This window comes from Abramis brama (genome assembly GCF_963993115.1).
Source record: "Abramis brama genome assembly, chromosome: 3".
Taxonomy (NCBI): domain Eukaryota; kingdom Metazoa; phylum Chordata; class Actinopteri; order Cypriniformes; family Leuciscidae; genus Abramis; species Abramis brama.
In genome coordinates, this window is record NC_139965.1 from 9,084,661 (window position 1) to 9,156,749 (window position 72,089).

The 72,089-nt window shown below is 38.8% G+C and overlaps 1 protein-coding gene and 1 long non-coding RNA gene across 3 annotated transcripts; one reads left to right on the forward strand and one right to left on the reverse strand.

The window, feature by feature from the left end:
- Positions 1 to 9,866: 9,866 nt before the first annotated feature.
- LOC311078615 (GTPase IMAP family member 7-like) lies at positions 9,867 to 35,008 on the reverse strand. 2 transcript variants are annotated; one of them, XM_084107549.1, is made up of 6 exons: positions 34,702 to 35,008; positions 27,238 to 27,315; positions 27,050 to 27,120; positions 12,281 to 12,315; positions 11,176 to 12,165; positions 9,867 to 10,458 (listed from the first exon to the last, which is right to left on the reverse strand). In XM_084107549.1, exons 4-5 carry the CDS (start codon positions 12,285 to 12,287, stop codon positions 11,180 to 11,182), a joined length of 993 nt encoding a protein of 330 aa, XP_083963675.1. In that variant the 5' UTR covers positions 12,288 to 12,315; positions 27,050 to 27,120; positions 27,238 to 27,315; positions 34,702 to 35,008; the 3' UTR covers positions 9,867 to 10,458; positions 11,176 to 11,179. The 2 variants fall into 2 exon arrangements, with proteins under 2 accessions (XP_083963675.1, XP_083963676.1); XM_084107550.1 differs by lacking the exons at positions 27,050 to 27,120; positions 27,238 to 27,315 and having other exon boundaries at positions 34,702 to 34,748; positions 34,841 to 35,008.
- Positions 29,194 to 30,271, forward strand: LOC311078620. Its single transcript, XR_014605220.1, has 3 exons — positions 29,194 to 29,287; positions 29,389 to 29,444; positions 29,958 to 30,271. It is a non-coding gene; the product is annotated as an uncharacterized lncRNA (long non-coding RNA).
- Positions 35,009 to 72,089: the final 37,081 nt, after the last annotated feature.

Consider the following 72,089-nt stretch of genomic DNA (forward strand, 5'->3'; position numbering starts at 1 on the left):
TTCAGAGCCTGGAATGCATTGGCTTGTTCAATGCCCCAAATCCAACAGTTCTTTTTCGACAGCAGGTCACGGAGAGCTTTGTCTTTATCCGCCAGTTGAGGAATAAACTTCCCAAGCTGATTTACCATCCCCAGGAAGCTCCGCAATTCACTCACGTTTGAGGGCTCCATCATGTCCCTGATAGCTGTGTTTTCATTGGGTCAGGGCTAATGCCATCGGCAGAAATAATGTGCCCTAAAAAGTGTACTGTCCGCTTTGACAACTCACACTTCTTGACATTGAGGGTCATGCCTGCCTTTTGCATTTTCCTCAGTACTGCATGCAGACGGGTGTCATGTTCCTCCCTTGTTCTCCCCCACACCAGAACATCATCAATATGACACACCGTGCCTTCCAGTCCTTCAGTGACCTCTGTAGCCATTCTATTCTGGAAGTGTTCTGGCACAGATGATATTCCAAAAGGAAGCCGTTTGAAGAAGTAACGGCCAAATGGGGTTATAAACGTTGTGTAGCGCGCAGAATCCTCTGACAATGGTATCTGCCAGAATCCCATATTAGCATCTAGCTTACTGAAGATCTGCGCTCCAGCAAGCATTCCTAACGTCTGTTCTACTGATGGCAGGATGTATTTTTCCCGGCGAACTGACTCATTTAACTTGGAGAGGTCTACACATATCCGAACAGCACCTGACTTTTTTGGGACCACCACCATGCCAGCACACCAGTCTGTTGGTTCCTCCACCCTGCTGATTACCCCCAATGTCTCCATACGGCCCAGCTCTTCTTTAACTTTATTCATTAAAGGTAACGGGATACGTCTTGGGGTTTTAAGAGAGAATGGAGAAGCCCCCGGTTTGAGCCTGATAACATATGGCTGTCGTACTTCTCCCAGACCGCTGCACAATTTTGGATAACTGGTCTTTAATATTTCCATATCAATGTTATCTAATCGTGCCACAAGCTCGCGCTTTGCAATAGCCGGTCTGCCCAGAAGTGCAGTGTGCAGATTTCTGATTATGTATACATCTTCCTCAGACTGTTTTTCACCTCTCTTCAACAGCAGACTAGTAACTCCAACAACACCTAAGGGAACTTGCCCTGGACCAAGCAATGGTCTTGTTGCATCCTTGAGGGTAGGTATGTCTGTATTAAAAATCTCCTCAAACACCTCTACTGGAATGACCGTGACATCCGCACCGGTATCAATCTTAAACGGCACACGTTTGTGTCTGATGTCTAAGTCCACCATCCATGGTTCACCAGTACCTGTGATGCTGCCAAGAAATATAGGGTCCCCCTCGCACACTTCACGCACAGTTTTTGATGATGTGCACACCCGCTTGTAGTGGCCTTTTTTTCCACAGGAGTGACATTTTACGTCATTTGCTGGACAGTCACGCTTTGCGTGTGCTGGGGAGCTACCACACTTATGGCACTGGTTGCTATTCATCTTACTGGAGTGTGCTATATGTGATTTTTGTTTAGGACCATTTCCTTTTTGGGGTCTCCCCACATTATACTTTCCTTTGTACACTCTGTCGACAGAGCCCGCATCTGCAGCCACAGTGTCTGTCACACTTCTCAGCGCAGCTTGCTGTCGTTTCACCTCCTCACTTTGCCGCGCCATTGCGATTGCTTTTTCCAAGGTCAGCTCATGATCCAGCTGCATACGCTCAGAAAGCCGTTTGTCCGCCAACCCCACGACGAGTCGGTCCCGAATTAGCTCGTCATGTAATGCTAAATAATTACAATGTTCAGCCAGAGCATACAAAGCTGTCACAAATGAATCAACAGTCTCATTTTCATCCTGTTTACGCATATTGAAACGTGCCCGCTCGTAAATTACATTTCTTCTCCCAACGAAATGTGCCTCAAAACCTGCTTTTACTGCGTCATACTTTGTTTTGTCAGCGTCTGCCAGTGGTAACCCACGGAGAATATCATCCGCCTCATCTCCCATGCAGTAAATGAAAGTATTCACCTGATTTTCATCCGAGTTTTCTTGCAAGTTGCTCGCCAATCGGAACCGTTCAAACCTCCGGATCCATTTTGCCCATTCTTGTGGTTTAGTCGAACGGCTCGGGCGGCCGTATGCTGAATGTAGCGCTCGGTCCCGCTGCTCTCGGTGCAGCGACCGCATTATCTCCGCCATCCATTTCAGCTCGCCCGTTCTTCCCACGTATCCGGGCCTCGCGAGCAAAACTAAATCAGGTAACATGTCAAACTACAGCACTTCTGACACCATGTCGTGTCTTTTAAATAAAGACTCTGGATTCGAACTGTATGAACGTGTTTACTTTACTTTCTTTAGGCAACGTTAAACATACATAACTCACTCGCGCTTCCTAGTCGCCACTCTCCTGACATCATCAACATTGCGTCAACCTAGAACACCATAGCAACAACACCACATCATGTGTTCATTCAGTGGCATCGCCATCTACTGGCCTGGCAGCAGAATGCAGCATTTTTGTGGATCTGTGTGAAAGGGTATAATTTTGGCAACGTTGTCATCTGTACTCGAAAAACACAAAGGGAAAAACGTTTTCATTTTTAGTACATCGTTGTTGTGTAAACATACCCTTATAATATAATTAAAGAAACAGGAAAAGGTAATAAATGTCTGTAAATACTTAAAGCAAAATCCGAGGTTGCATGCTGATTTTCTACGATGCCATGACAAACTACAACTCTGCAACTATTGGTGCAGATCTACTTTCATGATTCTAATGTTAAATCTTTACTTGTTTTTATACTTTTTTCCCATTTTGTTAGCTTTAAAAGCAACAGCAGTAAATTGGTGTACATTCTCAATCAAGTGTTAAGCCATCTCAAAGTTACTATCTATTGCACTTTTCATTGCGTCAATCATTGAATCAGCTGCTTCCCATCCAATGACAAATCCTCCAAACGCTCCTACAAACGGCACTCCGAGAACGACACCCGATGCTACATTCCTGCTGCCGCTGCTCCTGTAACTCCCCCGCCCACAGGCACTGCTACTATTTCCATCCCTTTACTTAGAGCAGTATCTATGATTGTTTGCATCAGTGGGGGAATGTTTTGGCGTACAAGAATCACAACTGAGGTCCCCAGTACTAACATGGCCAGACAGCCACCAGTCACCCTCCCAGTCAGTGCTCCTATAGCTTTGCGTGAAGAATTGGCTATTGGAAGAAGACACTTATTAGAATGTATAATGTCAGTTATTATACATTTCTAAAAATGTTAGTATTTTTAAAGCATGTTTCAAATATTATTAAACAATAATTTGGATCACTCAAATTGCAAAAAATAAATAAATAAAAATTATAATTGCTGCAATGCTAATATATAAGCTATCTGACAATAGAAAATATGCATTTTTTGATTGCTTTCACTGATATGAGACACAACATTACTCATTTACACAAAATTCAGTGACCACAGGCTCATTTCATAGGTGATGTTTTAACATACTGTTGTAAACTCAGAATCGAAGACCAGGAGACTTGGTTGTTTCTTCAGCAGGATTGTTTATTGAAAACACGAGCAGTCGGTAGCTGCAGTCACCAAGTCTGAATAAGTGAAATGTTCTCTTACAGTTTATATACATTTAGGGGCCGGAACCAAAAAGACAGGTTTAGGAACCGGTTCTAGACTGAGAGTGCTGCCCACCCTAATTCACTCAGCATATCTATTCAAATGCTGAGACCCGAGTACAGGACTGGCAGGACTCTCTTGTTAAAACACAAAATCCGAGAGGCATTAAGAGTTTCAGTAAAACAGGACTGACCGGAGTCTTTTGCTAGAAAACTCTGCTAATAATAATTTATACATAACCTTAACATGCTAAATTCAATGTAAACCTAAATTAAGGCCTTGTCCACACGAAGCCGGTGCGTTCCCTATCCGATCATTTTTTTCCTCATTCTAAAAAAAAATTCCGTAAACACGGCGTCGTCTCAAGAAATATCTGCGTACACACGAAACCACTGAAACCGACTGAAAACGGTGTAGTATATATGCCAGACCAGTATGGGGCGCTGTAATTCTGCCACAGAGATACACTATACACGGAGAAGAAGACTTTGAGCATGCGCATCATAGATATCATATATAAAGGCTAGGGGTGCTTCTCATTTCTTATTTGTGCATCCTCGTTTCCTTTCCTTGTTTCCTTTCCTCGCGTCTCAGCTCCGCCCCCTGTAGGATGCGAGGGAAGGCTGCAAGGAAAAGACGCGAGGACGGAGGAATCGAATGTAACTTTTTTATACATTGGAATACTTGATCACTCAAGCGTCACTTCATTGCGTCATCAGCAGCGCTCAAAGGATCTGCCCTTATGTTGTTTAAGTTTGTTTATTTAAGAAATTCATAATAAATAATAATAAAGCAAGATACCCTGTTGAAATATGTGAGATTGCAAATATATAAACTGCAAAGGTAAAGTATAAATTAAAATGATTGTGACCGATGTGAAGGGGGAGGAGAATTTAGACGTGCGTCACGTTTAAGTCGATAAAACTTTTCCGCATAGGATACACCTGTGTATCCTCGCTCATGACTCCTCGGGAAGCCTCCTAACTCCTCGATCCTCGACTCCTCGCGGTGCAATTAAAGAATTGAGATGTCCTTCAAGATGGCTGAGCTCGATCGGTTTCCGGGTCATAGGATGGAGGACGGAGGAGAGAGGAGACGAGGAGGGATATTGAGAAGCACCCTATATGTCTCGTGCGCGCTGCTGGCCAATGGAGGTCGACGTCCGCACGTGGCGGCCATCTTGCGGCAGTGTGCTCGCTCACTCGTTTAATGGTGCAAATACTTTTAAATAACCATAACTTGCCCAATTTTCTACCGATTTTCAAACGGTTTGGTTTGTTATAAACGTCAGAGATGTAGTTATGACACTACATACATACACTGCATACATATGAAAAATTATAACATACATGTTCAAGCATTCGGAATTATAGCCACGTTAATAACGTTTGTAAGAAACCAAACCGTTTGTAAATCCGTCAATATTTCAGCGAGATATGAGGATTTGTGTGCATGCTGATCACTCACCTTAATGCACAGAGCACTGACATAAGATGGCCGAACGGTGATGCCGGAAGTGACTGCGCCATAAGACATCTAGCGTTTATATATGATATCTATGATGCGCATAACCTTGCGCGCTGTATTCGAACCAAGAAGAAGAAGAAGAAGACGAAGATTATCGCTTGTTGCTCACCACAGTTGCAGAGAAGCAATAGATTCTGCTGTAATAAAGCTAGTAGGCTTAGTAGCTTCTGCAGCACGAACACAATCATGTAAGTCCGCCATTATTGTTGTTGCTGTTACGCGTGACACAGACGGCACGTGATGTGATGACATCATCGTTTCACAAAATATACGGATTGGCTGTACACACGAAACCGCAAGGGTGTCGTTTTCAGATTTATCCACTTTGGGACCCGGTTTCAAAAAATAGCGGTTTCAGTCTCCCAAAACGCCGGATCCGTGTGGACGAAAAGCCAATACGATAAAAAATGTATACGTATACAGCGAAACGCGTCTCCGTGTGGACGGGCCCTAAACCTTTTAATAAATTTGGAATCCCACAATACCTCCCATTATACTTCACTGCTGTTGATGTTGGATAATAAAAGTAATACTGTCATTAAACCATTTGTATACTAACTTGCAGCATGAGGCAGAAGAACAACATGGCAGAGCCTATTAATTCAGAAAAAGAAAAAAAAAGAAGTAAAACCTGTAATTACCTGCGGTGATGCACCTGTTCGGATAGGCTGTAGATTATTCACTGATATAAATAAAAATGACATGTATGTGAGAAAGAAAACTACATTGTACAAATATGAAGAAAATTAGGATTAAATATAAACTTTTTATGAAATAAACATGGATATACAGTACTCACATCCACTTGCAAACTCTGTCTGTTAAGCTCAGCTGAAATATCAAGCAAGATATAAGAGTGTGAAGACAGAAAGGGGAGTTTTGCATTCTTCAACAACAGGAGTCGTGAACAAATACTGTATTCACACCTTTCTAGAGCACTTTCATTTCATGGGTTCAACAAACATGTCAAACCTGAGCAAACCTAGTCAATAGACAAGAATCCAAATAATTTATACATTCATTTATGTATCTGAATCATTCACAAACATGCATGATTTTTACTTATTTATATTATTTAAGCATGCTGGGAACTACAGAGCCACTGCCCAGGGCAGCGTTCAGCATCGAAGAGCCTTTGCCACCAATGCTCTCTATATGATCAACTAATCTCACAATGCTTTTGAGAAATGCAGCCCTAGGCAGTGAAGGGAAAGGTGTTGGTAGTTCATGCTAATGTTCAGTTGGACATTTAGAGGAGTTTTATTGAAAGTTGTGGTTACCATTGTGCTGAAGAGTAGCTCTGACAACTGTGATTTTCACTTTGATGCAACTTGATGTGTTTAATTATCCTGGAAATCCAGATCCAAATCTGAAAGATTAATGGTCTGGCATCGACTAATGAAAATTGCCCAGCTCGAGGGGCGGCACCAAGCATGCATTTGAAAATCTCACTGCACGCAATTGGATAACACTACGACCAATCACAACAATAAGCCCCATTCGTTTAGCTACTAGTGGAGCTAACTGTTAGATTAGAAGGCATTTATTATACTCAACGCCAGAGTAAACTCGCTGAGCAAATTCAATTTGTGCTCTCGCGAGAACTCTGGATTTCCAGGGTAGTGTTTAATAACTAAATCACAATTTCTCATTGAAGCACGTGTTGAAGTGTTCATCCTGAGCTTTAATGGAAATTGTATGATGGGTCAATGTAACTCAGTTGAGTTAAAACAGCTTTCCCTTGTTTTATGTTACATCAAACTGATTGAAGTCTGTTACAGCAACAACATTATAAATTGTAGGTATAATCAGGTAGAAATATCTCCTTAAAACAACAGCTGCACAGGTTCACTTTTTACAGTGTATTATTTTCAATAAAACATCAACATCTTTGTTAATTCTCAATGTGAACATCTAGACGTATGACAGCTGTGGTTGTAGTCAGTTGTAGTTCTTATTTTTCTGGTTGTTTCTTTTTCTGTTCTTTTTTCCAGTGATTCTGATTGTTAACCCCCAAATATCCATGTAACCATGTAACCCCCTGTAGTGCACACTGCGCAGTGTTGACTTCATGTGGGGCCTACATAGAAAATGAGGACAAAACTGGCTGGTCCCCAGTAAGATAGCCCAGGTCAAACACATCTGGGCCACATGGGTGTCCTGGTCGAGGTAAAGAAGAGGTTCCAGTCCAGGAAAGCCTCCAATGTTAGTTTGGGTAACAGTAGCCGCGTTTCCACTGTCGGGCCAGAGCCGGGCGTGCTAGTGCGTGCCAGGGACAGCGAGTTTCCACTGTCACTTCAGGGGCTCGATCTGGGCTTACTCGGGGCCAACGGCCAGGACTTTCTGGCCCGTCGAATACCTTGGGCCAAAGCGGGCCAGCTCGGGCTAGAGGAGTGTTTACGAACAGAGGCGGGGTTTACCTGAGTCTGGAGACGCCAGCGCCGGATGATTCTGTCAGCATTAAAGACTTTTAAAACAATTCAACTCACTTTCATGTTTGAATGCCTTCGTGATGCGATATGGATTCTGATCACCGTATAAGGTAGAAATATTTACATGCGATGCATAAGTCTATGCACGCTAACAATTACCATTTACAGTAAACATAGTAAATACGCTTGAAGACGACAACGTCAGACGAAGAGCCTACGCGCTCGAAGCGTTACTGTGTGTGAGTCTACTATTACATTTTTCATATTTTGGAGCCATGGTGTGCCGACTTTTTTACTTTTTTCATATAACATATATGAAATATCAAAGCACACGTCAAGCACAGACTGCAGAGTGTCATTGTAAAAGCTAGTGATCGACCGATATTGATTTTTTATAACCGATACCGATTATTTGCATGTTTATGTGCCCGATAACCGATATGCAGAACCGATATTTATTTACTGTTATACTTCTGTTTAGTCTAATGTTTTCATATGGAGAAAATAATATCCCCTTTGCAGAAATGTAATTCATTTTAAACAGTTTTAGAAGGTTTATGTGCGATTTAATAGGTTTAAAGAGTGAGGAATAATTCACTGGGTAATATTAATTCACTGAATAATATTAGCTGGAATATAACATTGTCAGGAAAGTAACTAACAAAACAGCATATTTGCATTTTTCAACTAGTATGTTATTAATTATTAATAATGTTTTGTCGGTCTTGATCATGAAATGCTTTCTGACAAAGTGCTATGCATTTACACAGAACTATAACTTAGGCTACTCAACCGCGATCGCGCGTGGAGATAATAAATAATTAATTTCCACAGAGCAGTATTTATTTAGATTTGTATTAGCGAAATAATGGTTATGTAGTAAATGATAATATAATTTAGTGTGTTTAAACAAGATAATCTTGTCAAAAGTTTCATGCAGTAGCCATGCTTGAGCATTCCTGATCATCAACCCAGTGAGTGCTCAGCAATATGAACAAACTTTTTTTTCGAGACTATATAAACAACACTTTGTCAGTTGGCATTTCATGATCTAGATTGAATATAGATCATGAAATGCCAACTGACAAAGTGCTGTTTATCTATGCATTTACAGAACTATAACTTACTCAACCGCTATCGCGCGTGGAGATAATAAATAATTAATTTCCACAAAGCGGTATATTTAGATGTGTATTAGCGAAATAATTGCTATGTAGTAGATGATAATATAATCTAGGGTGTTTAAACAAGATAATCTTGTCAAAAGTTTCATTCAGTGGCCGTGCTTGAGCATTCCTGATCATCAACCCAGTGAGTGCTCAGTAATATGAACAAACTTTTTTTTTCGAGACTAATGGTGATCAAATACAACAGATAGAGAATTAAATTCAGCGCTTTTATTTTCAACATGCACTCATTCATGTCTGTTTTATTTAATTCATGTAAAGTTACGTCTTTATTGGGGCAGGACATGACGGATTACGCTACGTGACTCCATGAGTTCGTCTCAATTTTTTAGAACCAAGCTGCATAAATAAACTATATCAGGCATTTATGTCTCAAATCTAATTTCTGCATGTCTGTTATGTTAAATAAAGTTGAATAATTAAAGCAAAGCAAGCAGAACATATACTTTACATGTGCACAGAGTTTGTTGTTGACTGATCTCCTCAGTCGCGGGCTGCAATGGCGGAATTCTCAAAACGGCCACAAGATGGCGCCGTTTATCGGCGAATCCGATACAAAACCGATACCCGATTATGGGAAAATGCTTAAATATGGGGAAAAATATCGGTAAACCGATACATCGGTCGATCACTAGTAAAAGCATTTTATTTTTATCCTCATTCATCATGTACTTTCCAATAATAAAACACGCTAAATCACACATACTGTATTTAGACATAATAATACCATGTTATCAATTGTGTTATGGCCATTTGTCTCTGATAAATTGAGAAAGATAAAAAAATAAAAAATATATAAAGATAAAAAGATACAAAGCAGGGCAAGTTTAGCACTAATGATTAATAAAAAAAAGAATAAAAAAAAACAGCACATGTATGCGTGATAAATGTATGCAGGAAATTAACGTGTGACTGCAACACAATTTAATAATTAACAGCAATAGTATGCAAGGTCTAAATGAGTCTTAATGAATCTGAATAGCATTTTTATTTTATTTTTACATAGTTTTCCAAGCTTTTATGTGGACAAAAGTAAATATTACTGGAAATTGTCATTACTGAAGAAAAATATATATCTAGCCTATATATATATATATATATATATATATATATATATATATTGTTTTATGGTGCTTAATTTAACCCCTTGTTTGGGTCTTAAATATAGACACCTTCTACCTTATTTTGTTTATTCTCAGGTTAGGTAAAGTCAGTCGAATTCGTTCTAAACAATAAGTATATAAATTTCCATACTTACAATTCAGTCGAAAGACTGCTCCGTGGTTTAGTTCAGCTCAATATTTTGTAAAACAGAGACTTAAGGCAGGCGAGCTTCTTAATTTCAATTATATGTATTTTTTACTAAATACAGGTTAACTAGTTTACATAAACGGTACTAATATATAAAATAAAAATAAAAGTAAATCAAAACCAAATAATTTACAAGCTTTCATCTTCATGAGGCGCAATGGCAAGGCATCTAACACCGGAGAGGCTGTCCTTGGTGAATCAGCGTCTGACTGTCTGACAGCGTCTGACTGAATGTCATTCCAGCTCTTTTAAAGTCCATCAACTTTTGGACATCTTCAGGAATCTCCTCCTGGAAACTCCCTAAAACTTGTTCATTGGTCATCCTCTCCTGGAAACCCCCTAGGACTTGGTTATAAAGCCTTTGTCTCTCCATCCTCCTTCTGGACCTTTTCTTCATCGCTGTATCTTCTGTGTCTAGTCTGCAACACATAGACAGTAATGTTTGCATTTTTCTTCTTTCTTTGGTAAAGCTCTTTCTAATACATTTTCAATTTCTCTCTACTCTGCCATATGCTTAATACATGCTTACAACATTCAGTGTGGTCTGTTTTTCTTTATAATCCATCTTCTCAATAAATGACTTTACATCACCAATTGCAGTGTCTCTTTTTTACAAAACATTTTCTCAATAAATGACTTCACAAACAACAGTTGTGGTGTATTTTCTATAAACCAATAAAACAATTTATCAAAACATGTCTCAGTGTCTTTTCTATAAACCAGATTCAAGAGTTTCTTATAAAAACTCTTTATAGTGCTTTTCTTCATAATAAGGTTTATTATAAAAACCTTTTACATTGTTTCCATATAATAAGGTTTCTTATAAAAACCTTATACAGTGTTTTCATATAATAAGGTTTCTTATAAAAACCTTATAAAGTGTTTTTCTTAATAATGTTTCTTATAAAAACCTTTTACATTGTTTCCATATAATAAGGTTTCTTATAAAAACCTTATAAAGTGTTTTTCTTATACAACACTTTTCTTAAACAAAGTTACAATTATACTTAATACCCTATTAGAAGCCTATATATTATAAGGCATTACTCATAACAGAATAAATTGCATATTTCACACAATATATATATCATTTTTTTTTTTTCAGGTTCAAAAGCAAGAGCAACTAATTCTTGTACCTTCTCAACTGTTGCATTCTCCTAGTTCAGCTTCGCAGCTTTGGTCAGACACTAAATCAACTTTTTTCGCAGTTTTCCATCCAGAGACTGTTCCAATAACGGCTCCTATAAGAGCTCCTGCTCCGATAACACCTGCAGCGACATCTCTAACTGTAAATGCCGTTGCTACTCTTGTCATTCCTGCTACTCTTAGCAAAAACCAAAATGGTGCAAATAAAGTCAGAACTACAGACCCTGCAACAAATGCACCCTTGAAAGCATAAATCAGTGCCCCTGTTGTTGCTCCTACAACTAGATAACAAAAATGAACTTTTTCTGGCTTCTCTACTAGAAGCAAATTGTCCTCATTTTTCTTAATCTCCTCTTGGAATTCTTCTTCCAGATTTTGAAGCAGCTCATTGGTGAAGCAGCCGTTATCTTCCACCATCGTGTCGATGGTCTCCAGCAGATTTTTCACCTGAACTCTGTTGCTCTTGTACCCTGAATCACAGTCGTTCCAGTATCTGTTGTCGATGACGTGACAGCGTCCTCCACATTTATCAACCAGCTCCTGTAGTTGTGGATTGGGCTTCACAAATTCGTCAATGGCGGTCTGGCCTCCTAGTTGATCACCATGAGTGAATAAGATCACTGTGTGTTTCAGCACATGTTCCCCTTTCATTGTGTTCAGAAAAAGTTGTACCACATCATTCTCTTGTGGTGTGTATCTTCCAACCTTTAGAACAATGACAAAGGCATGAACAGCAGGAGTGCATTCAATGAGAGATTTGGTGATCTCAGACTTTATGTCCTTATCTTTATGATTTGTGTCAAAGAATCCAGGTGTGTCAATAACTGTGATCTTTCTTCCATCAACCAAACCATCTCTTCTTTCAGATTTAGCTGTAACAGCATTAGCTGAATGATTAGGGGTGAATACTTTTTCTCCAAGAATCGTATTACCGGCACTGCTTTTGCCATCTCCTGTATTTCCAATAAGGACAATCATTCCTGTGGTCAATAAATATGAATTTATTTTTATTTATTTTTTTTATATAAAATTATAATGTGAGGTAACATCAATGCTTTTGCACTGAAAACACTGTGTGCAACAATAATTACTTACGTTCCATGATCCTGGTCTGTGGATGACGTCAGTCTCTGTAAGGTAAATAATATTCAGGTTATTCTTGCCTCAGGGCCCTTCTTCATACGGGACATTAATTATAATATTTCTCCAACCACCAATTTATTTGTCTCAATGTCTAAGCAAATGTCTTACTGATAATACTAATATAAATGGTGAATTACATGCCATAATTCATTAACTCACAGAAAGAAAGAGTGTAAAAATTGTTCCTTCAGGGGAACAACAGCTTGTTACTGGGGCAGTGCTCTTAAAAGGACACATTTTTTTACCTCTAAAAGGTACATATGTACATTAGAGTAGCAATAGGTACTAATATGAATCTTTCAGGGGTAAATAAAGATGTACCCTTCCAGAAAGGACCACACAAAGACTTATGCTGAGCTCAATTATCCCATGTTTACTGGGAACAAAATGAAACAACACCAAACAGACATGAAATACAGCTCATCCGGTCACGTAACTGTCCAAAATAAATACATGTAAAAAATAAACAACAAGAAAATACAGAGATAGAAACGCAATGAATACCGTCCACTCCTAATGTGCTCAACAACGAGTTTCGGTATAAAAACATCAATTATCCATCAACTTTATGTCTCTCAAATATTAAATAAAGAATGAGTTATGAGAAAATAAACTCCAGATATTCCAGGGGCCCGTTCTTCGTACGTTGCTTATTACATCCGAGATCAAACGACACATCCAAGATGATATCATCGTGCGAATCATGATCTGGCTAATTAGGTTCTTCGAACACACCTGCCGGATATGATTAGTATAGCTGGATTGAGTCATCTGAGATTATTGCGCATTCATGCGAAGTTTAAAAGGGGATATGTATCGATAGTAGAAACATTGATCAGCAACGCTGCTATTGGCTGCTCAGCGTGGCCAAAGAGCGCGCTCAGTTCCCTTTCAAGGGAACTCCCGTTGCGTCGAGAATGACGCTATGGGGAACGCTTTGCGTGATGACGTCTTGAAGCACATGTAAAATCAGTCCAATGGTGTGGCGGAACGTCAGAGGCGGGTGACGTCACGTACCAGGAAACTATAAAAGCCGGCCCGAAACAGAAAACGAAAGCTTTCTGAGTCTTCAGTTGTGCTCTGTGTTGAAATCTGTCCTTGTTATTTGGTGTTGTCTGTCTATATATATATATATTTATTCAGATATGGCGAGCAAGCAGCAGTATCGAGTGTGTGTTGATCCCTGCCCGCGTTATTTAACGGGAGGTGACACACACACTCTTTGTGTTGTTTGTTTGGGAGAGGAGCATGCCCAGTCAGCACTCGAGGGTGGTGACTGTGTGCATTGCTGTGCGCTTCCATTGCGTACGCTCCGATCCCGTTTGGCTCGGTTCAATCCCGACCACGTTCCCCAGGGCTCGGGTCCCGCCGCGGCTGAGGCTCGGCGGCGATCTCAGACCTGGGGTTCGCAAATGGATCTGTCAGTGGATGTTGAGACGGGCTCTGCCTTATCTCAGCCTCTTACTGACAGATCCAGTGCCTCTCATCAGGGTGTGGAAGCACGCGCTGCGGTTTCTTCCCCCCCGGTGGAGGCACCAGTACTGCAACTATCCAGCTCTGAGGAGTTGGATGTTGTAAGTATTGAAGCTGAGTCTGAGGATTCGCCACCTCAGTCTCACGCGTTTGAGGAACTGCTCGATGTGATCACTAGAGCGGTTGACAGACTTTCCATTGAGTGGCCAGAGGATAGGCAGGACGTTCGTTCTAAAAGCAAACTTGACGAACGCTTCCTGCCATCTCGTGCGCAGCCCCAGCGCAGGAGTCTTCCGTTTTTCCCCGATCTCCACACCGAGGTGTCGAGATCGTGGGGGAAACCAGTGTCATATAGAGTTTTTACACCACACACGTCCCACTACTCTTCAATTCATAAATGTAAAGAGCATGGTTATGGGGAGATGCCGAAGGTGGAAGAGACGCTCGCGAGCTATCTCTCTCCAGCAACGGCATCTTCCCTGAAGACTCCTACACTTCCATCTAAACCAGTAAAAATGACATCTTCCCTGGTTCATAAATCATATGCAGCCGCTGGTCAGGCAGCAGCGTGTCTGCATACGATGTCCATTATGCAAGCCTATCAGGCTGAATTGTTGGGTGATTTAGAGGAGGGCGGGGGAATTGGTCCTGATACTGTGGCAGAACTACGCAGGGCTACAGATTTGTCTCTCAGGGCCACCAAAGAGACCGCTAAATCAATCGGGCGGTCTATGGCAGCCCTGGTGGCCACTGAGAGGCATCTGTGGCTCAATCTGAGCGATATTAAGGATAGAGAAAAGCATGTTCTGTTAGATGCTCCGGTCTCCACTGTTGGTTTGTTTGGCGATGCAGTCAGCAGTGCGGTTGCAAAATCTCAAGAAGCTTCTAAGCAAGCAGCAGCTCTTCAAAAACTTCTTCCCCGCCGTTCTTTTTATGAGGCTGCTGAGCGGGAGCAGCCTCACTCCTCTAAAAAAAGCGCTGAACATCGTGCCACTCAAAAACAGAGTGTGTCCTCCCGTGCTCCCCCACAAAAGTCACGGGGACACGGAGGGCGCGCTCAAACCCAGCAGTCTTTGAGGGGTAAGACGGATCTGCGGACCGTCATTACCGCCAAGAAGGCTGCTGGGAAAAAGTCCTGACGTCCGAGGGCTCAGGACAAATGAGGGTAGTCCCCCCTGAAGCAGAGCGGTTAACACCTCTTTTTACGGTGCCCGTCTCTCTTCGGTACCCTCAGGGGACCGTTCTGCCAACCCTGCCGCCTCAGGTGTTACAGGGCGCAGCGGTCTCCGGCGAGCACATATCTCAAGGACCACCCGGAAACGTAGTGGCCTCGGGATGCCCGCCCCCTCCGAGGAGGGTGTTAGAGCAGTCTGTTCGGTCGTTCCCTGCCGGTGCGCCGTTACAGGGCGACGAATTGACTACTCAACAACAACGAAATCCAGAAACCAGTCTCGAGAGGCTGGTACCTCTAGTAGAATCTTTGACAGCGTGGAAGCTACTGTCGAATGTTTCTCGTTGGGTCCTGCAGACCGTGGAAAAAGGGTATCAGATACAATTCAAAAAACGCCCACCTCGGTTTATGGGGGTCCTGCCCACAGTGGTGGGCCCCGAGCAGGTTCTGGTTATGGAACAGGAAGTAAACACTCTGTTAGAGAAAGGGGCCATAGAATGTGTACCCCCCTCCAACAGGGAAACCGGGTTTTACAGCCGGTACTTCATAGTTCCGAAGAAGGACGGGGGATTGCGTCCCATTTTAGATCGTCGAGTTCTGAACGAGTCAGTCATGCAACTCAAGTTCAAAATGTTAACATTGAGACAGATCGTGCCACAGATCAGGTCCGAGGACTGGTTTGTCACGATAGACCTCAAGGACGCATATTTCCATATTTCCATCCGTCCGTGTCATTGGAAGTTCCTGAGGTTTGCTTTCGGGGGCAAAGCATACCAATATCGTGTTCTTCCATTCGGCCTAGCTTTATCACCCCGCACTTTCACCAAATGCATGGATGCAGCTCTGGCGCCGCTGCGCCTCCAGGGTATTCGCATCATGAACTACATCGACGACTGGTTGATTTTAGCTCAGTCGCATCAGATGGCGGTTCAACATCGAGATGTTGTTCTCGCCCACATGAAAGAGTTGGGGTTACGGCTGAACGCCAAGAAGAGTGTGCTTTCTCCACTCCAGAGGACCACTTTTTTAGGCGTGGTTTGGGACTCAGTGTCGATGCAGGCGCGCCTGTCACCGCCACGTATAGAGTCCATGTCTTATTATTATTATTATTATTATTATTATTAATTTTTTTTTTTTTCTTCATTTCACACTTTAAATGTCCTTGGAAAAAAAGGAATAATGCACATTTGTGTGTAGTCTATGAAAAAAGACAATTATGCAATCTTGGATGTAATCTGTCGATAAGATGTGTATATGGCATGTCTTCCTATGGTTAGGTAAAGGAGTAGCTAACCTTTGTCTTTCCTAGTCCTTCTGTGGACAGCAATAATGTTGGTAGACTTTCTTCAGTCTTCATGTTTGGGGGTTACACCTGATTGCTGAGTCCTCTAACTGTAGAGTTGAGTATTTTGGGCATGATTTTTTTTTTGTTATTTTATTTTGTTTCTTTTTGATGTGTTACTCTCGTAAAATCTAGTGAAATCAGTGGGGGTGAGTGTAACGAGGTTAAAATGGTTTTATTTATTTCACAAGATTTTTCTGTTATTATACATTTAAGACTGTTCTACTATTATTTAAACAAGTGTTTATATTCATTAAATTCATTAAAAAGGGTCTGTAAAGAGGTGATGGTTCGACCGTTTCCTCCCCTCCTCTTAACAACAAAGTGGTTCGGTCCAGGCAGCTATATCCGCTGTATTGATCATTGAGCGGTCTTTTCTGCCTTTCTCCCGAACTGAGGTATGCTGTATTCCATGCTACCGATTAGGTGTTAGCATTGGTTGAAAATAAGTCACACACACGATGTTTAAGTTGTTTTTATTTATTTTATTCACAGATGTAATATGTATACAATATTTGGGAATGTTATTTTTTGTTTGGCAGTGTCACTGTGATTGAGCTGAAGCTGGCGTGACGGCCTGTTAATCAAAATATATTCTCTTATACAGGTATGCATTGACAAACCCTATTTTTGTGTTTAAGTTTATATTATCGGGTTTCATGTTTAAGTGTGTGGAGTTACTGCGTTTTCTCCGTCTCTGTGCTTTTTCTTTCCTTGTGCTTTTTCTTTTCTGCCTTTCTCCTGAACTGAGTGTCACTGTGATTGAGCTGAAGCTGGCGTGACGGCCTGTTAATCAAAATATATTCTCTTATACAGACCCAATCCGGCGTTCTCCTGTCTTCTTTTGCACTTAATACACAACACAACGCAGACAGAAGCATACGGTTACATATAGACGTTCCCCATAGCGTCATTCTCGACGCAACGGGAGTTCCCTTGAAAGGGAACGCCTCGGTTACGACTGTAACCTCGGTTCCCTGAAGAGGGAACGAGCGTTGCGTCGCCTTGCCATATCTCCTTCATGCCTGTCAGCTCGACTTCAGACTTTTACGAAGCTTTCAGGTGTGTTCGACATCGGCTGCGGCTGGATGCAACTGATCGGCGAGAGTAGCCGCGTGCAGGCGGGGAGGAGCTGCAAACGGAGACGTGAAGTCGGACACTTTCTGGTTCCCGTAGTGACCGCTCACGTGGTGTTTGCATACTTTACCACAGCTGAAGTGAAATAAATGCAATATTTGCCAAATAATGTGTCAGAGACATTTTCATTAAATACTTTATGTACTGCTTCATACAGCGTCTGTTTGAACAAGAATAAAGTTCAACATAAGCTACTATCAATGAAGTGGAGTCTACGTTTTTTAATCAGTTTTATTTTGATAAACATGACACAATTTAACATCGCAACTACATAAAAAGAGTGTTTACTGTTATAAAAAAAACTGATTTGTGAGCTTTAGAGGAACTAAAGGTGTTTGAATAAACACGCAACACACGTGATCGTTGTCATGCGGTGAATCCGGCCAATGGTGGAACAGCTGTGTCGTCACCCGCCCTCGTGCAGCCCAGTGCAGCCGCTCTTGAGAAGCTGCGCTGGCTGAGTTCTCCGGCTACTCTCGAATCGCTCTCGCGGTACTTTGATGACACATGTCACAGTCACGTGGCGTCGGCGCTGGATCAAGTCGGACAAAATTTCTAACCGGCATGCACTGCTTCAAGTCAGCCGCCGATCGGTCTGCGCAGAGCTGCATGAAGTCGAACAAGCCTTTCGTTTTCTGTTTCGGGCCGGCTTTTATAGTTTCCTGGTACGTGACGTCACCCGCCTCTGACGTTCCGCCACACCATTGGACTGATTTTACATGTGCTTCAAGACGTCATCACGCAAAGCGTTCCCCATAGCGTCATTCTCGACGCAACGCTCGTTCCCTCTTCAGGGAACCGAGGTTACAGTCGTAACCGAGGCGTTTTTCTCCTCAGCAGAGCAAGAACTAATAGTCGAAGTTTATTCGGAATTTTAATGTTTTAATCAAAACGCCAGGGAACACCTCAAAGTCTGCAAAAGCCAGGAGAGAGGGCTGGCAAAAAGTAGCAGACAATTTAAATCCGTTAGAAGTGGCCATGTTAGATGTTTTTATCACTTATTAGCCTATATTTTTGTATTTTAATAATTGCATAATTACTTTGTTCATTGTAATGTCAGTCACCACACTTGAACATGGGAACAAATAAAAGTGAAGTACAAAAATATTCTACATAATGGTCATTTTTAGTTATATTATAGTCTCTTTTATAAAAGGCGCTGTTAGATAAATGGTGTTCGGTTTATAAAAGCAACCAAGAAAAAGGCTGAGAAAAAAAAGAAAGAAAAGATCTTAGTAGCCTACACTGTAAAATAATTTTTGCTGCATTAAATTAAGGCTGTATAGTCATTTCAGCTGTTAAATCTTGAGTAATGATGAATTGCTTTGACTTGTGAAAGTGAAAACTGATAAACTTATGTTAATGTAAAAATATTTTGCCATGAGTTATTGATCACATTTTTCCCGAGTGTAGTTCATTGTAATGACATTGTGTTTTCCTCTTTTGTGCACTTTTACATAATACACCAACACTTGTATCTGTTCCCAAGAAAGTGGTGGCTGAAATATGTGCAGTAAGTGGACATTTTCTAACTTTCCAAAGGAAAGAAAGTATAAGACTTTGTAATGTCCATTTGTTTCCATTGCACTGGACAGTGAATAAACCCTCTCAGATAACTGTCATATGGAGGAACTAGCCTACCTGCAAGTGCATCAATAACTTTACTTCATTAATACTTGTATGCTTTATGGCTGCAATATAAGTTGCAGGATTCCACATCTACAGAAAGGCCTAAAGAAGAGTCTGCACAGACAGAGGAGACATAGGCCTACAGGTGGGCAGTGTATAGCCAACTTTTCCTTTTTATTTGTTGCATGAGGCATGTGTCTAATATATCTTGTTGCAGGCACTTGACCACTGGCTTTTCTTTACAAAGAACAATTGAAATAAAACTCAAGGAACTAAGCATATTTGTCTTTTATTAAACATTTAATGAAAAGTGTTTTGTTTTTTTGTTTTTTTGGCAATGTTGTGTAATATGGCACATGCAACAACTTCACAGGCCCTGTCAGGTGTGCAACCCTCAGACTTTTCAGACACTGAAATCTTCCCTTTAGCCAAAGTTCATTTCATTGTGTGCCCTTGTCCTGGCTAGAGCTGCATTGGTTTGGGTCAGGGAATGGGGTCATAAAACACCTGTCTGCAGGAACATGTCATAATCACCTATGAAAAAATGCAGTTCTGTTAGGATCAACATAACTGTATGTAATACAGCTTGATAATTATTGTGGAACCTTTCTTACCACTTTTAAATAATGTGCATAAATGTGAATCTCTGAAAACTCTTAAGTCATGCACAGATCCTGGCCATTTTGCTTTCACATTTGTGACCCTGGATCACAAAACCAGTCTTAAGTCGCACGGGTATATTTGTGGCAATAGCCAACAAAACATTGTATGGGTCAAAATTATAGATTTTTCTTTTATGTCAAAAATCATTAGGATATTAAGTAAAGATCATGTTCCATGAAGATATTTTGTAAATTTCCCACCTTAAAGGGGACCTATTATGCAAAATTCACTTTTGTATGGTGTTTGGACATAAATGTGTGTTGGCAGTGTGTGTACACAACCACCCTACAGTGATAAAAATCCACTCACTCCTTTTTTTTTAATCTCCATAAATCAAAAGCAGTCTCTCCAAACGACCCGTTTTCAGAATGTGGCTTTAGTGACATCACTAAAGCCACAGGCCACGCCCACGAGTGTTGACTGACACCGCCGTTATAACTGGGACCCGCCCTGATCGAGTTCACTGCGAGTTGTACACATCAGCCATTGCTGCAGCAATGCACTCACGAGAAGCGTCGAAGCATCTCCCAAACGTTGAAGGTGCTGTAGCTGGATGTATTCATTCACATAGCTCTCTCTATTTACTCTTGAAATCTGCCAGCCACTGAAGACGAGGTGGATTCATTTTGTTTTCAAAGAAAATTAATGCTCCCTCAACTCTACAGAAATGTATGTAAGTTACTTATGCACTTATTATACTGTTTACTCAGCTCTAACAGTGATTTTCTGAAGAAAAACTGATGCTTCATCTTTTGTGTGACATACAGTAAACTTTATTAAACTCATCAGTATATTTTGTGTCATCATTCAGACAGTTAGATCGTCAGACGGGAGTAGGGGGAGGCTGCAGACCTGGAGCCGGTAGATCTACGCCCCAAGCAGTTTTACGCCCCAGGCAGTTTTACGCCCCTGCTGTTCCTGATGCGTCCAGTAGGGGGAGACTGTACAGCGACACGAATTGAGGTATATTAAATAATCTGCTAAAGTTATTGTTGTTTAGCAATGATGCAACATTTATTATTTATAAACGATTAGCTTGATAGAGCTAGGTAGATATCAATTCATTTCTATATATCAATGGATGGGTCTGTAGTTTATTTCGAGAGACAAAAAGTTATGGACGCTCAGGTTGATGTTCTGTCTGGCTTCAATTTAGCTAATCACGTGTAGGTTTAGCTGCCCCTGTAGGTTTAGCTGCCCCTCGTCTTTTCTACTCAATTTCAAAATTAATTTTTATTTTGAATTTTCTTTTGTTGCCTGTCTTTATCTTGCGTGAGATGGCCTCTTCTGGTAAGACTGTTTACTCCTTTCTGGTTTGAGTTGTTTCTTATAAATGAGATTATCTAACTATCTAATTTATATCTAAATATACATTTTTCTTAAAATAGCTTACTGATCTGGACTAAAATGTAGGTTGTGTGCACTTAATGTGGGATTTATCATACTCTGTCTTTACCAAGTTCTATTTAACTTGCATCCCATAAAGGTGTGTGTTTGCTTTAGCTACTTAAGGAAATGAAAATCTCTCTCTCTCTCTCTCTCTCTCTCTAAACTTGTATAAACTATAAAACACCCATCTCTCTTTTTTAACTGCATTCCAAACCAATAGCTTCTCTAGTAAATAAATGACTTACAGAGACATACATGGACATGTTTTTAATGTCATTTTCAATTTTCTCTGCACAGTCCATCATCACTGGCCAAAAGAAATCAAAGTGTCTTGACACTTTTTCCAAAAGTGTTCCACCAACAAGTGCCTGTGCCGTTGTACTTTGAAGATCAGGAGCAAATTGATTGCAATCCACACTCACCTGACATAAATTCTGGACAGCACACCCACACACACTGTGACAAGATCAAATTCACCATGGATGTCCTTTTTACATTTTTTAAATGTTTTATTTTATTTTATGAAATACCCACAGATATGTGGTCTGTGACTCTTATAGGGGGTCTACAGTGATTCTGCAGGGTCTCCAATAAGTCTTATAGTTTATCTCAGTTGCTTTGGTGCATTTCTCAGATCACAACTGAAATCACATCATCTTGTCACTTTTGCACATCATAAAAGCAATTTCTCATTTTTTTAATACAAATTGCAAATGCTTCGGTACATTCATGCAATTGATAATGTACAACTCTCTGCTGTTTCCTACATTATCAACTCTTTATGTCATGTTGATCAAAATGTAGGCCTATTATACTATTTCTCTGTTGAATTGTCATACTCCTCAAAACATCTAGGCATTAGTTCCTTGCATAAGTCATTAAATGCAAAATGGTTGACTAGTTGTCAAACTGTTAAGCATGTTTTCAATACATTTCTATTACACTTTATTTTGTAAATGTGTCCTGAATTGATGAATTGCGGAGGTGTATTTAGAATTTCACTAATGAAGGAAATAATGAATTGATCAATTAGGAAGCAGCAAGGGAATTCATAATCAATTGCATGAATTTACCAAAGCATTGGCAATTTGTTCAAAAGTAGTTATGAGAATTTCAGTAGTGATCTGAGAAATGTACCAAAGCAACTGTGATAAAAAATTAAAGATTCAGGAATTTTATACAAAATGTAACAGTGAGTCCTGCTGCTTGTGAATTTGACAAGATCAAATTCACTATGGATGTCCTTTGTACAATTTTTTTAATGTTTTATTTTTTTTATCAGTGAGCAGAAGCACTTTGACAGGAGGATAGAAAAACAGTTAAAGAAGATTGGCAAGCCATAGGGGAGTCATCTACAGGAGAATTCATAAATGGTGTTAATAAATAATGTTTTTGTGAACAACAATATTGTCTCTTTCTTCTTAATGGCCCTTGGAATTTTAGAAAAGGGTTAAATTGTGTTTGTCTTCATAAAATGCTATGTAGGACACTGTTTTGTAGCTGTATGATGACTAATAGTAAATAGTACAGCAGATATTTAATCGAGGATCCATATGATTACACGGTGCTGTATGTCTAATGGGCTAAATATGGTTAATATCTAAATGTAACTTTATATAAATTCACAACAACATATTTCACTCAGTATCACTCAGTCTCCTGTATATAAAAACATACAGTGAATATTCTATATTCATTATTCAATTAACTATTCTATAGTAGGTCATATATAACTATTCTACAGTAGGTCATATATCATTACTTGTCATCTGATCCAACTATGTGTATTATTAATTTTTTAATTCACAAAAACAAATAGTCTTCTGTAGGCTGAGTGTAAAGAGTGAAGCCTAACTGAATATCTACAGATATTTTAATCCATAGTGCAGATCTACGCTGTAACGTTCATATTTAAATGAACAAAAACCACAAAATTGGGCAAAGTCTATGAACGGGACGGTTATTAATGTGTAAGTTTTGAGCGTTTAATGGTGTTATTTCGCAGTATATCCCCCTACTGGACGCATCAGGAACAGCAGGGGCGTAAAACTGCCTGGGGCGTAAAACTGCTTGGGGCGTAGATCTACCGGCTCCAGGTCTGCAGCCTCCCCATATAGTCAGACGGAGTCCTACAGCAGGCTTGCAGTTGCATTAATAGTGTACAAGCAATGCCAAATAGGTTATAATCGTAATTAAACTAAACTATACCTTTTCCAACTCCATACAGCATATATTCTCTGACTCTGTAGGCATTTTTATGGTCGAAATGAACACCATTAGTGTGACTATCTGTTTTATTATTATCATCTTCCCTGTTCTAGCTCTGATCGCCGGACTCGCGGCTGCTTAGGCTCCGCCCCCTGTGACGTGAACCAGCAGCTCATTAGCATTTAAAGGAGAAGCACTAAAACAGTGCGTTTTTCACAGACCCAAAAAATGATGATTTAAACGTGCTGTAAATAAAATTATGTTGGGTATTTTGAGCTAAAACTTCACATACACACTCTGGGGACATCAGAGAATTATTTTACATCTTGTGAAAAGGGGCATAATAGGCCCCCTTTAAATATATTAAACATTTATTTGTGTGAATGGATGCAGCACTATCGCCAATAGAAATGGTCAACTTTAAAGGCGATTTTCTCAATATTTTGATTTTTTTGCATCGTCAGATTCCAGATTTTCAAATAGTTGTATCTCGGCCAAATATTGTCCTATCATAACAAACCATATATCAATGGAAAGAATATGTATTCAGCTTTCAGATGATGTATAAATCTCAATTAAAAAAAAAAAAATTACACATAAGACTGGTTTTGTGGTCCAGGGTCACATTTGTGATATGGAAGATTTTAGTCAACTGCCTTTTTTTTTATTTTTTTATATATTACTAATTCTGGAATATTAAGAATCCCAATAGTAACTGGGCTGCACATTAACATTGTGAATCCCCTTTCATGTTCACATAATCCCCTTCACTGAGGCCTTGATGGCAGTCTATGGTCTAGCCTATAGTATATGGTACCAATCACGTTAGTGAAGCCTGAGTGACATATCTGTAATCGGCATGGTCTTCATAAAAAATTATGATAGCCTAAAAAAAAAAAAAACTGCTTTACAACATTGGGTCTTAAGTGGCTTGGAAATGCCACAAAACAACCTAAAACTGTTTTTTAAACCTAAAAGCGACAAAAAACGACAATCTCACGAATCACGAGAAAAAATATATATCTCAGAAAGTGCACTATCGCGCTGCGCTGGACTTCCCATATCAGCTCCGCTTATGAAGCCGGGATCTAATCCTGTTAACATGAAACAAGCCTGCTCACGAGCAGGTTTAAGATTGCGCACCTGTTGCTATGACAGCAAGTCCAGGATGAGCGTCGAAGAACCAAACAATCCAAGATCATGCCAAATCGCCAACAATCTAATCCAGCTAAGTGAGTTAGCGACGTACGAAGAACGGACCCAAAGTCCACGAGAAAGTGTGTGTATTTAACATAAGCGCAAACACAAACAATAACCGACAGTGAACTGAGAACTCAGAGGAACTTAAATCTACACAGATAATGAACAAACTATAACAGAAAGACGTGATCAGATTAATTAGTAACCATATATTTAACAAACAAGTGGCAGGAAAATGAACAAAGGAAACAGGAAACGTTGCTGAGCAAACTAAGAGTCCATGCAAATGAAACTAAGACAAGATAACTAATTAAGTGTCTCACAAACAAATGATATGTGATAAACATTGACAGTTCTTCTTATTGACAACATAACATTTAACTACAGTTTCATAAATCCACTGCCATATGTATTCATAGCACAACATATTATTTAATCAATACTAAATTCAACCCTAAGAGCATCAGGGCTAAACACCAAATTTTTTCTCACACTGTCTTAACCACTCAATTAACTTTTTAATCGCTAAATAAATACCAGTAAGGGAACTTTCGGTATTTGTGGAATGAACCACCAGAGGAAAATAGGGGAGGGTCATGTCTTTTTATTCTTTGTAGACCGTCATTCAACTTTTTAGCCTAGTGGGAGGGTCACACAACTTTTGTATTCATGAAAACAGACAAATTTCAAAGTGGTTTGCTTGGTTCGGTAATTCGACTCAGTAAATTTTTCTTTCACTTTCTGAAGTGAATAACTGTTTGTTATTTGTTATTGTGAAGTGATAACGGTTTGACACTTCTTCACTGCGGCATAACTCTCACGCACATTGTTGATTGTGTAATATCAATTGTCTCCATGCACTGCCTTAACGGTTTAAAACAGAAATATTTATAATATTGCGACATGACTTTTATTTATTTTTTTTATGATCAATTGCTCGCAAAATGATGGACAACAAATTCACATTTCAACCGCATCATTTCCTGTGATAAATTTAGTAAATGATTAAATAAATGAGTAAATAAAATAACTTAAAACTCCAAAAGCTAATACAAAATATGAAAAAAAAGTCTGATACTACTGATAATACTAAAATTATAGACACTGTGCACATTTTGTTAAATATTGTGGTAACACTTTACAATAAAGTTCATTACTTAACATTAATCGATGTATTAACTAACATGAACTATCCATGAGCAATACATTTGTATTTGTTAATCTTTGTTAACGTTAATTAATACAAATCCAGCTGTTCATTGTTAGTTTATGTTAGTTCACAGTGCATTATATAATGTTAACAAGATTTTAATAAAGTATTAGCAAATGTTGAAATTAACATTAACAAAGATTGATAAATGCTGTAGTGCAGTTCATTATTAATGTTAACTTATGTAGTTAACTAATGTTAAAGCTGCAGTCCGTAACTTTTTTGGGTTACAAAAATAAATTTGAGCAAGTACATAACCAGCCAGCGTGCAACTCTCTGCTTGCTGTAACTCGATTCAATACGGTAAGCTGGTAATACTGTTTTTAACTCCAGTGGTACTGGTGGATTTCTGCGGGAAATTCAAGCATGTCTTCACGTCATTACGTCACATCTGTACACATAAAGAAGAGTCTCGGCTAATACGCTATGAGTGTGAGGATGCTGGAGGTGGAGATTTATAGCCTTTTCTCACAGCACTTGATATAATTAAACTTAGCAATTTGATGGCGGATCCAGAAAGGTTTAAACGACAATCACCAACTGGAGATTCACTCGTTGTAAAATGCAAAAAGACTTTGGACTTCGAAGTGGCTACAGAAAAAAAGAGACTGCAACCGACCCATGCGAACACAAGGATAATATCCGAAGGGCATTAAATGTAGTCACGCAATGCTGATGTTGTTATCAAACAACAAAGAAACAAAGAACAAAGCAAACAACAAAGAAATTCAGAAATTAACATGGTCACCTGATTCAAACTAGTTTAGGGGACAAAATACATGTAGGGTGCATCCAGTCAGCCAAATAAAAAAGAAATAAATACATGTATAGCAAGAGGGCACTATAAACCCTGTGGGCAATTAATATGCCCAATCAAATATAGCCTGACTACGCCACCCTGAATCTCTCATGGAAAGTTAAGTTATAAACACAGATTCAATGTGTACCTTACCAACAGAAGGAACAGAGACGCGTTTCTCAGATATAACAAAATTCACAATTTATTAACAGACATACAGAAAATGACACACCCACCCAATTATGAGCATTAATTCTTCATCTGGGTAATCACACATGGAGCTGTAATCTTAAAAGAGAGAACACCAACTACAAGAAACAAAACAACTCCCCCCCCAAAAAAACTAGCGGACCCTCCAGAAGGACTGACCGGCCCCTGGCGGCACACTCCTTGAGTGTTCACTCTATTGCCCCTGTAAAATTCACCAGTAAACGTGACTAAAAAAAGATAAACACACACACACACACACAAAGAGAAAAGATGTGCTCAACACAGTGTACATGCAGCGCCAACGGAGGTATCCACCAAAAGGACTACACCCGTATTCCAGCCAGCACCCCTCAGTGATCCGCTAAAACAACAACAACAACAACAACAACAAATTAGTTGGTTCTCAGAATAATAAAAAAAGAAATCTGACCACTATAGTTTAAGCAGCCCCTATGTAGACCAATAATAGCAGCAATACCCAGTGTAATGAAGACGTCCGGTCAGAGACGTATATCTCTTTAATAGGTGGTAGTTTGCCTATTAAACAGTAGTGGTTCTAAATGAAATAGAAATAACAATATTCAAATTATAACATATTCAAGATAACATTGTTTATATGGTTATATGCACAGAAGAACATAAGCATTGTAGTACTATGGTCATGTTATCCATTCCATACATTGTAACATCTGGTCATCAAATTTGGCTGATAGTACTCGCTAAATACTACTATTAGTGATATTATGCATGCAATGACTCAGTATTTCACAGATATACAAATATAAGCACTTAACATAATGACTGAGTGAAATCCCTGCTGAAAAAAACAATAGAAACCATTACATAATTGCTAATGGTTTTAACGGTTATAAAGAGAACTGTATTGGTTTTATTGGAAACTGTAATGGTCCTAGTGGGTCTCTATTGGTAATGTACTTTTTTCTATTGGTGGCATGTTTTGTCTATTTGTCTATTTGTCTGTATTGGTTTTAATGGAAACTGTAATGGTGCTAGTGGGTCTCTATTGGTGATTTGCTTTCTTCTATTGGTGGCATGTTTTTTTCTATTGGATACCATTAAGAACCAATAGAACACCTTTGGCAACTTATAGGTTACATGTATCTACTGGACACCAATACAAACCATTAAGTCTCCAACAAATTTAGTGTTTTCTTTGGTTTGATGATATTATAATTTGTTTGTCACTGATTTCCTGGACTGTTCCTATGTTTAAGTGACAACTTTCACAGTAGAACTGAAATTCTACTTTCTCACAACTGTTTTTAAACACTCTGTTAAAAAGATACTTGGATCGAGGTACAACCTCTTGCCCAAACAATTTCTTTATTAACTGCAGTAAATCATGTAACTGGCAGCCAGTTATTTTATGCGTTGCTGCATGGCTCATAATCATGAGCATTGCCTCAGCTTTTGTGGTAGTTCCTGTGGCAGTCAAAGCAGTGTCCATGTCAGGCTGTAGGTCAATCACTGACAGTGGATCAGGAGTGTTCTGCTTCATGCTGCCTGTCCTATGGTCTATCTCAGACTCTCACTCTGTTCCACTGCATGCCTTTAAAAAAGCAACATCTCTGTTTAAGGTATAGTTGTGTGTAGGTCTGCTCATACACATATTCATGTAGGTATATATATCACAAATAATGTATTTTATAATATTGAAATGTATCTTTGAACACTATGCTGTTTAAAGGGAGGGGTGAAATGCTCATTTTCACTCAATCTCCTGTTAATCTTGAGTACCTATAGAGTAGTATTGCATCCTTCATATCTCCAAAAAGTCTTTAGTTTTATTATATTTATAAAAGAAAGATAGGCTGTACCGAGTCTTTCCGGAAAAAAACGAGCGTCTGGAGGCGGGCCGTGTGGGCGAAGCTAAAGCTGTGCTGACGCGCCGAGCTAACAACACAGAGACATTTGAAGCAGTTTTACTCACCGCCCGGTTCAAATCCACGACCGCAAACCTTTTCAGCTGGCCTCCCTGCTGAAAAATCCAGCTAAAACCAGCCTAAGCTGTTTGGCTGGTCTTAGCTGGTTTAAGATAGAAGTAGCTGGCTTTAGTTGGTCTCCCAGCCTGGCATGTATGATCAAGCTGGTTTCCCAGTCTGGACAATTTGGTGGTCAGCTGGTTTTAGCTGGTCTCCCAGCCTGGCCAAGCTGATGAACATCTTACACACACACACACATACATTTTATATATATATATATATATATATATACATTTTATATATATATATATATATATATATATATACACACACACACACACAATGAGTTTAAAATTCATGATTTAATATTAATGGTATTTTAAATGATGTTATATGTTTTAATTCTAGATGTTTATTTAAATACTGCGTGACTTAAGTGTTTTAATGCGCGTGCTCGTGAACATTCGAGTTGCATTCAAACACTGGAGCGAGCGCGCTGCGCGAGAGCAGATGGAAACAGGGAAACGTCATCAACTGAAAAAAAGCAAAACTCGCATCTCTCGCTGTTGTTTTCACTGCTTTCAGGTGAGTTTAGTCAACAAATTCACAGAAATAATACATACAAACGTCCCTGACACCTTTATTACGTGTAATTGACACGCTTCTGTTGAATATTTACATTATAGAAATGGTTTTGTGTCTTCAAAAAAGTCTGTTAGCATCTCAACCGTTTTCAGAAGAGGTAAGTTAAAGGCCTAATTTACGGTAAGTTAAGGCTAACTATAGACTGGAGCTCTTGTTTATGAAAATTTGGGGTTTTAACCACATCTTTGTGTAGATAACAATTTTTGATAGTTTTGTTTTGCTGGTAATTTGTCAATGGGTGATTGGAAGTAAGCTAATTTATTTAACCTAAAGAATGCACTGCACTGTTAATCAGTGACGTCACTTACAAATAGTGATAAAAAAAGTGATTTCAGGAGAAAAAATCCCTCTACAACAAGGGTGAATTATTGATTAATCATGATACTAATTTCATATGCGTTTATTTCACAATACATTAAGAATTATTCATATATATATATATATATATATATATATATATATATATATATATATATATATATATATATATATACACACAATTATTTCTCTTTTCTGCATTTCACCTCTGCTCTAGCTTGTAAATGTTCTATTGTAAATCCTATGTAACATTGTTGGCTCTGTGACAAATTGCATGTTATGTTCTATCTAGATCATCATGCTGAAGGCCTGCTGCACCCCCGTCCAAGAAAATCTCCACAGCTATGAACCATATGACTAGTAAGCAAAACCACCTCAAACATACAATACACTACTGTTCAAAAGTATGGGGTCTGTAAGATTTATGCTTTTGAAAGAAGTCTCACATTTTAAAATCATTAACCCCAGGTCAGATTGTCCTTGAGAAGCCTTTTAGGCTAAATAATCAGCTAAATAATAGGCGACAAATATAATGTTATAATGGTCGTAGTTATAATAATTAATTTAACTATTATGATAACAGGATATCATGGTCATTGGTATATTTTATTTCTCTAGGTCTGTTTTGAATTATGTTGGCCAATGAGACAGACACCATACTGTCCAACTCAGGGGTATTTATTTTGTATGTATTTTTACTGATAAATACTGAAATTCTTTTTACTTTTAAGTGCTAAATGTGGTTCAAGCACGCAAGTTATTTTTCACAGATATCTGGTCAGCTGTGGCTCATACTCTTAGCCTTTAAAATGTTTGAATTGATATCCCCAATGCAATATCAGGGGGTAAAGATATCATTAGAGTTCTTAAACTTATGGCTATGCTCTTGTTATCAGATGAGATATAATCCCGAGCGTTTGGCCCTGTGATTCTTCAGGACAAGACCTTGATGCCATCTCAGTAGATGAAGAAGGTGAGTTTCACAATAGCTGCCACTATCACAAATCAAGAGACCAAACACAACAGGCTTTCATCCATATGAACACACCCATACAGATGTGGCCTTTAAAAATGCGCGTCTCAGAGAGAAGAATGCCGCGAGCACTTCCTAAATTCTGCGGGATCCTGCAGAAGGGTAGCCTGGCAAGCCAGACCTACATCAAGATGTTAGGTCTGGAAACTCACCATAGACACGGCTCAATCCGAGGGGCGGGATAAACGGCTGTCTTTCAGATTCCCTCTGCACGCAATAGGACAGCGCTTCAACCAACCAGAGCGTTTTCCCAACAGCGGAGCTTAGTTGATAGATTCAACTTTTGCCATATCTGGCCGGCAAAACGACGAACACATCTTCCTTTTTTAAGAATGACTTAAGTGCCGTTCTTTGCTCTTTTCTCAAAGAAAAACTTAACTCCAAGTCCTCCAGAGTCGCGGCCAAAGCCGATTCGAAAGACCGTTGTTCTCCATCAGCAGCTGCCATTCTTTGTTTTCAAGTGGCAGCCGTCGCTACTCCGCAACTCTGTCGTCATTATGTTAAGCCCGCCCCCGCCTACTCTATACACGACGTGATTGGCCTGACCCAATTTAGGTTTTTGCAGCTAGAAGGTCTATTGAGAGTTGCTAGACTGCCCTGGCTGCGAAATACATTTTGCTGCCGCTAGGGTGCGTCTAGATTTCTAGGCTAGCAGAAGGGTGGATTAGGTGTTGGACGCAGGAATTACTAAAACCTGTAGATGGCAGTCGTGTTTCATGTAGGCCATACTAGGCCATCATGTAGGCCATCATACTTCCATTACAGATTTGCACAAAACTTTTGCGATTTTTTGTAAAAAATATCGATAAAAAACTATTGCGAAATGATGGCGTTTCCATTAACCGATGTTATGCGACTACAGCGTAATTTTTTCCTCTCGCGATAAGTCATTCCAAAAATCATGGCAACGGACGTTGGTAGGTTTATATATATCACAGCCACGTACTGCCGCACTAGACATTATTATTATTATTAATGGAAGGAAACATATGCTTGTTATCCAAGCATTAATAGCAAGGAAAGACCCTTACTTACAGCACATATGAGGTGTTTCTGGGTGTTTCTATTTCATTTCTGCTCTGATAACTGAGTCTTATAACACAATAATTTGCGAAGACCTTTGAAGAGACCGAGAGCATTTGCGCAATATCATTAACTAGTTTATCTAATTTTACATTTAGTTCCTTTTTGCATCTGAACGTTTTTAATAGCTTTAACATGGTTGTAATGCGCTTTTCTGCATTACTGTACAGTACTTTTTTATATTATCATGTTTCCCTTTATGAAACACAACATAACATAAACACAACAATATCGAAAACTATTTGTGCTTGTTAGATTAAATATAATCACTGAAGAAGTTGGTAAAAAATAGTAACCTCTGTTGAAATTGGTTTTCAATAAGTAATACTAAATTAATAAAATTTGTATTTATTTGTCTTTTTTATATATTTTTTATTTGCTCTTCTTTCTTTTTTTCAGATGATAACTGAGAATAATCATATTAAACCTGAACAAGATACAGCAACTCTAAAGGTATCTAAGAAGTTAATGTAATAATTGAGTTATTCCTTAAAGAATAGAACAGATTTCAGTGTTCCTTTGAAACAGATTATTTGCCACAGTTAGCAGTCACTGAATTATGAATTAGGATTGTGTGTGTAAATCAGTGAGTCACAATCACCTACTGTGCAAGTGCAGATTTTGAACAGAGATGGCGACAAAGAGGAAAAACTAGGGCTGCACGATTAATCAAAATGAAACGGCACACGATTTAGCAAAGGCTGCAATAATTTTATGTGCAGCGAGTCAGTGCAGTTCGGTTCCTGCTGAAGAAACATTTCTGTTGTGTAAATTATGGTTTTATATTAACTCAGCATTTAGCTACAACATAGTTACTTGCAGCTATATGACATTTTCTTAAATAGCTTATATTGTGCAAATATTGTACACTGGACCAAATTCTTAATAAATAAAAGCATTTTTTTTATATAATATTTCTTCTTGCTTGACTTTATTTATATATGTGACCTTAAAGTAATCCAAAAGTAACCAGATTACATTACTTTCATATTGTGGTAGTTGGATTATGTTACTGAATACTTTTTTTAAAAGTAATTTGTAACTGTAACGGAATACATTTTTAAAGTAACTCTGCCAAGCCTGCCTGTTACCTATTGGTGCCAAGTAATCAGTAAAACCAATATAATGGTCGACCTCTACTTTTAAATGAGCTAAAATGGTCTTATTCTGCATATTAATGTTTTTTGTTTTTGTTTTTTTTTCAGGATCTAGGACATGGAGTCAAGATGGTGGATGAATATATTTAAATATATAATGTATGGATAATCTTATGTACTGATAATGTGGTTTAAGAGGTACATTGTCCTAATGAATTCTCCCTCTTTTGCAGGTCTAATCAGTCAGCCCCAGTGAAGCCACACAATGTAAAAGAATAACTGTGAATCAAATAATAAAAATGTAATATTAATGTTTTGTGTCAGATGTTTATTTCCAGCTGGGTTGAGTAAAAAAGCAGGTCTTAATACTATAATTTTTATTTCAGGTGCAAGTTCTTCATTCTTTGCAAAAACAAAACCTGAGCTGTAAACTACTGAAAAGTTGGTGTGAAGTTTATATCAATTGTGTATAATAGTAGTTATAATTCAAATTAATTTATTAAAAATATAATTAATGTCCTAATTATTAACAGCTAAAAGCATTAAACCTACAAATCTTAACCAATACAAAACTGTAATGGAAACCATTAAATATGTGCAAATCAAGACCAATACAAATTTGTAATGAAACCACCAGAACCAATACAAAACTGTAATGGAAACCATTAAATATGTGCAATTCAAGACCAATACAAATTTGTAATGAAACCATCAGAACCAATACAAAACTGTAATGGAAACCATTAAAATTCAGACCAATACAAATTTGTAATGGAAACCCTTAAAACCAATAAATCCTAATGGAATATGGCCGGCCCAAAACACACTACGTAATGGACTCCACTTGGTAATGGTTTTAATGGTTAACGGCTGATGGTTTGTAATGGTTTTGTAGTGGAAACCATTAGCAATTCTGTAATGGTTTCTATTGTTTTTTTTCAGCTGGGATAACACAGATAAAATAGTGTCACGTTCTCTGACACGTGATCTCAATCGAAGTGATCGTACAGAGATGGTATAATCATCATATATCCTTATCTATCATAAATAATCCTGTATACAAACTCAACTTTACTTAGAAATTTAGATATGCTCACAGATAAACTCATAAACAATAAACAAATGCATGCGTCGAAACATCAAAAGATATCAAATTACAGGTTTAACATCAAAATAGTAATACTTGAAATACAACTCGTATGAGGTAATCAATAACTGAACAAAGATTACTCACTGGTAGGCTATATGAACGCACTCTGTCAAATCGATCAAAACAAGCAGCATAACTCAAACTCTGTGTATGAAGACCACGCCCCAAGAACGAGACTGTCCCGTTAATGCACGCCACGCCTTCTATCTCTTAACGTAATTTATCTAGACACAGGGGGACATTAGTGTCTCTTTTATAAATATAATACAGACTGGAGAGCCTTTTCAACACCCAGTCTTATTAGACGCATCACAATATTAAATATGAAATTAATAAACCAAAACAAAGGAAAATCTTACATCGTCTATCCCAAAAAGCGGAAAGAAAGGCAGTGGCAAGGAAACTGGAAATCTTAAAGAAAACAAAATAACAAATTTTACATCAAATAAACATCATAATCAACTAGACACATGAATATTGCCACTCCCCCAGCTAAATCGCTGCAAAAACACATAAAACCCTACGGATGCTCTAATGGTTTGAACAGCATCACAGCGCCTGACTGACAGTCCACCAGTCCCACGACCAGCAGGGAGATCTAATCAGCCGAAAGCAAATCAGATTGTTAAAAGCAAGTCACAAACTTCAAACGAAATAAATCATTCTGACCTACCTCTTACTCAATATACAGCACTCACACACAAGCGTGGGGGAAACAGCCTACAAACAAAACAAACATGGATCCCTTAGAAGATTGTAGCCTAGGCTACTATCCGAACAGATCGAGGAGTGAAAGTGGCAACAACGATGACCTTCTCTGAAGTCTCAGACGGCGAACAAAGCCCGAAGCCCGCGCAAACAACTGCTCTTTATAAAGCGCACGCAAATCTAATCGCGTTGCCAGTGTTGGAAAAAACTATACTCAAATGAAAGTATAGCTAATGCCTTCCCTACAAGTGGCTACATGTAACTAGATGGCATCATACGTCCATTCAGTCCTGCAGTGTGTCTTGTTGGTTAGAGCCCTGTTCAGCATTAACCCCTTCAGTCCCTGTATCCATTATGCAAACCAGCACGTGCATTTTCCAAAATGAATCAAAGCGCCCCTCTCAACCACTATAAACAATAATCTTGTGGTCAATAAAATAAAAATGCATTTGATTTATAATTGATTTGTCAACGTGAATAAAACAGTAGGCTAACGAACTGCTCAAAAGCAGGGGCGGTTCTGGGGGACAAAGTGCCCCCTTCCCCCCTAAATTTGGAATTTTATTGCACCACAATTTTCTGAAAGTGAATGCAATGTGCAGTTTTTCCCATGGCAGAAGTAATGAAAGAGTAATTTATTGTGCCATAACTTTATAAATCTGCGAAGAAGAAACTAGTCGACAACCAATATCGCTTGGTCATTTGGTGTCATTTTGGAGTCTAAATATCCTTTTTTTTTGGAAAGAACCTCAATTATCCTTGTAAAAAGCTAAAAGTAGAAAATACAGTTTTGTGGGAATCACCCTTCAATCTGATGATTTAATTTGCTGGACATAACAAGTGATTACAAAACGTGTTAAACAAGAAACATTAGTGTGTATTAATGATAAGTGTGCTATTAATCACGGTTAAAAAATGTAATCTATAAACACAATAATAATAATAATATATATATATATATATATATATATATATATATATATATATATATATATATATATATATATATATATATATATATATATATATATATATATATATATATATATATGTGTGTGTGTGTGTGTGTGTGTGTGTGTGTATGGGCTGTCAAGTGATTACAATTTTTTTATCTAATCAATTACATGATGTGCAGATTAATTAATCTAGTAATTAATACATTACATTAGGCTGAGAAATTACACCCAAAAGATAATTTAAAGTCATAATTGTGTTAAATGAGAAAACATCAAATACGTGGACATTACAATAAACAGCTTTAAAACGAAACATCTTATTTGATTCAACATAGAATTTATTACACATGAACAAGGCTACAACGGCCTTGAATCTTTATTTTTATTTTTTCTTTATTATTTTTCAGAAGCTGCATCTAAATTGGTATTTAGATATATGTACAGACCAAGATTGGTTACCAACATTCTTCAAAAGATCTTCTTTTAAAGGGATACTCCACTTTAAAATGAAAATTCTGTCATCATATACTCACCCTCATGTTGTTTCAAACCTGTATGAATTTCTTTCTTCTGCTGAACAGAAAGGAAGATATTTAGAAGAATATCAGTAACCAGACAGTTTCTGGTCTCATTGACTTCCATAGTAGGAAAAAAATATACTATGGAAGTCGATGAGACCAGAAACTGTCTGGTTACTGATATTCTTCCAAATATCTTCCTTTCTGTTCAGCAGAATAAAGAAATTCATGAAGGATTGAAACAACATGAGGGTGAGTATATGATGACAGAATTTTCATTTTAAAGTGGAGTATCCCTTTAAGAAAAGAAAGTAAGTCCTACAGGTTTGAAACGAGTCTGACATAAACTTGATTTTTTTTTTTTTTTACTAACATCAAGAAAACTGGACTGTTCAAAACAGAATGTTCGGAAAACGTTCTTAGAACCAACATTTGTTGTTTGTTTGTACGCACGATATTTGCTTCCTTGTATTAATTCATGTTGCACTGGTGCCATCTGCTGGACAGAGAGTTCACATAAAATTGTGTATACCTTTCACTCAATTATTTATTTAGTTTAAAGATGAACATTCACAGCTGATTCTGCGGCAGTGCTAACCTTGAAATGAAAGCAAGAGCACCCGGCATGTACACGCGTGGCATCAACATAAATGCGGTAAATTGCTATGACTGACATAGTAATAATCATAATATGGGACAAAAATATGACGTCAAAGCAGATTTGACATGCATTAAGCGATGTAAATGCAGAGTAATATAATTAATAGAAAATATTAGAATTTTTGCATTAAAATGTTTTTGAAATGCTGTTATAATCAGTGGTGTAGTGGTAAAAAAAGAGGTGGGTAAACTATAAATTCTGGTGGACCACGACGTGGTCACCCGGTAAGGTGGGCCACTGCCTTCCGGTGTATGTGTATCCTGATGACATCGCTATGGGCTATCATTTGATGGTACTATCAGGGCTGGACTGGGACAAAAAATCGGCCCGGGCATTTTGGCCCAGACCGGCCCACTATATGATCATAAACACCACCCATCTTTGCACGCCCTTAATTATATGCATACCAACTCCTATTCATTAAAACCACTAATGCCATGTAATGAGTGATTATAGGAACGAGTGTGAGTTAATAGATTAAATAAGTAAAAATTTGACATTTATTAATCCAGTCGACTATACTTCACAGTGGTGAATCTTAAAACAAGCTATAATCTGCATTGGCATAGGAATACAAGTGTTTCTTACAGGATTTTTGGTAAAACTGTGGTGGGTGGACCTCGGTCCTTCTAGGGGAAAATTGTGCATTTTAATGTTAAATTCATCAATCTGGTGCACTTTGAGAGTTCAAAATTAAAAGCTCCAACCCATATTCAGTGTGCAAATTAAACAAAGAAAAATTCAAACTTTTAGTTACAGTGTCTATTTACATTACACTACATAATAATAGTTATAATATTAATCCAATGACAGTAATTGACATATTTTGTAAAACAAATGCACTAAAAAATAAAGGAAACTTTCATAATTAGTTTTGTACCAATTTCTGTACTTGAAAGAGATAAGCACATGATCTTTTATTTTGACGCAAACGGCATCAAGCTTTTATTTTGGCGGAAAACATGGTTTACAAACGCCTCTCATTAAATTTCTAGTGAATTGTGGTAATCGTCAACTAGGCAGATGTGGAAATAATCTGTAACTCGGTATGTGTTTTGAAAGTAGTTCTGCTTACCGCAGGCTCTACACTTTCTCATCTCTCTCCTGATCCTCCTCACTATCATCATCTGCCACTGGAGCTGATGAAGGTCAGAAAACATATATTTTGACACATAAAGTGTCTGCTTTAAGGGCCTGGTTCTATTTTTTCACGCTATTTCTCTGCACATTCCTTGCGTTTCTTCTCCATCTCGCTGACTATTTTGACAGATACACACTGACACTGCTGCACGCTCGCTCACTCGTTTAAAGTTGTGATTTGGCCAGCCCAGTGTCAATCAAGAAAAGAACCAATGGGCCGCTGATCTACATGTTTCATGGGCTGGTCTGTCAGAAAAAAAAAAACTAACACTGACTTTTTCTGACCAATGCATTACACCGGCACAAACCCAGCGCCTGTTACAGGGAAATACCTTATATGGGTTTGTATCCTGTTGTGACGTTGTTGGTCCCGGTTTGCGGGCAGTTGTTGTTATGGCGTACGCTAAATAAAGACGCATATGGACTCAGCTCCTGTCTGCTTATTAGATACAGAAACATGGTGTCAGAAGTACACACTCGATCCTGAACATGGCTTTAAACAGTATTCCTGCCCCTGAGGGCATGCGGATGTCAGGGGACATATCCAAAAATTGGGACAATTTCAGGGCGGAATTCGAGGACTATGAACTAGCTACTGGGCTTATCGAGAAGCCCAAAGAGGTGAGAGCGGCCGCACTGCGGCGATTAATGGGTAATGAATGTCGGCATATCTACAGTCATAACATTGTGTTGAGCGAGGAACAAATGAAGGACCCGAAAGCCATACTGGATGCGTTGGGGGACTACTTCAAGCCTGCGAAAAATGTGATCTACGAAAGGTACATGTTCGGTTGTTGCAAGCAGGAGGTGGACGAGCCTATAGACAGTTTTCTCACGAGGCTGCGGGAACGAGCATCAACCTGTGAATACAGGGAGCTCAAAGACGAAATGATTCGTGATAGACTTGTCCTGGGCATTGACAATGAAAACACCAGGCGGCGCTTGTTGCGTGAACGTCAGCTGACTTTGTCACAGTCTGTCGAAATATGCCGGCTGGCAGAAGCGACGGAACAACGCGTAAAAGCTATGGACAACACAGTCAATGACACTGTGAATATTGCACAAGCACAAAGGCTGAAACGTAGGGACGGTGAAGTGAGTAAGGAGCAAATGCTCAGAACCGGGAACTGCAAGTATTGTGGGGGTGGTCACAAGAAAGGCAGAGATCAGTGTCCCGCATATGGAAAGACTTGTCGATCATGTGGTGTATTGAATCATTTCGCTAAGGTTTGTAGAGCCCGTCAGAGAGCCGACAGGTCAGACAGAGTGAATGTATTGATGGATGATGGTCAGGATGAGCAAGGGCCCTACAGCGAGGGTCGACTGTTTGCGGCTGAGGAATGCATTGACACAGTAAAGTCCCCAGGTCCAAGATGGTTCGTTAACCTGACATTTAATAAAAGAAAGCAGGCCTGTCAGCTAGATACGGGAGCAACTTGTAACGTTATGAGCCGGATAACCAAAGAGAAACTGGATCCAGAAAGCCCCCTGCATCCGAGCACAACAAGACTCAAATTGTATTCTGGTGCCACAATGCTTTCCCTGGGGCGATTTCACACAGAATGCACTATAAAGAGCACCAAACACAAGCTAGTTTTTGAAGTGGTTGAAGCCGATCAAGAGCCGTTACTCTCGGGTGACACATGTGAGCGGCTGGGACTCATGAAATTCACCATCCCAGAAGAGCTTCATAGACTGATTGCATACTCCGACATGCCTCTCACAAAGCAACAGTTAACTAACAATTTTAAAGACGTGTTTAACGGCCCAGTCGAGTCAGTCCCAGGAGAGGTCCGCTTTGTGCTCAACAGCAGCGTGTCACCTGTGCAATGCGCACCACGGAACGTGCCAGTGGCCTTGAAAGCCAGAGTTAAAGAACAGCTGGATAAATACATGAGAGATGGACACATCACAAATGTCACGGAACCCACACCATGGATCAGCAACATGGTAGTCATAGCCAAGCCAGACAAAGTAAGAATATGCATTGACCCAAAACACCTTAATCAAGCACTGCAAAGATCGCACTACCATATGCCAACACTGGAAGACGTTCTGTATAAGCTACCCAAAGCACGTCTGTTCACGCTGGTGGACGTTCGAGATGCATTTTTACACTGCAAACTGGATAATGAAAGCAGCTTAATGACAACTTTCTGGACACCGTGGGGGCGGATGAGATGGTGTAAACTGCCCTTCGGCGTCTCCATAGCACCAGAAATCTATCAGCGTAAACAACACGAGCTGTTGATGGGGCTCCGAGGCATAGAGCCCATAGCGGATGACATACTGGTTGTCGGCTGCGGTGACTCGGACGCAGAGGCCGAGTTAGATCACGACAGAAATCTCCGCGCTCTGATGGAGCGATGCAGAGCTGTGAAACTCCGGCTGAGCGAAAAAAAGGTGCAATTCAAACTCAAAGCGGTACATTTTCATGGGCACATACTATCAGCGGAAGGATTACGAATTGACCCAGAAAAGACGAAAGCAGTCCTGGCAATGAAGACACCACAGGACGTAAAAGCAGTTCAGCGTTTCATTGGATTCGTAACGTATCTGGCCAGGTTTCTCCCACGGCTCTCAGAGGTATGCGAGCCGCTTCGCAGGCTTCTGGACAAAGAGGTAGCGTGGCATTGGCTCCCTAAACACGACGAGGCGGTTCAAGAAATAAAACGTATGGTTACGAACACGCCCGTTTTGAAATATTACGACATAAACAAGCCGGTGACAATACAAAGTGACGCCAGCAAGAACGGTTTGGGCTGCTGTCTGTTGCAGCAAGGACAACCCGTGGCTTTTGCCTCTCGGGCGCTTACGAGAACTGAACAAAACTACGCCCAAATTGAGAAGGAATGCTTGAGTATCGTGTTCGCATGTCAGAGGTTCCATCACTACCTGTACGGCAGAGAGACAATAACTGCTGAAACCGACCATAAACCCCTCGTGACAATCTTCAAGAAGCCACTTTTGAGTGCTCCCAAACGCCTCCAAAGTATGTTGTTACAGCTTCAAAACTACAACCTCGATGTCGTGTACAAACCTGGTCCAGAGATGTTTATAAGTGATACGCTGAGTAGGGCAGCGCTCGACAAACATGCGTCCAACGACCCCGGACCACAACAACATACTGTGAGTACCATGGACAGCGCCGAGGGCGTGGTCTCATTCATAGACCAAGCCCTACACCTCAACGTGACAGACGTCAGTCTCCGCCAAATCATAACTGAGACCAGAGCTGACAACGCACTGCAGGAGCTGGCAAAGATCGTGTTAGCGGGCTGGCCTGAGCGTAAAGAAAACGTATCACTCTCGGTGCGCGAGTATTGGCCATTCAAAGATGAACTGAACATTCAGAATGGTGTGCTTTATAGAGGTCAGTGTGCCATTATACCAAAGGCATTGAGAGCAGCAATGCTCAATCGCATTCACGCCACGCATATTGGAGGAGAAGCCTGTTACAGACAGGCGAGGGAAACGCTGTTCTGGCCCAACATGAGAGGAGAGATAAATGATTACGTGGCTAACTGTCCTGCGTGTAACGAGTATGCACACAATCAGCAAAAGGAAATGATGATGTCCCACGAAATCCCTGTGCGTCCCTGGCAAATGGTTAGTATGGACTTGTATGCGTACGGTGGCAGAGAATTTCTGATCATAGTGGACCACTACTCAGATTACTGGGAAATTGATCAGTTGCCAGATCTGACGGCGGACACAGTCATTACACGCTGCAAAGTGCAGTTTGCGCGTTACGGCCAGCCAGATCAAGTGATTACCGACAACGGGCCGCAATTTGCTTGTGAACAGTTCAGAAAATTTGCTGCCCAGTGGGGGTTCATACACGTTACATCTTCACCCCAGCACCCAAAATCTAACGGAAAGGCCGAATCTGCAGTGAAGATTGTTAAATCACTCTGTAAGAGGGCCAAACTCGACGGAACAGATCCATGGTTAGCAGTGCTACACTGGCGAAACACGCCCACGGAGGGATTGGACAGCAGTCCGGCACAGCGACTCATGTCCCGCAGACTTAGGACGGGACTTCCCATGACAAACAGCTTGCTTTACCCCAAGGTGGTTGAAGGAGTTCCGGAGAAACTCAGGTGGAAACGGCGGATGGCAAAATTCCATTACGATGCGAGAGCGAGAGACCTCCCAGAGCTTAATGTCGGCGAACACATCAGAATGAAACCACTGCCGGGAGATCGTACGGGACGGTGGCGGAGAGGCCAGTGTCTGGGGAAAGTGAATCCGCGGTCTTACGTAGTGGATGTGGATGGCACATTATACAGGCGCAACCGTGTGGATTTGCGTAGGGCTGAGCGCTCCGCCCAGTTTAACCACCAAGAGCCAGGGATGAAGGAGAGCAGTCAGGGCTCGGTGGCCAGCGACGATGAAACAGCAATCAGAGAGGGCGACACATCGGACAGCACAGAATGTGTGCCAGAGCAAGTTCAAGAACGGAGGCTGTCAGTGCCTAACAGACCTACCCAGCGTGAAACCCAGATCTTTACGCGCAGCGGCCGTCAGTCACGTCCACCACAGAGACTGGACTTGTGAATTTTCCTAACGCATCGCTAATGCAGTTCAGTTTTGAAATACACAGCATAAGTTGTTCTAGTAAACTTTGAGTGCATATTCGGGGTTGTGTTTGTTAATAAATGGAGGGGTTCTAAGGGAAGTGTGGCAACACTAAAGAAAGGGAGATGTTACAGGGAAATACCTTATATGGGTTTGTATCCTGTTGTGACGTTGTTGGTCCCGGTTTGCGGGCAGTTGTTGTTATGGCGTACGCTAAATAAAGACGCATATGGACTCAGCTCCTGTCTGCTTATTAGATACAGAAACAGCGCCGCCAATTAAGCAAAACAAAACCAAACGAATGGGCCGCCGATGTACAAATTTTATGGGCCGTAAAATAAATAAATAAATAAATAATGTAAAAGTATGAGATGTATCGGCCCAAAAAGCACGTCGGCCCACCGGGAAAATGCCCGGTATGCCCAATGGCCAGTCCAGCCATGGGTACTATCAAGGGTATCACTGGTTGTTCCCTCATCATAGGTCACACAATCACTCTTCAATTCATACATTAATCTAAGTTCTTGTTAAAGAGACTCAAAAAGGAATAATATGGTTGAAATTGAAGTTTACTAAATGACAAAACAGAGAGAACAAAAATATTTAAGAGAGATCGAGAGGGAGACTTATATCCAGGGCTTCCAATGCAATGCACTTGTGCATAATGATTAGGGATTTGGGATTATTTTCATGATTAATCTGTTGAATATTTCCTCGATTAATTGATTGTTTGGTCTATCAGAAAAATGTGGATCAGTGTTTCCATGTAGAGGGAAAAGTCTTAAACCTGGTGCAGGCTTGATTCCCTCTGAATCTCTTGAACAGTTGGGTTTTGACATGCTCCCATACATTAAACCAGCTGCCTGTAATGAATAAAAACAACAACTTTTTTTTGCATCATTTTAATGATTTCCTGTTGCGGCTGCGATCAAGTTTCATTCTCGCGTAGTTTGTTTAGTAACTTTACGAGCGTGTGTTTTCTGCTACGTGTGTGTGTGTGTGTGTGTGTGTGTGTCGGCGCGCTGCGCTCTCTGCTCCGTGTTTGAGCGCTGCGCATTCTGCTCTGTAGTTAACGGCCCAAATGCTCGAATCATGTGCCAATCGGCGATCACGCACTGGAAAAGCAAAGTCCGCTCACATAACGTGAAATTTAGAGGTGGATAAACGCAATGTAGAGGTGGATAAACGCAATGTAGAGGTGGATAAACGCACTTTGGAGGTGGGCAAACGCTATTTCCAAATTTTGGGAGGTGCGTAAACGGCGTTTACGTGCGTTTAGCCTCCACTAATTATTTAAAAGTAGCTAAATGACTTTAAATCTTGTAAACTTGTAAATCTTTCAACATGCTTGCACATCTGCACTATAGAGCACCCTCATATTTGAGCCTGGAACCGGGATTGTCCTTATTCAACACTCTCTCTCAAAACAAGGTTTTATTCTGTGAGAACGGCCGAAACAGAAAACGCCCAAACTCACCTTCATTGTTCTCCTCCACCCATCACTCCATCACCACTGAAGATGAAAAGATGAGCAGATTTCACTGTCAATTCATTTCAAACTTTCCCTTGATCGACTTGAGCAAACTTTCCCTTGTTCGACTTGATTTGTTTTCTTTCATTTTAAGTTTTATTGAATTGAGCCAGGATTGAGCCTATATTCGTTCGATGATACGAATACTAAATTCTATCCTATTACCATTTATCTGTGAAAATGACAATTAAATACACAGTAAATGTGTTTTTTTCCCAGCATGCTTTGCAAGAGACTGCATTAGGAGAGTAAATTGCAAAGTGTTATTTTACATTTTACAGTAAAGGAAAAGATGTTGGTAGTTAATGTTAGTGTTTAATGTTCAGTTATGTTGGACATTTAGAGGAGTTTTATTAAATGTTGTGCTGAAGAGTAGCTCTGACAATTGCGATTTTCACTTTGATGCAACTTGATGTTACCCTGGAAATCCAGAGTTCTCGCGAGAGCACAAGTTGAATTTGCTCAGCGAGTTACTCTGGCGTCGAGTAATGATGCTCATTAAGCTTGGATGTCTCGTCTCCAGTCCGTCATCCAGATCCTGTTCGTCCGTCTTCCAGATCCAGTTTGTCCGTCTTTGTGTTCACTCGTCACCTGCACAGATATCCACTTCAGTCAACGCCAGCTAAGTCACCATCATCAGTCTACAAGTCACCGTCCTCTCACCATCATCATATTCCCATTGTTCCACCACCACTCTGCTTTTAATAAACACTGTGTTCACAAAACCTGTCTGTCTCCTTCTGTGTTTGTGACAGAAGACCAGACCACCATGCAGAGTCCACACCAAAGGCATCCTTCATCAGTCACTGGAGGGATAGCCTCGTAACCCTTCGCCGTTCCTCCGTCAAGGGTAGTGAGGGGGGAGGAGGTACTGGTGGTTTCTGGCAGAAAAAGGTGCTTTCCACGACCTAGTAACCTCCTCATGCACCTCGGGAAAAGAATGGCCCAGGCCCGCCCCAAGAAACCAGTCGTCCAACCAAGATGGTTCGGGACACGGTGGAGGGTACCACTCGAGCCCGACTGTCTCGGCGGCCCATTTCAGCATAGCTGACATTTCTGGATCCAACTCTGGCAACACTACTCTCCCAGAAGGATGCAGCGCAGCCGAATCGTCATCTCCAGAGTCCAGCTCCCCATCCGATGCAACGATCGACATCCTCAGGAGGAGCACCGAACGAAACGACTGGTCGGTCCACTACAGAGGGACAAGCACATTCAGTAGGGAGCTCCACCGGCTGCGGTGTGACAGAGGAGGGAGGAGTCCACGGGGACTGGCCAATGGTGGGGAAGCCCTCACTGTGATCCTCAGATCACCCATCCCACACGCGCAGTAGGTCTCCTCTGGGATTTGCCAGAGAGGGCGCTAGAACGGGAATGGAATGGGGACTCCACCTTCACGAATGAAGGCGAGTCTCGATCTCAACACCGAGATAGTCATGTTCCCACAATGGGAACATGAACCATCCACAAAAGCTGCTTCAGCGTGCTGAATGCCCAAACACGTGATGCATCTATTGTGACCGTCAGCTGGGGACAGGGAACGACCGCATCCAGAAACGCACAGGTGGAATGGCATTTTGAAAAAGACGCAGACACACCCGTGTTGCTCTTTCAGAAAATACTACTCTCAACCAGTGCCGGAGCACACAGGGGAATGACCGCGGCAACACAGACAGGAGATGGTGCAGCCTGTACCAGTGAAGCACTCACTCTCTTCGCCCTCTAACCAACCGTCAGAACAAACAAACACAAAGAATGCTGTTAAAACAGCAGTTGAGAGCTCAGAGGGCTTGCGATCACCGCTGCACTCTCACTGTAAACACACCAGCACCGGCAGAGACTACCGGAAGAAGCACCAATACACTCGCTTGTTGAAGACACTCCAACACTCTTCAGAGACATCGACATCCAATCTGCTCCGAAGTGAAAGACAAGTGGTGCGTGCATCCGCTTCCGTATTTATACCTGCACTGCGGGGCGGAGCGCAAGATGCAAATCTCACATGCCAATGTGCATTGGCTCGTTTTTTCTATACTCGAAGATGACAGGCTCCCTAAGCATGATCTCAATCAGTATCAGACTACGTCGACCGTGACCGAACTGAAAGGGAACAGGACGTTCCAAGAGTCCATGCACCATCGTCTAGTGTATGTGATGTCAATGATCTACGTTACCTGCTATTCTGTACCAAAAGGGGTGAAGCTGAGTCCAGCCTACTTCCCCCTTGCAGGGACTGCTTAAAGCTGCATATACAGCGTGCCAATTACCAGGCAGCTGTCTGGAGGCACTGTCTGGAAGGACAGCCAAACATACCCGAACCAAAAGGACATGGATGGACAACTGATGACAAAGGTATGCTTATAATAAATACAATAATTACATTGTCTTGTAACTAATAATGCAATTGCATAAATATGTATAAGTAATTTCTAGACATTTGGACACCTCACTGAAATGGATGAGAAATATCTCCCACTTATTTGTACAGGTATGCTGATGTTAGACTGGATGCTGGGACCCCTAGCACCAATGGCTGTTCTGGAGCTTATGGCCTGCAAGTGTTCACGGACTTGCAAGCTTCCAGACTGTTCCTGTTTTGCCAACAAATTAAAGTGCACAGAAATGTGCAAGCTACAAACCTACTGCGATCAGAGGAGGAGGAGGAGGAGGAGGAAGTGTAAACAACTGGAGAACCTGAATTGCTTGTTTTCAAAAATGCGGTTTAATAGAAATAGCACATTTAAGTTACAAGTTACAACTATATGATTTAACCACTTTTTGTCACTTTTCAGGTCTGGTATAAGAACCTTTTTTTTGAACAAGAAATACTTGCTGGGACATCTCGCCTGGTCGATTCACCAGTGTCGTACATTAAGCATTTTCAAAGATTACTCTGACGATAATTCATAACTAACAATAGGTCTATATATTTCTGAATATTAGAAGTATATAATAACTTTGTGTACACACACAAAAAAAGGGTTAAATTAGTCCACACTTAAGAATGTTAAAATTACCTCTAAAGCTGTGTTAAAGTCAATGAGATAATTAAGTGATTAATTAAGTGATAATTGACCATTAGTGATGAACACCTGATGATAATAAGCTGAATCACTGAAGAAAAGAGTCACCATTGGATCATCATTATGGTGATCAGTGTTTGTTTTAGTTTGGCTCTTGTATTAATTCAGTTATAATCAGTAATGTTAAATTATATCTTTCACTTCAACAAACCCAGTCATTGTAGATGTTACCAAATGAAGTAACATGTATTACTAGAATAACTACATGACTACATTTTTTTTCTGTGCATCTCAGAGTGATTCTATATGGTTACTTCACAAGATTTAATTTATTTAGTATTATATATATTATATTTGTAATATTTTTTTTTCGCATTAGCCAGCTAATTAGTCAAGCTGTTAATGAGCAATAGAATATTAGCATAATGATGCTAATTCTGCTCCTTGAGCCATGCAGCAGGATTATAAATGTTTTTTCAATGTTTTGCCTGAACCATTTAGATTCAAAAGAATTCAAAAGTTATCAATCTTTATTTCACCTGCTGAATTGAAACACCAAACTGTCTTTACGGTTTCAAAAGCATTAATCAGTGTTCTTTCCAATTCATTTGTTGTTTTTGAAAAGATCCTATTAGTTTATCTTTTTGAATTAAAATGTTTATTCTGAACTATTAAATTAACGAAATGAATTCATGATCAAAATGTAGTCAGATTTATTCAGTTTTATTGAAGTCGTATTATTTCTTTACACTAGTAAATTACCTGTAATTTAAAATTTCAGCAGTTACCTGCCTGCAAGTAAATAATTCACTTGCCCTTTTTTCAGAATAAAAAAGTGAATCACTGTCTTGTAATATTTGTATATAAACAAGTAAAATATATAATCATCCGTGTGTAATAGGAATATAATCATAATTTGCTATAAATAAAGAAGTATGAATATTCTTGCCCACCTAGAGTGAGTGAAGAGCGTCTGAAGAGGGATTCGCTCTGACTGAAATACTGCTCATATTTATATGATCCATTTATTTATTTATTTCCCAAGAGTTTAGTTTCAATATGAATTTACAAGGAACAACAGACTTTCACATCTCTATAATGTTCCACTATTGCAAAACTATCCGGTTCTATCAGGTTCATCAGGGCTTCATGTGTTTGGGTGATTTTCTTATTTTCTCTCTCACTTTATGGTCACTTACGTTTTCCAGGAAACACTGCTTCCAGCAAACTCATTCAGTGTCTCCTGAAATATCCTGGTACTTTATATTAGTGTACTGATGGATATCAGTGTGTCTGATCTTGTTTTGTTGTTGTTGCAGATCATTTTTCTTCAGTTCAGCATTTTATTTATAATTTACATAAATTTTAATACAATAGTTTATAATATATTATGGACACAAAAGAAGCTGCATTCATTGCAGGCACATGGTCTCGTCTAAATGTTACAGGCAAAACATTGGAAAAACATGACTAATTCTGCTGCATGACTTAAGGAGCAGACGTAGCATGGCTCATTAACAGCTTGATTACTTAGCTGGCTAGTGATGTGACAAAAATATAATATTGAATAAATTAAATATTGTCAAGTAACCATATAGAATTACTCTGAGATGCACTGAAAATAGTTTTTAGTCAGTTCAACTTATACATTTTACTTCATGTGGTAACATATACAATGACTTGATTTATTGAAGTTAAAGATTACTGATTATTACAGAATTCAACCAACCTGAAAAACAAGGTTTTCCTGAAGTATAAGTGTCAGTAAATATAACCTGATTTCTCCAGCTATATTATTAAATTACTTAAGTTTCATATAATCTTTTTTGTTTTATATAATGAAAGTCCTTTTACACCTTAAGTAAATACACTCAATTAAATAATTCATCATCCTTTTCTAATTAATGATTTTTTTTTTTTTTCACACAACTTAATTTAGTTTATTTAAATTAAATCGTTGTAGTTGGGTCAACAGAGTTGCTCATCATTATGTACAATTTCTATAGTGAACCACTAAGTAAAGGCTGGTGACAGTACTGAGTGATAAACACTGAGTATCCACAGCCTGAGGATAAGCGCTTCTCTACAGCAAAATGATAACCACAACATTCAACAGAAACTCCTCTAAATTTCAAACATAACTGAACATTAAACATTAACATAAACTACCAACGTCTTTCCCTTTAGTGAAAAACACATAAAATAACACTTTAAAGGGCCCCTATTATGCTATTTTAAAGTTTTCTAATGTAGTTTTGGAGTCTCCTACAACATGTTTAAACTTTACATGCATCAAATTTCATGTTTCATTTTCTCATAATATACATTTGCACATCACCAGATTTTTTTAATGATTCTCAAACAACTCATCAGATGAATCAATCTCTCTAAATCCTTCCTTTCCACGATATACTCTGCTCTGATTGGCCGGACAGCTCAGTCTGTTGTGATTGGCCTACCGCGTACAGCGCGTTGAAAACAAAAACGCACTGCGTGTCCTGAGCCTTCCTACCCCGTAAACTAAACACAGTAATGAACAATGATGTTGAGTTTACCATATCAATGCGAGCGCGAGTCCGATGAGGAAACACTGTAAGAACTAGTTATTGAACCCGAACCTCCATCGCAAGGACGACTCGAGCAGGACTCAGTGTTTCTCAGTGATATGCTAACGTTACTCAGTTTGAGGTACAATACATTAAGAGATGTTGCAACTGTAATTCCTCACCATCAGCATGAACAAGTGCATGTCCATCAACAAACCGATTATTTTACTTGTACTAATTTATTTAACAAGTATTTTTCTAATATATTGAGGTGAACACGTGGAAAATATATCAATAACAGTGCATGCAAGTTATGCAATAGGGGAGAGTGGGGTAAGATGAGCCAGTTTTTACTTATGTGGATCTCAAGGCAAGGGAAATTGAGACAGAAGTACAATGAAGACATCCACTGTTAATTTGGGATGTTGCCTATAAACTGAAAATTAAAAAATGCACCTATGACAAAGAGCCTTGAAAATATGACCTCAGAAAAAAAAGTGTTCATGTGACTCAACTTACCCCAGGCTAGGGGTAAGTTGATCCCAGTCAGTGGGTAAATTGAGCCATCTGGGGGTAAATTGACCATCCTATCTTTCACTTTTTTATGCAAGCATAATAATAAAAAAACTTGCCTCTTTAAAATAATAATTTAATAACACACTTACCTTTCTAAACAATGTTAACCCTCTGGGGTCTGAGGTGTTTTGGGGGCCCTTGGGATGTTTTGAAATGCCCTGACATTTGTGCTTTTTTCAGTTGCTTATACACATATTAATGGCAAAGGTGTAAATGCACTATTTAGCACAAAACAGGGCTACCATAATATGTGTGCAACATGTATGTACATGTTTGTATTTTTGAGAGAATAATGTTTATGCGTGGTTATTAAAAAAACAAAATCTTCTGCCCAAATGTGTCACTCATATAAAGCAAATAATTTAAAGAGAAGGCTTATATTGACCTTTTAAGATTTAGCTTACATCTACCTTGTAAATATATGTTTTGCTATTTTATTAAAAAGATTACAATTACAACAACAATTACAATTTCATCAATATTTCAAGTGTACTCTTTCTTTGTAAAAAATAAATTATAGGCCTACATTTTACTATATGTATTCATTTATTTGAATATAGCCTACATTGGAACAAATACTATAGTAACATCTTAGCTGATGACTTTATTTTTGACAAAAAAAAAAAATACTGTGCATATATATATATATATATGTATATATATATATATATATAACATATGAGCAGAAATTGCTTATTTGATGTGGCAGTAGTCTATTTTAAAAAACTTTATCCAAAACTAGTCAACAAAATATTGTCTTTCATATTTCGGCCGACTGTATTGTTTTTATGAAATATTAGGGCATATAAATGTTAATAGCAGTTTAATATGTTTCTTATACAAAGATATTTTATTTCAACACATTTCAGTCGATTTTCTCCATTTCAAAAAGGTTGAACCACTGGTTCAATTTACCCCACATCATCTGGCTCACTTTGCCCCATAGTCACCATTTTGGTAAAAACGGCCTAGCTTAGCAATTCAGGATAACCTTTAGCTTAATGATTCACATGGTTTTAAATGTTGACAAATCACCAACATGTACCATACACAACTTTAGACCTAGATCAATTTGCTTTGACAAAACGGCTAATATACCTGAAATGCAGAAAATTTACTTTAACAAGCAAAAAAGGTGTTTTTGTGGAAAAGACAGCTTCCCTCTTGTCCCATGTGCTTCTCCTCTTCACAGTAATATATAAATGATGGAGTCCTTCAAAATGTATGGTCCCATGACACCAAATGTGCATAGTTTCCTAGAAACAGGGGGTGGGTCAACTTACCCACTGGCTCATTTTACCCCACTCTCCCCTACATTAGCCGAGCTCTAGCGTGAATGACTGATGTAACATAAACGTTGGTTAAACAAATCTTGCTCCATGCTTAATCTTTACTCAAACTAGTGAGAATGACAGACAATCTGCATTAATAGACACAGCTTTAGGTAATAGTGGCCCACAACTGATTAGCAGAAGTGTTTCAGTAAGACAGTGATAACGTGAGTTCGCCAGTTAGCAGGAGACCGACACAATATGAAACTCAAAACTAAGTATTTTGAACACCATCTTTCAAGAGTAAAAACGGTTTGCGAATCCTGCATTGAACTCCGAGATTTGAGAAGCAGTCGTCAGTAAAAACAAAGGGAACACAGCAAAAGTTTAGGATTATACTGCTGTGATATTGTGGTAAAGATTAATTTTAACCACTGATTCTTCACATGCTCGTCCTTGGGCAGTGAATAAAAACTGGCTTTACCTTCACATTATAGAGCACAGCGTCTTCTGGACATGATGCTCTCCAGTGTCCACAGGAATCAGCTGCAGGTTTGAGGTTCAAGTTTTCCCTGGTGTCTGTGCGCACAATAAGTGGGAGGACAATATGCTAATGTTTCGTCTTGACGTCACAATAAAACGGCTAATGACTCGTTTGAAAAATGATTCATTTAATTGACTCAGAGTCGACTCTCACTTTCTTTTGAAAGACAATAACTTTGTATACGGTGCACTTTCAGATTTAAAACTTTGCAGGCTGTTTTCATTCACTTGTTATATATGTTACACACTACATGAAAGGTCATTTTCAAAAATCCATAATAGGGGCCCTTTAATTACTAAATTTACTCTCTTGATGCAGTCTGTTGCAAAGCATGCTGGGAACTACAGATCCATTGCCTAGGGCTGCGTTTCCCAAAAACATTGTGAACTAAATAGATTGTAGAGCCTTTGCCACATTGGTCTCTATACGATCAACTTAGTTCATGATGCTTTTGGGAAACGCAGCTCTTGGCAGTGGATCTGTAGTTCCTAGCTTTGCAAAGGATTACATTAAGAGAGTAAATTTAGAAATTAAAGTGTTATTTTATGAGTTTTTAATTATAGGGAAAGACGTTGGTAGTTTATGTTTAATGTTCAGTTATGTTGGTCATTTAGATGAGTTTTATTGATTGTTGTGGTTAGAGTAGCTCAAAATTTGCTGATCAGCAAGGAGCGGTTACACACGTGTCAAATGTGTCGGTTTATTGGAAATTGTGATTAGCATTGGAAACATTTCCTTGTTTTATTTTCCATCAAAATGATCGAAGTAGGTTGCAACAACCAAATTTTAATTTGTAGTTAGAAGCAGGTAGAAATACCTCCTTAAAGGACAAATCCAGTGAAAAATGAACCTGGGGTTAATTAACACATGGTTACCGAGTCGATCGTTCCCTGCGATGCGCTTTCATGAAAATCGAATGTAAAGAGTTTTATCTTTAAAAACATTTGAGCTCATAACACTAGTAAATGGGGCACAGAGTAAGTAAAAATAAATCGCTAGTTAATACCACTAACAAGGCTCAAAATAACCTCACACTAACACGGTAACATAATGAGGGTCCTTACATACAAACCGAAGCATTGAGAACTTTGTAAGTGTACAGACAGTTTAATAAGAAGATACTTTATAAAGACAGTACATTACGCGTTTACATGCAGGAGCCATCTTGGAAAACAGTCTCGACTAATCGAGCCACGAACGCCGCGCTACGTTAGATTTCACAAACGTAATTCCTATCGACCAGCTATCCTATCGACGGCGTTCGTGGCCCTGGAGTCACGCCTCTGGCAGGCTGAAGAAAGGGAGTTGTCTCCGCGTTGGTGGAAAACCACACTTTGCCGTTTCTCCCAATCCACCCAGATCCAGGATCCTCCGAATCCTCCTCGCCTTCAGTGGAAGCTAGAGAGGATGATGAGGGTGCCACATCCAAATCAGGATCTGACTCTCCTGAGTCTGTGGTGTCAGAGGGGGAAGACGATACATCGTGCAGCTCGCTGGAGGGGTCAGGCTGCATAATCATCTCTAAAACTTCACTACAAGTCAAGCCCTTTCTCATGTTGCTTGCTGCTCTTCTCACCATCAAATGACCAGCAGGCTTGCATGCACGCGTTTAAATCCACTTGCTTTGTTTTTGTTTAGTCTGCATTTCTCACCATCAAAAGGCAGCAGATGCATAAATACACTTACTTTGTTTTTGTTTACTCCATGTAGTTCTGAGAGCTGAGGTGCATATTTTGATTTTCTCAGACGCATCAAGGTGAGTACACACACACACACACACACACACACACACACACACACACACACACACTTTATTATGCTTTTATACTCCATATAAACTCCATGTAAAAGCCAGAAACTAAGCTTTTTTTTGCACAGGCCTATCTAAAGGGTTAATGGTTCCACCTAGTTATCAACAGTAAAAATGACAAATTTTACCTCTTCCCAACAGGGAAAACCACCAACAATCAAAAATGCATGATTATATGGTGTCATGACTTTGCAATCAAAAAATGTGGTTATAATGGAAGTCAATGGGGCAAAAACAGTCAGGAACAGTAAATGAGGGAGAAAAAGTTAAAATCTGATGCTGCACAAAAACTAACAATGCATCAAAACCAATGTTGTTTCTAATCTTTGACATGTCCAAGACTGTGATAAAAGGTAAAAAAAAATCCAGTCCACAATCACATTTTATATTGAAAATTAGTCATTTTGTGTTTTTTTTTCCCCAAATCAGTGACATCATTTACGAATTTGGCAATTAAAGAGTTAAAATCCTGATTTTTTTTTAAACATTTAGTATTTTTGAGCAGGACTGAGGTTGATTAATAGATTTATGCAAAAAAAATTGAAAAAAATATTTATCTGATACATTTTTACAGCAGTTTAAAGTAGTGGCTGTTTTCAGCCACAAACATAACGAAAGGTAGTAAATTTAAACAATGCACAAGGGTTAAAAAATAGTTCCAAAATGGAAGTTGAACCGACGTCTTTGACGTCGTCTGGCTGTGAATTCCACGTCTTTTCTGGCCGTGAATCCCACGTCTTTTCTGCGCGTCCCTGGACGTCTAAATGGGTTTATTACTTTTTAAAGTTCTTCTGGATGTTTATAAGATGTGTTGCTGCCAAATGTATGTGTATATATAATCCTGCATATAAAATAATCACACCCATATTGTGTAACATCGTGAAAGGCAATCATTTAGGCTATTTTTACACATCTGAACTTGACAAAGGTTCAAAAGGTCCAAAATCGGTCCGGTCAGACCTGGACGTCTATAAAACCGTTAAATCACGTGTACATCAACACATTATTTGTGGACAAAAGCAAAAAAATAGTGCTATAATTTAGCTCAACATTTTATTGTGAATATTACATTTGAAATGTCTTTCAGTTGTTAAACAGCTACTATTCAAAAAAGATAATAGAAATAGTACAATGTGGTAAATTCTGTGGTATTGACATTTTCTCTAACAGTTTCACATTAAGGTTAAGCAGACATTAATCAAACCAGAATATAACAAAAGTACAAGAACAGTCAACACATTCTATTTTTAAGAGTCTTTCTATAATATTCCATCATTGATGAATAGAAGTCAGAGCTGTGGCAGTACTAAGTTTCAGTTACTAACAGTCTTGCATTACTGTTAAACAGCCATAAATAAAAGTTTTTAGAGTCTATGAAGTTTGTTTATGGCACATTTTTTAAATCCACCACCCCCAGCTGTTCCTGGAGCGTTCTTCAGGTGTTCCTCCACTGCTGAATCATGTCCGAGTCTGGAGCATTTGGGCTCCACCTCATCACAGCATCTAAGGAAAGAGAATATGGTTTAAAAAAAAAAAAGAAAAATGCTAATTTCTAGGTAAATGACGTACTTTTTTTTTGGAAAGTGTCGGAAAATAACCATTTCATTTTACTGCATAATAATCTTATGCCAATAAAAGATGTTCTGCATTAAATGTGTTCGAATAGTGAAACCCCCCCCCCCCAAAAAAAACAGCATTTGCCCTCTTCAATACTGAGCCCTTCACTAGCTGTGTAACTGTAAAAGTGAAAAGGACATTTCTGATAAAGACAGGTGGTCTTTTAAAGAATGTCCCCTGAATAGATAAGTTAACAATAAAAATTATATTAATATTAGACAAAGAACAAGAGATTTTTTTTTGAATGTCATAAGGCCAAAATTACATTGAATTACATTGTACAACACAGTTTGTGTAGCGTTGAATGACTTTTCAATTTGGCCACCACTCCTCATATTTAAAATCGCCATTAAGGCATTTGACATGATTCTGTGAAAGAAATTACACAGGATTACTTCACCTCAAAAAAAAAAAAATCAAGGTCAATTTAGGGGAGACTGAATTGACAACGAGCGAAAACAATGGTATCAATAATCATTCAATACTTGCACTTCTAACAAAGGTTGACAACAAACTCCGAATAAGCCAGTGTTTTAAACACACCATATATAGTTAGTTAAATTTTATTTCTGTGTCATGCCAAACATTTGGCCCATCCCACATGGGATTACAAGACACCACAAACTTATTCAGCAAACATCTTCCGGTCGCATATACAAATCATTCGGAGAAATACATGAATACAAATATATACATACACATATACACACACACACACACACACACACAAACAAATCTTCGTCTACAGATCATCTCGATAAAGAGCTTTTTTCTCTCTCAAGATAATTGGCAAATGTATATGTTTCACATGTGAACAGCCATCTCAGTCTTTGAGCATCATCCATATTTTCCAAATCAATCTCTGATTTTATCTTACAAAAAAAAAAAAAAAAAATCATCACACTGTTCACAATAATTAGAAATGTATAATATTTCTTACTTTCACTTTCAGTTGACATGGGGTAAGTGCTCCTTGAGGGTCTGGTGCCAGCTATTTCAAAATGTAAAGATTTGTAAAATGTAAATTCAATTTTGGATAGGACAACCCCATGGCTGGAAAAGACCATTAACACACACACCGTCACTTCTGTGCTCTCTCCCGAATGCAGCGGTCAAGAGGCAAGACAACATTTGGAAATTCTGTAAACAGAATGAAAATGAAAACAAAACACACAAACTTAAATAAGAGGGTAGTTAAATAAAAACAGTAAACAATATTGTTTTATTTTAACTACTTTGTGGATGTAGCAAAGATTTAGACTTCTTGTAATCCAATTGGACATAGTCAACTATTGTAGCCATATAATAATCATTCACAATGACTAAATCCAAGGTAGCCAACCCTGGTCCTCGAGAGCCACTCTCCTGCTGGTTTCCAAACTATCCCTGCCCTACTTCCAGCTGACTAATAATGGATCAGGTGTGCTGTCAGTCAGAAGCTGGAAGGGCAGGAATAGTTGGAAAACAAGCAGGGCAGTGGCTCTGGAGGACCAGGGTTGGCTACACCTGGTCTACATATTTTAAACTGTGAAGTGATAAGACTGCTGTTCAAATATACACTTCACAGTGTAATACTGCATTAGTTACTATGAAATTAGCTGGCTGTACTTTAGCTTTTTCTTGAGCAGTGACAGACATTATAGGCTCTATATTTGTAACTGTATGAACAATTATTTAGAAAAATGTATGTTTGTATTTAAGGTATATTGTGTATAAAATAAGATGCAAATCGCAAAGTTCTTACATAAAATGGGGTGTATTCTGGGACTGGGATGATGGAGACAATAGACATTAAAAACAAATGGGTGAAAAATATTTAAGGTAAGAAAGGACCCCTTAATAAACAGCATAACTATATGGTTAAAAAAAAAACAACACACCTTTATGAAGGACATTAAACAAGAAACAAATGCAATGTCTCTTTGGTTCTGCCAGAAGGCCTGGAGAAAGATTCCCGAATTCTCGGTCTGACAGATGGCTGTTCGTTATGTGACCCTGAAAGAAAAGTTGCAACTTAACGAAATTTCGTCAAGTACAACAAACAAAATCACGTTTTAAAAATTTCACTGAAGTGATTACAAAATTGGTAATCTTAGACTATGGTTATAGAGCAACTTTGTAACAGAGCATTTAACCTGAGCCATTAACTGCCTTAGAGAGCACATAAACTGCCCTCCAAGTGATAATAATATACTCACAATACATTCCAAATATGATCAAAAACAGAAGATTCATTCTTTGCATACAGACAGGATTTATATTCATTATGCAAAAAGGCACGGCCATAAAGCATTACTATATTTAAAGCTGAGGCCATAGGTGAGGAATCAGGTAGTCTCCTTCCTGATACTCTATTTTCATTGTGCATTACCTTATACCAGTATAAGAAACGTTTGGGATATTATGTTAACATTTATGCAAAACACCTCCTGACTCATGAAATATCCGAAATGGTCCGAACTAATAAACGGTCCGTGGAGCACAAACGAGTTGCGCAGTTTCGTTCCGCTTTCATTTTTAATTTTTTTTTTTCTATTCGCTGCTGGGCAATGTTGCGGTCGCGCCAGCGCGACCTATAACACAATTTGGTCTCACCGGCAGAAGAAATTAGCCTGGTTCTACCAGACTCTCGTACATAAATGTAAAATTAAATTAACGTTAAATGTAATTTGTACAGAGAGTCTGGCCCCTCTCCATTGACAAGCGTTAACTTCATTGAAGACGAGTAGGCTACTCTGTTGACGCAGAGAATGTCTAATGTTACATTTAAGGATGGCTGAAGCGAAACAGTCGTTCCGAAGCTTTGCGAGATCCCGAAGCGCAGATGTGTCGAAACACTGATCCGAAGCGTGATTCGAAACACCCATGTCACGTGACTATGACCAAACGAAGCCTCGAAGTGTTTCACTAAGTGTTTCATCAGGTGTGGTCCGCCGAATCAGCGTTTGATTGGAACGGTCGGGAACAGACCACACAATCGCACATCTGTATAAAAGTGAAATAAACGCATTTTGACCTCGTGGGTTTTTGTGAGAGGATTTTTTCAAAGGCTGGAGAAATTATCTGTAAAAAAAGAAGTAGGCTAAGTCCTTCCACAGCAGATAAATTAATATTTTTGAATAAAAATCTCTAAAAAAGTGAGACATTGTGGCTTGATTTCTTTTATTAATATTCATTTTTCATGACCAAAATAACATTATGCACAGTGAGGAGCCTATAGGTTACAAGCTTCACATATTAGAACATTATAATAATAAAAAAACAACTTTTTTTAATGGCTCGTCAAGGTTGTTTCAGATCAACACCTGCAAGTGACCACTAGGTGTCACCGTTGAGACGGGTGTCGGATTGATTCGAAGCCTCGAAACAATATGGCACATTTGGTTCAACTGTTTCATTGGTTCACGAGGCCTCGATTTTGCCATCACTAGTTACATTTAGGCTATAATACAAAATGTACTTACCCAACAGCAGATTTTTAGTAATTCGGCAACACACCAATGCACCCTCAAATCCTGCTCGCCTCGTGGTTGTAGAAAAACGGGAAAATGGCTGCGTTATCGCTTTATCGCGAGATAATATATCATATCGCGGGATTTTGCAATATCGCGAGATTTGCTACAACATCGCGGTGGCACAGTTTTGACGTGTAAAGCACGTCAGTGTACGTCTTTTTCAGAACCTCTTAAAAACTACTTGGGGCACTTAAATTAATTATTGCAGTATCAACCAAGGTGTAAGCATAATAGCTTTTGCATATTTCATAAGGATTTCATAGAGGGTCATGATGGACTATAAATGCACGTGTAAAGGACGTCACCTACTGGACGTCCACTTAAAACGACTAAAATGCAGTGGCTTTGCAATCACTTAACCACACTGGGCACTTTGTGATTATAATTTATTTAAACAAGATAAAGTAAATATATTTACTTTGTATACAAATCGTGTATTTCATAAAGATAATTCCTGTTTTTTTCTGTCTTGCTTGACTAGACGTGTAAAGGACGTCAGTGGTCGTCTGTTCACAGCCTTGACAAGACGTGTAAAGGATGTCAGTGGACGTCTTCACAACGTCTTAAAAACTACTTGGGCAATTAAATTAATTATTAATTGTTGCAGTATTAATGCAAGGATTAAGAACAGCTTTTGCCTATTTCACAAGGATTTCATGATGGAGGGTCATGATGGACTATAAATGCACGTGTAAAAGACGTCGCCAGGTGACGTCCTCTCACCCGATACACTATATATTGAACTACACGTAGCTAAAAGTCAAAATAACAATTATACATGCAACCCCAGAGAACTGTAGACATGTACAAATGTATCTGAATGCATTTATAGGAAATGTTCTGTGTAACATATTTTAACCGATTTATGCCGTCATACCGCGACTATTTTTGGCCAGGGACACGACGTTGCTGTCGGACCAATGTTTGCTGGGAAGAGAACACTAAAATTAATTAAGTTTGAAACCCCATCGAACATTTCAAGGTATAAAGTGTCGGGACAGTTTATTTATTTAAAACAGGGTTGCGCAAGTTTAGATCTAAAACTCACAATTGATACTTTATATCACACAATTCTGCGAAAAAAAGTTTTGTGAGATAAAAATTCACAATTGCATTTTTTTTAAATTCTGTTACAGAAATAAGCTTGTAGACAATGACATGATATTCACAACAGAGACGAGATAAAGACATTAAAGTGCTCACATCATGCTTTCATTCCCCTGAAGTCCATTTCTAATGTTAGTAAAGGTTGTTGGACTCTCATTATCTCACTGAAATAATATCATCATCTTCTGCTGTTTCAGAATAAACGTGTCTTTATTTCCTCCGTCTAAATACTTGATTGTGATTGGCTGATTAAATTAAAACAATTAAAACATTATGCGTTTTTAGAATTCATCTCTTTGTGATTTTTTTTATGTTTGTTTTGTTTCATACTCCTGCTGTTTGCTGGAATGCAGACATTAAAACATAAAAAAAAAGTAAAATCTGTCTCTTTGTGAAAATTCTTATTTTGTTTAATTTCATACTCCTGCTTTTACTGTTTTTTTGTTGTTGTTTTTTTTCGTTTATAAAACATGAACACATTTGCATGTTAACACATCCTCATCACTCATTTGTTTATGTCCACATTTAGACGTTCAGGCTGGACAATATTTACATCTCTGACGTGAAACAGGAGAAACAGTGTGTTATTGTTCTAGTCTTATTTCATTCAGCCGTAATCATTTAGTTTTACTGAAACAACAGGAAAGTTACACTATAACTTTGTCCCAATTCAGAGCTGAATCCTTCAAAGTCCAAGAAGCTCGAAGTGAGTGTTGGCTGCGTCCGAAAACTTAGGCAGTGACTTGTTGCCTCGCTGCTCTATCAGGCAATGACTTGCAGGCAGACACGAAGGTACCTCACAAAACTGATTTCAGACACACTTCTGATGCAGCGATTACAGCAAAATCTACAGCAAAAGAGAGCGAGCTTCAGTGAAAACTAAGTGAATATTTAATGACTATAATAGTAATGTCTCGCTAGAAATGCTCATGAGTGGAAAACGTTTATCAAAAATGTACATTTACACAAACTGACCACCGGCCACAACTTTCAGACGCCATCTTTATTATTCTAGCTCAACTGTCACAGAATGGAAAGCACAGAATTGTGGGATATCAAAGACAGCAAAGGATAGATCTATGCCGCCTACAAAAATCGATCAAATGAAGGAATCTCAGGAGACGGGAAGTGGAACTAACAATGGATTCGGACGTGCCTCGATGGCTTCCGACCTTGGAACGTGTCCTCCGAAGGCAGCATTTATCAGTTTTCAGACGCAGCCGTTATTAAACGAGACGATCTAACATATGGAGGATTTCCTGTTTACATCACCAGCTGTTCCCGCCCACTCCTGTCGCCTAGCAACTGTGACAGATGCCATCAGGACACAGCAGAGACGTCTCTGACCTTATGCTTCACCGCTAGCACCATCGGGTAATGTATCTTCAGCTCAGACAAGACCATGGCCAGGTGAAATAACTATCTAATGTTAATTTAGTTAACAACAATACATTTACTTAGATTATTTATCATATTTCATTTCATATTTGAAAGCAGAGATGGAATGACACTCTAACAACACCTCATCCATTTATTACACAGCTTACATCATCCACTTTATGTTACTCTTGAATGTATGAAATTAATGGAAATAACATCTTTTTCCATATTAATAATATTAAGAAATGCATCTGTCGGTATCAAGTGGCTCCCCCTACACTTCCACCTAATGTTAGACCTAGCCTACCTGTTGCCTTCCCCTGTCTTTCCTGATCCACCATCCTCAATGTTAAATATAGCAGCCTAAATTCAATTCTTAAATCAGCGTAGTGATGGCATCAGGCATGACAACTATTATGCAGTAAGGTTGTGCTGCTGTTGCAATTAAATTGTTGACATTTTGGATTTTAAAAAGTACAAATATGGCACACACACACACACACACACACACACACACACACACACACACACACACACACACACACACATACATACATACATACATACATACACATATATATATGTATATATATGAGATGTGACCCTGTAATTACAGCTTCCATGTCACCCAACAGATGTAACTATAGCATGTATGTCTATAGCAAATGGTAAAACAAAATAATTTTTATAATTTCATTTTATTGGAGGATAACCCCTTGAGATGGAACATCTCGTTTTCGAGGGGGTCCTCAAGATAACACCAAACACTTACACACTTGCACATACTAAAGCTCTTCCTCACAACCAACCACCCCAACCTGTCCCACCTCTGTGCAAAGTGTATTCACATAAACAGTATAGTATGATATTAAGATATCACAGGAGAGAACCATATTTGACGAAGCCACCAAAACAAACAAATAAATAACCTACATATACATACATATACAAAAATACATACCTATATACAGTACACATACATACACATATGCACGCAAACATGCATGCATGCATACATACATACATACCTACATACCATATACATACATACACATGTACACCTACATGCTCTCATGCACACATACATAATCTCTTATTAAGAGCATTAATGAGAGAGAAGGTGCATTAGTGAAAAGAAAAAAAAAGTACAGGTCATACATCAGGGAAACATTTACATTGGTCACAGGATTGCAAGTAGGTTAAAAGGGCTGACTTAAAGAGTGGAAAGGAAGAGATGGACCTTAAGGAACAAGGTAAGCTGTTCCAATCAGAGGGGGCTTTGAATTTGAAAGCACGTCTTCCGATTTCTTTAGATATATTTGGGACAGAAAAAAAAAAGAGATGATCAAGGTGTCTCAGGCCATAGGTTGACCTATATAGGACTAAATGTTGCTTCAAATAAAGAGGATAATTAAAAAAGATGCATTCATAAACAAAGTGAAACCAGTGTAGCTGTCGTCTGGCCTTTGGTGATAAGAGATTCAATTGTTGGTACATATGACAATGATGGGTTAGAAACGGACATCTCAACACAAATCGACAGAGACTGTTATAGACAACATTTAAGGATTTAAGGTGTGATTCTGTTGTACTCATATAGACAAAGTCAGCATAATCAATAATAGGAAATAAAAGCTGAGTTACAATTCTTAATCTAATCAATTGTGTGAAGAAATTAATTGAACGGTATAATAGTCTTAAATTATAATTTACTTTTTTCACTATAGAGTCAATATGAGGCCTGAAGGAGAGGCTGGAGTCGAGCCAGAGGCCCAGATATTTAAATTCCTCAACATTCTCCATAAATGTACCATCTGAGAATTTAATTGTTAGACTATTACCTTGGTTATGTCGGGCAGACCTAGTGGAAAATAACATACTATATGACTTACTTTTATTCAGTATAAGTCCATTATCCGAGAACCACTTTTGAATAGTATTAAAATCAAGTTGCAGTGAGGATTGAATCGAATTAATATCATGTTTTGAAGAATAAATAACTGTATCATCAGCATACAAGAGAATTTGACTGTCAGAGCACATTTGTGGGAGGTCATTAATGAAAATTTAAAATAAAAGAGGGCCTAAACAAGAACCTTGTGGAACACCCTTTTCCATTATCATGAACTGAGAGAGAGCACCATTGAAAATTACACACTGACGTCTGTAGGGAAGATATGAGTTAAACCATAAAATGGACTGTTCAGAGAGACCAATGTTATATAATTTATCAAGGAGAATATAATGATCAACCAGATCAAATGCTTTGGTGAGATCTATAAATATTGCTCCAGTGGACATATTATTGTCCAAAGAAGATGTAGCATCGTTAACAAATTTTATAAGAGCAGTAGTGGTGGAGTAATTGGGCCTAAAACCTGATTGGTTTGGAGAAAAAATAGAAAACTCATTAATGTATTTAAACAATCTCTTGAATATAATTTTTTTCAAATACTTTTACTACATTACTAATAATTGAGATTGGTCTGTAATTGTTAAGATCAAGAGGATCACCACTTTTGTATAAAGGTGTTACTCTAGCACACTTCCACATGACTGGAACTTTGCAAATAGATATAGATAAATTAAATAGATCGCATAATGGATATGCTAGAACATGAGAGGCAATATTAATAAACTTTATCTCCAGACCATCTATACCAACACCACTTCCAGATTTAATTTCGGAGATTGCCTGCTGTACCTCAGTGGGAAGAATTGTGGTAAATGAGAAAGAACTGTTGGCTACATTACTATTTACGGGGTTGGAGTAACAGAAGTCAGGTGGACGTAAATTACAAACAGAAGAAAAGTGCTGATTAAAGGCGTCAGCCACAGAAGTTGGATCACTTATAATATTATTATTTATTCTTAGTTTTGCAAGGGAATTCTTATTAGATTTATTTAACAGGCAATTAAGTTTTTTTCTCAAAATGTTTTGGATTTGTAAAATCATTTGATAGTGAATTTTTATAATAGTCAGATTTGGCATTTCTTGTTTTAACAGTACATACATTTCTTAATCGCTTATATTCAATCCAATCTGCCAGATCTTTTGTTAAATGGCATCTTTCCCAGGCCTTGTCCCTTTGCTTAAAGAGAGTCACCAGCAATCAATGGTAGATGTCTACCCTTCACTTTGACTGATGCCCAGGGAGCATGTTTATCTATAACTTTTAATACCTCAATATAAAAGAAATTCCTGGCATCATCAACATAAGGAATTAAATCCATGCTGTTCCAGTTAATACATAACAAATCTTGAATAAATGCATCATTATTCATATTTTTAAATTGTCTTACCTTGATTATTTTAGGTGGACGAGGTAACCTTATTTTCCAGATACAAAAGATAACTGAATGGTCACTGAAGCAATCAGATAAAACACCTGAATCATCAATTCTATATATTGGGATGCGTGACCAGGATCCAGTCTAAGAGAGACCTGGAGTTCCCCTCCACTCTGGTAGTCTCTCGTATTAATTGAGTAAGATTTAGGCTTTCAAACTGATTCCTCTCTTTCAAAGAGGACCTATCAAGCCAATTTCGATTGAAATCTCCCAATACTATAATTTCATCAAAACAATTGACCCTTCGCAGAGACCCGCCCCCCTTAGTTACTGTCGCTATGCCCGACAAGCTACGCTGCTCTCACGCCACACCATGTTCTCACGCAGTGAAAAATACATCGCGGAGCAGAGAGGAGACTGACAACACGCTGACAGACAGGACGGACCAGGTTACTTTTCGGTTACTTTTGATATTAGACATAATAAACAAAGTCTCACCTTTCAAATGTGGTCATTTTTTAAAAGAAATTTAAACGATACATACCGTTTTGTGGCTCTTAAATGTGTCTGACAGATCGCTGTAGAGCATCAGTTAAAGCTGCTCGTGAACCGATCATCTCTTCCTTCTAGTTAATATATAGCATCAAATAAACATGAATGAACATAAGGAGGAATGTTGTTTTAACCGCGGAAAGGCGTCAGTACATTCCGTTTTTCAAGTTCAAATTCTCCCATGTTAATCTGCTATCTCTCCTGACTGCTTTGTCGGACAAAATGGCGGATGGCGGATTATGATTGGTTAGATCGCCTGTCAATCAAGCTCCCTGCGAAGGGTCAATTGAAAGAATTAATAGTACTAAGAATATTATTTGTTGATTCGGATGGAGAGTTAGGGGGTCTGTATATGTTTCCTATGATCAACCGTTTGTTTTGATGAAAACATATTCTAACAAAAAGGCATTCAAAGGTCATGGGGCTTTCACTTGCAATAATAAGTTCAGAAGATAGACTTGCGGAAACATAAGTAGCAACTCCTCCACCACGACTGCCTCTGTCTGCTCTATATACATTATAGCCATCAAGACTTATTTCATCATCACGTACATTACTATTTAACCAAGTTTCAGACAGAGTAATAACAGCAGGTTTGTTATAAGAGAGCCATGCTCTAAGATCAATTTTATGAGGTAGACTCCTAATATTTAAGTGAATAACTAATAAGCCTTTAACCATAGTCATTCAGAAGTAGATAAGAGAGAGGGACATGGGATTGGATGGAAGAGCAACACACATGCACACACACACACACACACACACATCCACACTCGTTTCTCTAAGCACACACAAACAAGCACAGACTGCCTGGTCCAGAACATTGAAAATAAAAAATAAAAAAGGGAAAAGGGAAACAGACTATCTGCCAATATATACTGAATGTTGTATTTACCTCATTTACTTCTTAAACTCCCAATATGAACAAAACAAAAGAGAGCCCATTCTAATAACATTATAAAAATAAATAAATCTCACCATACAACTAAGGGGAATATGCTTCAACTTTTTATCAGCAAGGGCTTATAGAACACAATTTGCTTAAAGCAAGGAGAGAATTAAAGTGATGTCGTTTCTCATCTATTCAATTTAAATCAATTCAAAGCCTTCAAAAAAAAAAAAAAAAAAAACGTTCCCTCGAATAAAGTAAAGTGAATAAGTAAAGTCAGTCAGCGTTTTACAGCACCCTGTAGAAAACAGTTCGCTTCTGCTGGAGTTTTGAACAGAAGAGGTTTCCCATTGAAGATAATCCTGAGAGTGGCCGGGTAAATCAGAGTATATTCCAATTTACGTTGTTGGAGTTGTTTCTTGATGTCATCGAACTGACGTTGCTTGCTAAGCAAAGCAGCACTAAAGTCAGGAAATATATGGATACGATCACCGTTATACTCAAGTTGTTTTTTCTCCCGGGCAAGTCGGAGGATTTTATGCCTATCAAGGAGACTGAGACACTTCACCATAATCACCCTTGGCCTAGCGCTGTCCTTGGTCCGATGCATTGGAGAGCGGTGAGCCCTCTCTATAGCTGGGGGAGTAGTAAAGCTTTCTTTCCCGAGTAGCTGCTGGATCAGACTGGAAATAAATCCACGCGTGTCCTTGCCCTCCGACTCCTCAGGAACATGAATAAAGCGCAGGTTATAAACCCTGTTACGATTCTCGGCATCATCCACCTTGTCCCACAGGTAAGCGTTTTCACTCTCAAGTGTTTTGATACGCTTTCCAAGATCAGATATATTATCCTCGTTGCCACCGACTCTTTGTTCAAGCTCTGATATATGTTCTCCCAGGTTTAATAGGGAAAGCTTTATTGTGTCTAAGTTCATCTGTAGATTGTCCATCTTTACATCAAAATGGGAAACCATTTCGGACTTTAATTGTTGCAGTGCGTCCAAGAGGAATTTGTTTGACGCGGACTGCTCCATTGTAGCACTTGCACAGATCAGAGCTGACTGCTCTATTGTAGAGCTTGCTTAAATCAATAATCAGCTTAAACTTTGTTTGTAAGCTTTCAGCCCTAGTGAAAAAAAGTATACTTTATTGTATTTGTAATATATTCCCTGTTTTAATAGTACATTGCAAATATACTAATAAAAAATGTACTATTTTTAAATATACAAAAAGTATATTAGCAGCATACTTTTGACTATTTTCACAATACAATTTTTAACACACTTTAAAATAATTGTAATTTAGTATATTTTCTAAAAAATATATTTTACAAAAATATACTTGAAGTGAAAGTTCTGTTTATTTTTTATAAGTATATTTATTTGCACTTTTCTTAAATATATTTTATGAATATTTTTTAACTATGTGCTGAAAATGATCATTGTAACAATGCATTGAAAGTATACTTTCAAAGTACATTATTAAATAACCTGAAGTTGTAGTATACTTTGTTAAATTATGGAATTTTTTAACTGTATTTTTTCATGCTTGCAATTCACTTAATTGCTACTTTCAGAAAGTAATAAAACATATGATAAATGCATTGAAAGGCCATTTAAAACATTTTTTCATAAAGTGTATATGCTCTGCACAAAAGGCAAATTGTGATTTAAGTATTTTTAATAAATTTAAAGTCACAGAGAGGTCCAACGTATAAACATCAATCCAATTTTATACCAACAGCACACCATATGAACACAAGAAAATGTGTTCTACTGGACAGGAAGTTCAGCTACTGGATTGTGATGTCACAAGTACAGCCAAGTAAACACTGTCTATATTGCATGGCCAAAAAATTAATTGTATGAACATGCCCTCTGACCTTCCCTATTTTACTTTGTTAACAGACACACTCAAAAAAATAACTCTTTGAATGAACATAAAAAAATCATGGAAATGATTTCCACATGATTAACTTGCTTTATTTCAGCATTATGCAATTCTGTTATTCCAATTTAATGTACTTACGTTGGGTCAACTTAATTTATTAAGGTTGATTCAACTTATTTACTATGGTTAGACACAGCTTAATTTAATAGTGTCAGCCCAACTAATTTACTTAATTTGCATTCAACTTATGTGTTTGTTATTTTCATTCACCCATTCATATTTTATTTATTTTAGTGACACATAATTAAATGAATAGACTATAGCTAGCTATTTGCTAGCAGTAGCACATATTAGCATCTTAAATGCTAAGATTTACATGCTCCTTCAACCAAAGCAGTTAAAAGTAACCAAATCAGTCCACAGCCAAACAAAATGCTCCACACGTCTCCACAATGGTAACCCACTGTATTTTAAATGGTTCTAATAATTCCAACGTAATTGAACATTAAACACAATTACACACTATCAAGTCTTCCCCTTTTCTCATTTTCTCAAAAAAACATAAAATAACACTTAATTTTAACATTTATTCTCTCTTAATTCAACCATATGCAAAGCATGCTGGGAACTAACAAGCACTGCCCAGTTTCAGTTAATGCAACACAAATCATTCATGTAATCCAACACAAATGGATTAAGTAAACTTAAATTTTACATATTAAGCAGATTGAACACAATCAAATTAAGTTAGGGCAAAATGGCAGTTGGCGTCGCACTATACTGCCACCCTCTGGATGTAAGAATTTTTTTACTTAACATAAATGGTTTGTGTTTAGACAACACGTTAGGATTTTGTACTGTTAAGCTGAGACATAATTACGTGGACCTTAATAGAAAAAAACATTTCAAGTCAACAAACACAATTATTATAAGTAAACTAAATATAAATATATTATGTAAAGTGTACAACCTTCCTAGTTCATTTTTTTGAGTGTAATTAAGTTGACATTTTGTCTTGTCATCATAAAATCCAGTTTGATGGCGTTTTACACCTATTGCTTGCTTGGCTATAGTCAGATCTAAAATCTGTGATAGGAGCATACCAGCACGTTTTTTAAACTAATGTATTTTCAATGGGAAGAGTCTTTCGTGATCACAGCACGATTCTCTCTGCCTGTCGGCTGCAGCAGAAGCTGTTTAATCAACATTTATTCACGAGATCTTATCTTATCATGGTTTATGTATTTTTTTAATGTTATTATTTCGGTCTTATTGCCAGGGAAGCTGGATTGCTTTGCAGTTTATTGATATTTTTAAAATTATATTTTATCAGTAGGAAAGCACGCTGAAGAAGTCTCGTTCTGAACACATCGCGATATTTGCCATCAGTTCACGTGTGCCAGATGTTGGTAAGTAGTAAATACCTAAATAGAGCATCACAGTCCCACCCACAGCCGGTTCCGGAAGTAAAAATTCAATACAATTTCTCCATTGACAGTTGGGATATAAGCCATAAAAACGTAACCATACATGGTAGACTTAAAACCAGCTACGGCTGTACTAAGCGATTGTATATGCTCATATAACCGCCAAAAGTTCATAGGGCACTAACCTTGTTTTGGGATAAATGCCTTTTATTCGCGATGTCTTAGAGAAGTAGGGTTGGGAATCGTAAGACATTTTCCGGTTCCGGTTCCGATTCCGGTTCCTCCAAACGATTCCGGTTCCGGTTCCGGTTCCCATTCAATACAAATTATTAAAACAACTAATAAAAAATAGTAGTAAGGGGAAAATGCACAATCCTTTTTGTGTTTATTTCTTATACTTGTCAAATGAGTTTAACAGACTGGTAATGTCAACAAATTCAACATATTATTTAGCAATTTTTTCAAAAATAATACATTTTTCTGAAGGAAAATAAATATTTCTGCATTCTCTAGGATAATTTGGGACCTCTCCTATAGCTTATATTGTATCTCCAGCAGTGGAGAATACCCTCTCAGAAGGGGTAGAATATATTTGAACACACATGTAATATCCAGACAGGTGAAACATAATATTTCGATTTGAATGATTCATAAAGACTTATCTTCTTTACTGGATGAATCAGCGCTCTAGCAGTTAAATAAACAGAACTGCACGCGTTTTGCGGAAGAACATTGTAGCCGGAGCTACTTCTCTCTGTTTATTTCTATGAAGCGGGTGAGTCACTCAGGCACTGTGCTACTCCGCAGCGGTGCCGGTGTAAAGTAGTCCGAGTATAAACGCTTATTACAGGCTTATCGTAGTGATTCAGGATAAGACAAAAACACGGTTTGAAAAAAGGCATTCATGATGGACTCGCTCATTATATACATTTAGTAAATTCTGAAGCGAATTTTCGTTATTTGAAGCGACTTTCAAAAGGTGATTTAGGGGCCGATCACACCTGACGCGTTTTTCAGGTTCGAAAACGCGAGGTGCACAGTACTTTACATTACACAGAACGAGCAGTGCGCTGCGTTTTTTATGTTGCTAGGCAACCAATGAAACAGCTGTCCTGTCAGTCAAGTAAACGTCAAATCAGACTTTTATTACCTTTATTTACTTTCTGTTAACATTGTGGTAGTTACGGTTCGTGAAGTCGTTAAGCTCCTAGTAACCCGCGAGAGCGCACCACAAGTTTATCCTCTATCATCGCACTCTCCTGGTGTTCAAGCAACTGTAGCTTTCATCACTTAAACGGAAGGCCCGCCTCTCACTTCATTCGATTGGACAGTGGAAAAAACCGCGATGACGTCGGGCGTTTTTTCCGCTCGGAGTTGCTATTTTTTTCAACTTCAAAAACGCAAGGCGGTAAAACGCGAGGCGCAGCAGGCGCATAAACAGCGCGCAGAACGCTCGCTGCCATAGGAAACCAATTGAAAATAGGCGCCTCTCACTGCAAAAAACGCGTCAGGTGTGATCGGCCCCTTGTTTTGGTTGCTACCGTAGACATCAGTGTTTATTCTCGAACTCTAAACTTTTATTTCAGTACTTCTGTGATCATTTGAATATTTGTAACACCGAAATACCGATACTGTGTTGTTGAAAAGATTGTGAAAGTAAAGCTGTTTCATATTGACAACTGCTCTCTAAGCGACAGCGCAAACAGATTTGAATGTTCCAGTGTGAAGATCGCGTGGGTGTTTGAATCGAGATCGTCTCTCTCTCTCTCTCTCTCTCTCTCTCTCTCTCTCTCTCTCTCTCTCTCTCTCAAAACGTATATGAGTAGCGCGAGTGCTTTCATTACTCTTTTAATATTCATGAGGTGAGTGTGAGACGTCGCTATTAAAGGATAAGCTCCCAGCACTTCGCCCACAAATCGGCCCAGAACCGTTTTTGGAACCGAAACTTAGGAATTTCGCACGGTTCCGGTATTTTTCAAAAAACACTACCGGTTCTGAATAAGAACCGGTTTTCGGTTCCCAACCCTATATACCCCTTTTCCACCAAGGCAGAGTTGGTGCTGGTTCGGAGCCAGAGCCTAGTTTCAAATCGGTTCTTTGTTTTTCCACCGCCAAAGCACCAGCTCCGAACCAGTAAAACTGGTTCTTAAGTAGCACCAAATCATTGCAGGGTCTAGAACGGAGCCAAGAAAGAACCGCTTGCGTCAGGGGCTGGGGGCGGGGTTACCGTGACCAACAAGACGAATAGAAACTTGTGACCGCCATTTTTAAATAGCAGCTAGTCGAGCTAATAGCAGCTCGATTATAATATCCGTCTATGTAAGTTACGGCGAGCTGCACGAACGCGTTGGATTCCGATGTATTTTTGTAAAACCATGAGCATCCATAGTATTGCAACGTCCGTTATTGTTGATGGCTTGTTCGAGATGCATCGGAGCGGCGAGGACCGATCAGCTGCGGGAGTGTTGTGCTTTTAGATCGCTATCGCAGTGCTTTGATGTCATGCGGCGATCGATCTGCGAGAAGCCG